The sequence below is a fragment of the Vombatus ursinus genome, unplaced genomic scaffold, assembly GCF_900497805.2.
Source record: "Vombatus ursinus unplaced genomic scaffold, bare-nosed wombat genome assembly UNPS02014821.1, whole genome shotgun sequence".
Lineage (NCBI taxonomy): Eukaryota > Metazoa > Chordata > Mammalia > Diprotodontia > Vombatidae > Vombatus > Vombatus ursinus.
The window spans coordinates 32,996,409-33,068,497 of NW_020954599.1; the positions used below are offsets into that span (position 1 = coordinate 32,996,409).

At 39.4% G+C, this 72,089-nt stretch overlaps 1 protein-coding gene and 1 long non-coding RNA gene across 2 annotated transcripts; one reads left to right on the forward strand and one right to left on the reverse strand.

Moving 5' to 3' along the window:
- Positions 1-14,879: 14,879 nt before the first annotated feature.
- Positions 14,880-23,001, reverse strand: ING2 (inhibitor of growth family member 2). Its single transcript, XM_027837341.1, has 2 exons — positions 22,824-23,001; positions 14,880-17,051 (listed from the first exon to the last, which is right to left on the reverse strand). The coding sequence occupies exons 1-2, from the start codon at positions 22,999-23,001 to the stop codon at positions 16,381-16,383; spliced, it is 849 nt and encodes a 282-aa protein (XP_027693142.1). The 3' UTR covers positions 14,880-16,380.
- A 1,091-nt stretch (positions 23,002-24,092) lies between these two features.
- LOC114024538 lies at positions 24,093-58,168 on the forward strand. Its single transcript, XR_003566913.1, has 3 exons — positions 24,093-24,152; positions 36,605-36,886; positions 57,619-58,168. It is a non-coding gene; the product is annotated as an uncharacterized LOC114024538 (long non-coding RNA).
- The last annotated feature ends 13,921 nt before the right edge of the window (positions 58,169-72,089 follow it).

A 72,089-nucleotide genomic window follows, 5' to 3' on the forward strand; every position in this document is an offset into this window, starting at 1 on the left:
CTTACAACTACCTTGTGAGGTAGGTACAATTATGATCCCCATTTTACAGATGAGGAAACTGAAGCAGACAGAGGTTAAGTGACTTGCCCAGGATATCTATCACACAGCTCATAAGTGTGTGTGTGTGTGTGTGTGTGTGTGTGTGTGTGTGTATGTTTGGGGGGGATAGGGTTCAAATACAGCTTTTACTGATTCTAACTTCTTCCCAAAGACATTGATCATGTTCCTTCCCTGCCCAGCTCCACCATATCCTCACCCCTTATCCCCCTCCCTCTTGTCTATCTCTGATACCACCTGTCTCTCCTGAGGCAAGTCACTACCTGAGTCTCAGTTTCTTCTACTGTAAAGTGGGATGTTTGGACTATATCCTAGCTCTCAATCTGTGGTATTTTCTAGAATGGAAACTCCTTGAGGGCAGAGACTGCTTTGTTTTTTGATGACATAGTAGATGGAGCACTGGCCCAGGAGTCAGGAAGACCTGAGTTCAATTCTGGCCCCAGATACTTCCTAGTTGTATGACCTTGGGCAAGTCATAACCTCTGTTTTCTCATCTGTAAAATGGGGATAATAATAGCATCTACTTCACAGGGTTGTTGTTGGGATCAATTATAATATCTGTAAAGTATTCAACACAGTGCATGGCACAAAGTAAGTGCTTAATAAATGTTTATTTCATTCCTTCCTTTATATTCTCCGTAACTAGCATAGTGCATTACTCATACTTAATATGTGATTTCCTGATCTGTAAAATGAAGGGGTTGGACCAGATGACCTCTAAGATCCCTTTCAGCTCTAGTCTATGATCCTAAGAATTGTTTTTCTTCCTCTCTCCCTGGATTCCCAAAGCACTTTGTTCCTACCTCTTAATGTGCTTGTACGTCCTATCTAGTAGTACGGTGATTTGTGTGTATTTCTTATCTACTAGATTAGATTGTAAACTCTCTGTGGGTGTTATTCCATTGGCATCTAGCCAGTGTCTTAGACTGTTCAGTAACTATTTGCTGAATGAATGAAAACTGTTTGGAAAAGATTTAACAATACAGTAGTCCTTAGGCTTTAAGCCTTCCCGTGGCATCCTCTCATTGGGCAGATTTAGTTTCTCCAGTGGTATAGAGACAGCAGGCTTCCCAGTTTTGAACCCTGATCCTGGTATGCAAATCCCAAATGGTGAAAATAACATTTTCAAGTTCCACGTAAAAATAAGAATCCTCCCTCTCTCAGGAAAGCTTGGCTTCATTTGAGGGTGGACACAAAATCAGTCTCTTTCTTCAATGCTTTGACGTGAATGTGCACTCTCTCTCCATCTCCATCTCTCTCTCACACACACACACACACACACACACACACACACACAGAGCACACATATATGATGGGGGTTCGCATTTCTTTCACCTCTATATGTTCCGTTACCAAGTCCACCAACCTTAACGCAATTAGGAAAGCACGACTAATTGCCAGTTTTATCCACTATCATTTTCATCAAGTGCTATTGTTGTTCATCCTTCATTCTCAGGGAGGACCCCATCATGGGGTGATATCTTGAGTTGCTCGTGAATTAGATTTAAGTGAGGCAGAGCTGTGCAAAGAAGTTAGTGCTACAGTATAGGAAACTGCTACAAACACAAATATGCCATTTAATCATCCTTTAATTCCCAAGAGGTAATCAATTAAGTTTTTAATAAATTACTAGAAATAGAAAATTTGATGAATTTAGCCATAAGGTTTTGAAACAATCGGTATTTTAATAGAAATAAACATGTTTTGGGGTCCCTCTATTCCAGGGGTTCTTAACCTGGGATCTATAAACTTTTAAAAAATTGATAACTGTTTTTCAATATATGGTTTCCTTTGGGATACTATCTGTTTTATGTATTTTAAAACATTATTCTAAGAAAGGTTCCAAAGGTTTCACCAGATTGCCAAAAGGGGTCCTTGACACACAAAAATGGTTAAGGACTCCTGCTCTGTGCTACTCTTCCTTCTAATGATAATTCCAGGTCAGCTTCACTTTCTCAAAAGAATAGCTGTGCAAGGGGTAGCTAGGAGGAGCAGTGGATAGAGCAGTGGCCCTGAAGTCAGGAGGACCTGAGTTCAAATCCGGCCTCAGATCAAACACTTGACACTTACTAGCTGTGTGACCCTGGGCAAGTCACTTAACCCCAATTGCCTTAAAAAAGAAAATAGCTGTGCATCCATAGACAAGTCACTGAGCCTCAATGAACACACCTGTAAAATGGGGAAAAGAATAGCAACCCTTTCACAGGATTGTTGTGGAGGATCAGAAGCTAATGGATATAAAGAGTTATAGATGTCAACTGTCTTCTTATTGTTGTTGATATTCAGTCCTTTCAGTTGCATCTGATCCCATTTTGAGGTTTTCTTGGCAAAGGTACTGGAATGGTTTGCCATTTCCTTCTCCAGCTCATTTTACAGATGAGGAAACTGAGGCAAACAGGGTAAAGTGACTTGCTCAGGGTCACACAGCTAGTAAGTGTATGAGGCCAGAGTTGAACTCAGGAAGATGTCTTCCTGATTCCAAGCCCAGTGTTCTATCCACTGAGCCACCTAGCTTCCTCCTCCTCATTATTATTACTACTTGGGCTTTTAAAAATGGCAATTAGAGATCCAATTATAGCATCCTAATTTACATACAAATTCAGTCAACTGTGAATGCTCCTGGATTATTATGGTATAAAACATAATAGGTCCAAAGATAAAACTATTCAAGTGTTTATTTGCAGCTAAACCTGGAATGAACACTTCTTAATTGTTTTCCCACTCTGCACTATAATCAGCTTTCACATAGCCTCCTACTCTTTTCCTATATCAAAAGAAAAAAAAATCCAAAAGTAACAAGGTGACTATGCCTGGAAAATGGTAGCAGAAATTTTCCCCAGTCTTCTACAGATGTTATGTCTTAGAAAGACAGGTAAGAGCCAGCGGGGGGAATCTGGGTGTTGTAGGGACCTCCAGCCTTAATATAAGTCAATGATATGATGTAGCTGCCACAAAATGTGAATGCAGTATCTGCCAAGAAAACCCCAAATGGGGCCATGAAGAGCTGGACACGACTGAAAAACAACTGAACAACAGCAAATCTTTGGCAGCATTAATAATGAGTCTGGTATTCAGCAGGAGGGAGGTTTGAATCCCACCGTACTCTTCCCTTGTCAGACCCCACCTTACAGATGCCACACTCTAGGAAGGACCCAAACAAACTGGAGCATGTCCAGAAAGTGGTGAGCAGGCTAATGAGAGGATTAGAACCATGTCTTATGAAGATCAATTGAAGAAACAGAATGTTTAGCCTGCAGAAAAGAAGTCTGAGGGAGGACAGTATAGCTGTCTTCAAAGATGCTGGTGTGTGGAAGAAGGATTAGTTTTGCTTTGTTTGGCCTTGGATGGCAGAATTAGGACCAACGAATGGGAATTTCAGAGAAACAGATTTCTGGATTATTGTAAGTAAAGATTTCCCAACAAGCTAAGCTTTCAGGGAAGGTTAGTTCCTTCATGTTAGGGATCTTGTAGAAAAGATCAACAGTGAGGACTAGACCTGTAAGATTCTTTCCCACTTAAGACTCTGTGATCCTTAAAGCTTAAAATATTAAAATGGTAACATCCTACCTATGAAAGAGTGTAGAACAAGAGAAGGTGGTTTTTTTCTGCCCAATTAAAAAAAAATGCCTTCCATTGGAAAAAAAAAATGTCATTAACTGGGTATCCCAAACTTGGGTGTATAGATGAAAGAATTAACACATAAAACTCTTATTTCAGTCTGAACAGTTCTCTTGTCAATTTTTGTCTTGGAGTGAGTGGTTGGGGTTTTTTGTTTGGTTGGGTTTGTTTTGTTTTGTATATTAAATGCTACAAGGTCATGGATGTGTTATCTAAGACAAGGACAAGTAAAACAAAACAGTTGGATATCCGGTGATGTTTGATGCCATTGCTTGCCCGGAAAGTAGTAGGGTAGCTATTCACTTATCTCAGCTATCCTGCACACAGTTAAGAACTGGGAAGGAAACCGACCAAGGTCTCCTAATGGTCAGTCAAATATAATTTATTAAGCCCCTCCCATGTGCCAGGTACTGTGCTAAGTTACAAGGAAAGGCAAAGAAACAACAAAAAAACAGTCCTTGTTCAAGGAGCTCCCGTGTAATTCAGAGGACAACTTGCAAACAGCTATGTACAAACAGGATATAGATGGGATAAATTGAAGACAGTCTCAGAAGGAAAGCACTAAGACTGAGAAGGATTATAAAATGCTTCTTGAAGAAGGTAAGATTTTAGCTGAGACTTGGAGAAGTCTGAGGAGCTTGGAGGCAGAGATGAAGAAGGAAAAAGCTGCAGGTGTGGGAGAGAGCCAGTATAAATGTTTAGTCAGGAGATGGAGTCATGTGTGAGGAACAGCGAGCAGGCCAGTATCACTGGATTACAGAGGATGTGACGAGGTGAAAGGTATAAGAAGACTGGAAAAGTGGGAAGGATCCAGCCAAAGGAGATCTCCAAGTCTATGTGTGAAAGCTCATGTACTTTGTGAGGGTCCCTTGGGTTCTCACTCAATGCCTATTCATTCTAATTGTACACATATTCCAATAACCTAGTCAACAGAAGATTATAAACCACAAATTAGAAGAGGCAAGACAGTCGGACAGCAATTGGTATAGTAACAGTAGCACCAAGAGGCAGGGTACAGGAGCAATTTTTTTTTTAAGACTCTTTAATTTGATGTTTGGAAAGTTCCTTGATTTAATCTGTGTGGCCATTCCTTCCACTCTTGGAGACTGCAGATCCTATAACGGAGGTCCTCATATTGCACTCCTTTCCACAGAAGAGCCGTACAGAGAGGTGAAGGCAACTCCTGGAACAGGAAATACGAAAATTCAAAAAAGGTCAGCAATCTGGGGCCATCACTGCATGAGAGCCCAGCAAAATAACTTATGTTCATATTGATGACTTTGAGTTATCAAGAAAACAGTTAAATCATATTTGCTCTCCTTAGCTTAAGAAGGGTAGAAAGCATACAGTGTTTTAGAAACATTTCCATCCTCAATAGTTAAATTTGGGTCCCAGAAGCCAAATCTTCAGTTCCCCAGGGCTTATTCTTCTACAGTTTGAGACTGACAAGAGTTTTACTTCTTTTTTTTTTTTTTGGTGAGGGCAATTGGGGTTAAGTGACTTGCCCAGGGTCACACAGCTAGTGAGTGTCATGTGTCTGAGGCCGCATTTGAACTCGGGTCCTCTTGACTCCAAGGCCGGTGCTCTATCCACTGAGCCACCTAGCTGTCCCCAGGGTTTTACTTCATTAAAATGAGAACTTGGAAAAACATTTTTTTGACCATATCACCCATTTGCTCAAAAATTGCTGTTGGTTCTTCATTGCCTGTTGAATAAAACTGAGAGAAATGATTATTGCTCTCTCATATTAATAGCCAATTGTTAAAATTGAGGAGGCCCCACCTTTGTTTTTTTGGCCTATCCTGTTTCCTTCCCCAGACTCTCAAGGACAGGGCTGATAGAAGATAGCATTAATATTCTCCTCATTCTGGGTATTACTACAGCACCCAACTAACTCAGGCTTGGATGGGGGTTATAGTTTCTTTGTCTAAATTGCCCAAGGCTGGAGGTGGTCTGGGTATAGGGATAGCCTCTCTGGCCAAGAGTGACATGACGTCACTCTCAGCCTCTCATTGGAGTAAGCTCACTTCTCTTTGTAAAGTCCACCTCTCATAAATTATTAACCAATCAGAGTTGAGTATCACTCTCAGGAATCACGTCTCTTCCAAGGGCATGTAAGCCATGAGGCTTCTGCCATGAAGGTCTTTGGCATTTGAGAGTGTCACTGACCTTTTATCAAAAATGCCAGCATTATTAATAAAATGACTAATTACCCAGAAATTATGTCTCTTGAACTTTTTAAATATCACAAAACATAAAAATTTAATACTGCAATTAAAGTTCCCCACCCTAGCCCAACCCCCAACCATCTAGGTCTAACCTGTGCTTTCTAGAATTACATATAATACATAGGTTATAGAAAGAAGTTCTTTCAAACATTTAAGGGGTAACACCCCCCAGAATACAACATAAAGAGGATCTAATAAGGCATAATGGAGCCAGTGTTGTACCCAGAGTCCAAAAAACCCAAGTTCAGATACTGCATCTGTCTCTAGCTGTATGTATGACCATGGGCTCAACTTCTGAGCCTCATTTTCCTCATCTCTAAAATGAAAGGGTTTGACCAGATGGAGTCGAAGGCCCCTTTCTGCTTTAATTCTGTGATCTTATGATTTTTTTTATTATAATTTATGGAAGAGGGAGTGTAGCATATTTGAAGGCAGGAAGAGTTGGGTCTAAGTCTTACCTCTGAAACCCCTAACAGTGTGACAGCAGGCAGATCACTCATCTTCTCACTGCTCTAGGCCATTGGTGTCCAACACAATAGAAATAGGGGCCATGCAAAAGGATCCCTGCAGCTGCAGATTCACTTAGAAAACCACATATTAATATTTTCTATGTCTTACTGTATTTTTATTTATTTTGTTAAATATTTCCCAATTACATTTTAATCTGGTTTGGGTAGCACTTGGGTGTTTCATGAGCCACACTTTTTTGACACCTCTGCTCTGGGCAAATCTCTAAGAATGTTGTTTTTCAGTCGTGTCCTACTCTTTGTGACCCCATTTGGAGTTTTCTTGGCAAAGATACTGGAAGTAGCTTGCCGTTTCTTTCTCTGGCTCATTTTACAGATGAAGAAACTGAGGCAAACAGGGCTAAGTGACTTGCCCAGGGTCACACAACTAGTAAATGTTTGAGGACAGATTGGAACTCATGAAGATGTCTTCAGACTTCAAGCTCAGCACTCTCTCTACTGTGCCACCTCGTTGCCCTTTCTAAGAAGACGTGTTGCAAAAAAGGTGCCTATTTAAGTAAAATCACAGGTTCTGTCCCTATACTTATTTATAAAGAGTATCATATATGCCTACTAATAGCTAAACAAAATTAAAGTTGGCATCTTCCTAACTCCTTCTACTAATGAAATTTAGGCATAATGCTCATGTCTAGGGGCAGGAATAATATCCACCACATATTACAATGAAATTACCAGTCACATAGCTGAGTCTAGGATTCAGTTTTGTTGTGCTTAAAGGTGGTCTATCTCAAAACAGCTTTGTGTGGTAGGTAGTGAAATCACTTTATATTCATTTTGCAGTTGAAGAAACTAACTCAGAAAAAATAAGAGACTTACCCAAGGTCACACCTAAGATGTGTCAAACTTAACTCTTATAACAGTTCCATGGTTCTTTCTATTATGCTATAACAAAATGTATTCCACAGTATTACATAAACATCCCTTTCTGTTTGTTGTACAAAGAAATGTTCAGTCAATTGTAAGGAAGATATAATATACTATATGAGGTAGCTAGGTGGCACAGTGGGTAGAGTGCTGGACAAGTTTATGAAGACCTGAGTTCAAACCTCTACCTCAGACACTTATTTAGTTGTATGACCTTGGGTAAGTCATTTACTTGCAACCTGTTTCCTCATCTATAAAGTTGGGAGGGGCAGGTAGGTGGCACAGGGCATAGAGTGCTGGAGAAGTATATGAAGACCTGAGTTCAAATCTGGCCTCAGACACTTGACACTTACTAGTTGTGTGACTCTGGGCAAGTCACTTAACCCCACTGCCTAGCCAAAATAAGTAAATAAACAAATAAAGTGGGGCAAATAGGATAACAGAATCCACTTCAGGAGGTTGTAGTAAGAATCAAATGAGATAATAAAAAAAAACTTTAAACTTTAAAGTATTATATTACTATTGAGTATAGAGATCAATTGTTTCATAGGGGGCTGGTGGTACAGATGGTGGGTGTCACAATAATTTATACTATATATTACTTTGAAATGTATCTTGATTTTCATTTGGAAATGGGAGTACCTGATGCTCAAGTGTGATGTTTAAAAAGTTCGAGAGACATAATTTCTGGGTATTAGTCATCTTATTAATAATGCTACCATCTTTAATAAAAGGTCAGTGACACTCTCGAATGCCAAAGACCCTCATGGCAAAGGCCTCATGGCTTACATGCCCTTGGAAAAGGGATAGCCTCTCTGGCCAAGAGTGACATGATGTCACTCTCAGCCCCTCATTGGAGTGACAAAGAATCTATAACCCCCATCCAAGCCTGAGTTAGTTGGGTGGCGTAGTAATACCCAGAATGAGGAGAATATTAATTCTGTCTTCCATCAGCCCTGTCCTTGAGAGATTAGACAAGGAAATAGGACAGGCCAAAAAAGCTGGGGTCTCCCCAGTTTTAATAATTGGCTAATGATATGAGATTAGACAAGGAAATAGGACAGGCCAAAAAAGCTGGGGTCTCCCCAGTTTTAATAATTGGCTAGTGATACGAGAGAAACAATCATTTCTCTCACAAGACATTCATTTTGGCTAGACTGAAAATTTGACTGAAACATTACAAAAACATTCCAGCATAACCCTCAATACTCAAAATGTTCCTGCTTTCCATTTCATGCATTTGTTTAGAGACAGTACTCAGCCATGCAAACATAAGAAGATAGAAGGAGAGTAGATAGGAAAGCTACTGTTCATTTGGGTCCATTTGCCCTGCTGATATTCAGAAGACAACATCCACCCCGGTCAATCTATCATTGTGTGGTTACCATACCTGGCTGCCATGTAAGAGGAGACACAGAGGTAGAGCTGGAAGGAGACTTAATCTAGCCAAACCCCTTCCCTGTACAGACAAAGGAAACTGAGGCCCAAAGAATTCAAATGACTTGCCCAAGATCACTCTGCTAGTAAGTGATGGAGGTGGTTTTGGTACCCAGGTTCTCTGACTTGAAATCCAATAATCTTTCCACTGTGTGGAACATAGAACAGCTAAGGCTGAAATTCTGCATATAATATGCCCCGATAACAGCATCTGTGTAAACACTTGGAGTTTCCTTTTCAGAGGAAGATTTTAGTAAAACCATAGCAAGTTTAAAGAGAGGACAGCACATCCTTGTAAGCTGTGAACTGAAACTTTCCCTGAAAGAATGGAAGGTAATGAAGCCTTAGCTTAGTTATACTTTTCACAATTTAAAAATTAGTTACCCTTAGATAATCCTTGGTGGCCAGTCTATGCTTGGTTAAACAGTAGTCTACTCTACCAAAGCTAGTATGCTTGAAAGGATCCCAGCTATTCCATGGAAAGATCTTTCATTGTTCTCTAGAAACATATAGTTATGTCTCTAATCTGCCATCCTCAGGGAACAGTGTATTTCATATAAGTAAAATTTCTAGATGAACCTTACCCCTAAGGAGAGAAAAACAATTTTAACCATTTTTGATGGAAGATTCCTAAAAAAAAAATTATACCTTTCCCTGCCTCCCCAGAATTCACATGCCTTTCTTTGTTGACTCTAGGGTCATGATTACATTGTGCATCATAACAGGGGCTACTAAATAACAGAAGACAGTTTGCCTATTCCTAAATGTCTATTCTTTTTTTTTTTATTATTATTGGTGGCATTTCTTAATTTTTTTTTGCATGTTCCTTTGCTCTTAGTTACCACTGACAATGAACCTTCCCCTGGCAATCCTCCTTCCTTCTAAGGACAAATAACCAAGCCTTTTAGAATTGAGTGGGAAATAAAGAGTAGAGGTCATCTTATGAAAAAAATGTTGAAATTTATGCACATGAATGACTGTGCTTTTGGATAAAATTTTCAACTAAAGTGGAATAAAAAAAATCCAAAATATATTTCTAATATATTCAGATTTCCGAGTAGCTATAAATATCCATGATACAATATATGTCTAGTGTCTAATTAATTTAAAAGGCTTTTCCACCCAGCTCCATTATCACGCAATCTTCTCATTTTCTTAATACCTCCATTGGCTAACAAGGTCAGAAAGAAGTTCATTAAACTGCTTCCATAAAATATATGGCTAATATGGCAAGCCTCTTTCAGGTTTCCATTTTTTTTCCAGGCTGGTACCAAGGACACGATAGGATCAAAGACCACAAGAGGAAATGGAGTCTTTATTTAAGCTGTTCCCTGGGCCTGGACTGTTCCCCCCCCCACCATATGTTGTTTGTTATATCCTTTATAGCCTAACTCAAAGACCATCTCCTCCTTGGTCTATGTTGCTAATAAATTCTCCTAATACCTCAAATTAACACCTTGAATGTAACTTGAAATGCTGTATATTCATTATCTCTGTTGGAGATATGAACTCTCCATTAAAACTGTAAGCTATTACTAGTAAATTTTGTGGACTAGTGAAAATTTGCCTTGGGATCCACTATTAAGAAACATTGGTATACGGTTAACTTTCCTAGTATACAAGGAAAGGCTCCTGCTTGACTCTGGTGAATACCACTCGGTGACCAAAGCTTTATCTTGGGTCCCACTCCCATCCTTCTTTCTCCTTTCCCAAATCAGCTCTGCCTCTGTAGCACATGCTGCACCCTTCTCTCTACATATTATACTAGAGACACTTGATATTCACACTTCAGTTTAGTTGCTGGTGGTCTGTCTTTCCAAGAAGGGGAGGCACGATCTAGATATGGTACCTTGGGACACCTCAACTAAATGACACTTTTAAAGAGACATGTATGGATAAATAGGAAGCAGAGGATAAATATGAAACAGTAGCACAGTCTACTAAGAATATTAGGAAAGCTCAAGTCCAAAAAACTTTTGAGACTCTCAATTACCAAAAAGGGCTTAGCAAGCTATGCTGGTAGCAAGAGAATAGGAATGCTCCTTAAACTGACAAAATAATGAAAAAAAGGTACTCAACTTTTTATCTTTTTCTTTACTGAGGAGCATAATCTTTAGGTTAGGAGGGCTACTATTTAACAAGGAATTAAAATAAGGATATGGTAAAAAGATACCTAACCATCCTCAATGACTTCAAGTCACCAAGCCCACACTATTTCTCTGGATACTGAAAGAATTATGTTGATCTATGAAAAACAGGTCATGACACAAAGCTCAAAAAAAGGCAAATGATAACCTCAAAAAAAAAAATCTGGGCAAGGCAGTCAAGCCTGATGAATGTAGTCTTGATTTTTGGAAAAATTCTGCAACATACTATTTTTTTGGGGGGGGGGGCTAGGCAATGGGGTTAAGTGACTTGCCCAGAGTCACACAACTAGTGAGTGTTACATCATGTCTGAGGCTGGATACGAACTCGGGTCCTCCTGACTCCATGGCCGGTGGTCTATCCACTGTGCCACCTAGCTGCCTCTGCAAGATACTATTAAAGAGATGGTGTGTGATCTCTCAGAAGGGAAAGAGTAGCTCAATACAAGCTAGAAGAGTATAGCACAAAGGACACTGTAATTTAGAATCAAGCTCCAAAAGTGGCTATGATACGCCACCATAGACTCCATTTCATTCTTCTGTAAAAGCGATTGGATTAAATGACCTATGAAACTATCTGTGGTTCACCAAGAAAATGTCACGTGCGTAGATAGGATAACTAAATTTCATCAAGGCATTTGACAGCCTCTTATGCTTTTGAACATGGACATAGAGGCTGGATAATAAAAGTGGATTTGACACTGCTGAAACAGGACACCAAGAATGGTGAATCTGGGTTCTTAATGTGACAGTCCATGGATTTCAGGGGATCCATGAATTTGGATGGGAAAAAAGGTCTTTATTTTTGCTAACCTTTGGTTTCCTTTGTAATCCTATGTATTTAATGCATCTAAAAGCATCCGTTCTGAAAAAAGGTCCATAGGGTTCACCCAAACTGCCAAAGAGGCACATGACACAAAAAAGTTTTTAAGAATCCTGCTAAAAATGGATTGGTGGTAACCTATAGGTTTCTAGCACAACACCAGAGGGTTCTGTTCTATTTACCGCTTTGCCAATGATTTGAGAGGGAATGTAGGGTAGTGGATAGAAGATGAAGAATTCAGGAGTCATAAAGACTTCAGTTCAAATCCTCTCACTTACTGGCTGTATGACCCTAAGCAAATTAACTAACCCGTCTTGGCCACAGCTTCATCATTAAAAAAAAAAGTGACGTGAACTTTGGATCCTGAACTATTACCAGGATCCAAAAATCCCAATAGGCTCGAGCAATGGGTTGAGTAAGAACTCCTAAATTTTAAGGTTTACAAAAAGCTTTCCTTATGATCATCCCAAGGTAGGCAGGCATTTGTTGGGTAGAGAGGTAAAATGTTTTACCTATTAGGGTCACAGTCTGAATTAAAACCCAGCTCTCCTAACTCTAAGTCTGTAGCTTCTTTTTTACTCTGTGAGGCTGCCTCACCAATGTGATGAACTTTAACAGAAATGCTTATAAAGTCCTATACTTGGAATATCTAGGTTCAAATACAGATGTTCATGTGAAAAGTATTAAGAGGTTCCAATGAACTGTAAGCTCCATTTAAAGTTATATGAACTGACAGCCCTAAATATTAAAAAGCTCTTAGGCTGTATACTGGTTGTGCTATAGTGAACTGAATGACAAAGATTACAGCCTCTAACCATACTTTGTTTTGGTCAAATCACATGTGGACTATTGTCACATTTTGGATAGGACATTGTCAAGATGTAACAATTATAAGAGATTTAAAACCATGTATATGAGGCTCAAGTTGAAAGAACCAGAGGACTATTTAGCCCAGAAGAGACAACTTGGGTGGGCCTGGAGAGCTGTCCCCAAATATTTAAAAGGGGCATCTTATGATAGAAATTTTACATTGATTTTGCTTGGCTCTAGAAGGAACAACTTGGAACAATCAATAAGCATTTATTAAGTGCCTATGGGCCAGGCACTGTAAATACAAAGACAAAAATGAAACATCCCCTTCCCTCAAGAAACTTACAATCTATCAAGTAAAGTATGTACAAGGAGGCACACTTTGGCTCAAAATGAGGAAACCCCCACTCCCAACTTCCTATCGCTTGGAGCTGTCCAAAAGTAAAATGGGCTACTTTGGAAAGCAGTGAGCACTAATGCACTGTTGGCAGAATTAGGGAATGGTATAATGGCTCTAGAAAACCATTTTTAATGTATTTTAAAAAGTCACTAAACTGTATATACCCTTTGACCTTCCTTCTTCCTGGGATCTTCCTTCTAGGCAAACGTTCAAAGTCAAAGGGAGAGGGGAAGATCCTACACATACAGTACATAAAAATATTTATAGCAGCATCCTTTGTAGTAGCAAAGAACTAGAAGGAAAGTTGATGACCATCTAAACAAATTGTAACATCTAAGTGTAATTGAATGTTACTGCAACCTAAGAAATGGTGAATATGGAGAATCTGGAGAAGCTTGGTAAGGCTTATGTGAACTGATGCAGAGCAAAATAAAAAAGAACCAGATCAATGCACATAATGGCCACAAAAACGCAAAGGAAAACAGTAAGAAACCTACAAATCTGCAGTGACATCATGACTACCAAGGCCTGAGGGAGATGCATGCCTTCCGCCTCCAAACAAAATGGGATACACATTCTCAGATATGGCCAATGTGTTGATTTGCTCTAACTGTACTTAATTGTTACAATCCAAGAATCCAAAGGAGGATTCTACTGAAGGGGATAGGGGAAGAGTGCATCAGAGAGAAGTAACCAGGAAGTTTAAAGGGGCAGCAACAACTTTTTTTTTTTTTAAAGGGGAAGTCTCTCATCTCTAATGGTGTCATGGTCATTGTAGACTCTTTGATTCTGGGTAGAGTGGAGCGTGGGGTTGAGTTGTTTTGTTTGTTTGCTTGTTTTTATATGACCATGAAGAAAGAAGATAGAAAGTGGTAGTATTGTATAAGTACTTGTTTAGGGTCAGTGAGACTTCAAAATTTTTAAAGGGGAAATTTAGTTAAAATTGTTCATTTGGTATCAGCAACTAAGTATTTCTCTTTTCTTATGAATTCCCAGTCCTTTGTTAATGCTATTACTCCATGACACCCCTCCCTCCACCACCCACCACCCCCAACCATTTGACTGGACCTTACTAGAAGAATGAAGCAGAGAACTCTTACCCTGCCCAGGGGTGACACATCCTAGTTATCCAAGGTTAGGAGTTGCCAGCTTCATTCTTAGTTTCCGCACATAATCCAGAATAAAGGTGGGTGCTAATAGTGAAAGTACATATACCTTAAAAACTCAATAAGGATATTTTTTTTTAAGAGTACTGAGCCTCAATATATGCCACATTAGGAAGTAAAATTTCCAAGCAACTATTTTCCTTTCTTTCCTGTTAAACTAGTCTTATTAGTCACAAGTTATTAATCACTATCCTAGTACTCAAAACAAGTCTATTTTAATCAATTTTCATTTGGCAGATTACAATTCAACCAGGCTTATGCTTACATTAACTGGTATTATTATTGTTCTAGCTAACATTGATATAGCACCTGAAAGCTTGCAAAGCACTATGTATATGTGTATATATATATATATATATATATATATATTTTTCCCCCACTTGATCTCAGCTGGTATGACAATCAAATATGTGAAAGCACTTTGTAACCATTAAGCATTAATATATATATATATCACACAAAAAAATACAAAAAACAATCTCGTGACACTCTAGCAACAAAGAAACATTACGAAATTGTCAGAGTAACAAATGTTCTAATCCTATTGGCTGGGAAAGGAATTTTTCAATGTGATAACTTACATTTTCTGTATAAAAGGATTAATTCTTAATCATGTTTTCTTTTATGTTTTCCCTAGGACTAATATGATCATCTGTACTCAATCAAAACTAGTTATTGGACTGAAGCTCTTCCTACTTGTTACAACATCTTTATATGCCTTCACATTTCAGATTAATGAAAATGTTTGTTTTGAAAAAATAAATGTCCATTTTACTAGCTTTTAAAATCTTCACTCTAATTCAAATTAGTACAGAAAATGAGAATTTTAATTGTAAGGGACTTCATGGATCATTTAGTTCAAGTCTACCACCTTACAGAGGAGGAAATTTGGGCCAGAGAAGTTGAGCAACTTGTCTAACATGAAGTAGCTAGTTTTAATGTCAGGGTCAGAATTAGAACCACAGTCTGACTCTCCAGAGTCCCATGTTCTTTCCACAACACCCTGTTGCTTACACAGTAAACATTTCTTAGACCCAGATAGGGTTTTTACCAGGTTAATAAGAATTAAGATTGTCAGGCTCAGAAACAAAGAGGAAGAGTACAAGGCAGGTTACACACAGATAAAGCTATAGCCCCCCCCAACCAAACAAAAATCCCCAAACATACACCCTTCAACATTCTTATCTTTAACAGATAAGACTCTTAGAAAACCCATTTTACAAACACGTGATTAACTGCATTTTCCTAAAATCATATTCATTCAAAGCAAACATATCAGGGAGCACTAGTATGAGAAAGTCAGGATTAATACAACTACAAGTTAAAATAATGATGTGTCATCATCGATGGAAATTGTTTAAATGAAAGCAAATTGTTTAAATAACAGCAAAACTATTTAAAACAACTGTTTGATATACAGATATTAAGGACTACTATATTGCTTTCCAATTGATTAGAACTGTGCCCAAGCACCCCAGCAGATCACACAGAAATTCAGAGTTGGAGTTGTTGTTGTTATGTTTTCAGTATCAGGAAATACAATCCACCTTTAAGAATGCCCAAAAACAATGTGAACCCATACTGCTACATGAGCTTAAATTCTGCCGCTCTAACCTAACAGTAGTATTTTTGGTATACCAACTACTCTGTAGTGCCCAAGTTTATTAAGGAGAACTGTTTAAATTTTAAAACACAGGCGGATTAATAGCTGCTTTTGTGAAAAGGAGTCATTTACAAATGGATTACTGCAGTGTATCAAAATGCTGCTAAGAAAAATACAACAGCAAGGTACTCTGATAGGAGTACATTATTCCACATGGAATCCTAAATTAACATTCCTCTCTAGCTCCTTAAATGAGTCTTCATGAGACTAGAGATAAGGTTCGATGTACCACAGAGGTAAAATAGAGTTCACATCAGCTGAAGAGTCTAAAAACTTTTAAAGTGTAGAGAAGAATCAAATACTAGTAAACCTTTGGTGTTTACCCACTAACAACATTTCCATTTTAAGTGACAATGAGATATGTACAGTTTGTGGAGAAAAATAAAAGCAACTTGTTCACACCATATTCCCATTGTTCCTAATTCTTTCCATGTGTTGTTCTAAGACCACCTGGCTTTAAAACATTTGGTTATTCAGTGCAGAAAAGTAAACCACAGACAAAGTACGACAACTTTTAATACTCCATTAATACTAATGATTAAAAATTATTGCATAGCCTTATGCATTTATCCTAAAACATTTTCTGTAAAGTAAATGAATTATATAAAAGACAAATAATCCCTTAAAATGTGGATGGCCTTTACTACCTCGATCTTCTATCTTTTTTTGTTTTTTCAGTACTTTTGTCCATTGTTTTCTCATTATCTCCTCTGCACTTTGGGCAATACCATTTTCCCTTTGGTTTATAAGTAAGTGAAACACATGAAAAATGAAACCACTCAATTGGACACTGTTCATTGTCACATCCTATCATTTCCCCGTAAGACACTTGGTTACATAAGCAGTATGTAGGTTCATTGGGATCTATTGCAAACTCAACAGGTGAAGCTTCCCTTTCCTGTTTGGCCTTTGAACGTTTCTTTTTCTTGGCAGATTTGGATTTCTTCTCTTTAGGGGGCTGATCATCACAGTCTTCAATCCCATTTGCTATGTGGCAGAGATCACGGCTTTCACTGGTCCGCTGTCGGCGGGGTCTTCTTGAAGACCTTTCTGGTTGGCTAGAATCCATCTTTGTCTTATCTGAAGGCCTCTCACTTTCTGAAGGATCTTGAAAACATTGTGAATGCAACTCCATTTGCCTTGCTCGGTTCTCTACCAGCTCAAGCATTTGTGTAACAATCTGAATTTTCTCGTCACCCAGTTCCTGGCTGTTGATTAATGCTCTCTGAAGATTCTGCTGAAGGCGTTTCTTCTGATGTGGATCATTTTCTTTCTTATATTTTTCACAGGCATCATCAATTTCCTTTAATGCTTCTGTAAGAGGTAAAAAAAAAAATCAGAATACTGCTCTACATTAGAGAATAGTTTGTTTTTTAAGGATTTTTTTTTAAAGTCATTGGAGTACTTTGAATAGAAGCAACTCAAAACATAAGGCCATAAACTCAACTACATTGTTTACCATATCCATCACAGAAATGCAACACCCAGAAAAACTAATGGAAGCTTTAAAAAAAAAAAAAAGGGAAACTACAATCAGTTCTTGATTGGTATGACCAAGACAAAGTTTTAAACAAATGCATAGCCCCAATTCACTCATATTTAGTTTTGGAATATAAGAAATGGGAAATATTTAATAAAAGCTTTAAAAATACAAGGGATAATATTAATTTGTAATTTTCTAAGTCAATATGCAAGCTGGATTGTTTCTATTGGAGTTTGAAACTGGTGGTGTAGGCAACCCTTTGTTAGCAGCCACCTGAGTAATCCAGGCACCTGAGCTAGTAACAAGCCCACAAGATGCGCAATGTGGCATGTCACCAGATAGAAAGCCCTCAGTCCAGGCTATTCTATTATTTCAAAAGCTCAGATTATTCCCCTTTATTTACACATCCAAATGCTCTAGCAATCAGCTAGGTTTCCTCTAGGGAAAGGAGGAGGACAAATTTCTAGACACAAAGATTTTGAAATGAACAAAGGCCAGGCCAGGGCAGACAGGAGGAAACAAGACAAACTAATTTCAACTATCCCACATCTTACCCACAGTGGTTTGCAGTCTTATAAACATGATACTTAATGTGTTGTTCCCAGTATAGAACCAATGTCTGATGCTTAATACCAATCAATGATTAAATAATTTCATAACAAGATAAATATCTTAATATACAAGAAAGCAAGGAAAACAGTCACACTAATGCATTGTTGGTGAAGCTGTGAATTGGTTCAAGCCATCTGAAAAGCAATTTGGAACTATGCCCCCAAAGTTACTAAGTTTCATATACCCTTTGACCCAGCTATACCACTACTAGGCCTGCAGCCTAAAGAGATCTATGAAAGAAAAAAAGAACCTGTACACATACAAAAATATCTATAGCAACTCTTTGTGGTGGCAAATAACTGGAAATTAAGGGGGGTGCCTACCTATTAGAGAATGTCTGAACAAAGTATGGTGTATGAATAGAATGTGCCACATGAAAAAAGATAAAATAGTTTCAGAGAAAAACTAGGAGGACCTCTATGAATTGATGCACAGTGAAGTGAGCAGATTTATACAATAATGTCAACATTATGGAGGAAAAAACAATTTTGAAAGACAATAGAACCCTAATCAATGATAAATCATAATTCCAGAAGACGGAAAATGCAGAACAAAACTTACATTTTTGGACATTGCCAATGTAGGAATTTGTTTTGCTATATTATGTGTGTTTGTTATTAGGTCAAGAAGCATTTATTAAGTGATTACTTTGTGCCAAGAACTGGGTGTGTGTGTGTGTACAAATAGAAGCGAAAAAAGAAAAGATAGTCCCCGCCCACAAAGAGCTTACATTCATAGTAGGGAAAATAGACACAAAAGGGAAAGGAAAAGGAGGGAAGGGGAAAGGTACCCCTGGGCCCTTTCTCAAAATAGAGGTTCCTAGAGAAACTCAATAATGGAAGAAGAGGGGCATAGGAAAGGAGAGAGAAGACAGATGAAGTCTGGTGGAAAAGTCTGGAGGTTTTTAAAAATTGTTTAATGGGAAGGAGACATAATAAATACCTGTGAAAACAGATACTTTTAAAAGAAATGTAGAAACAAGTTACATTAAAAAATTCAGTTTAACAAATGAAATACTTATAAAATTATTTGCCCAAAATTATACACAATACACTTTCTTCCCAATTGATTATTCATATATTTGATCTACTCTATAAGACAGAACCCATTTATCTTTCAAATAGTCCCTTGTTCCAGACTCATAACACCAGAATCATTATAATTCAGTCTGTCTCTGAAGGTACTTAAGTCAGTGTATATGGATTCTTTGTATCAAGGTGTACTTCAACACAGTGCAGCACATATGAAATCTCAATCAATCACAGGCTTAATAAAACATTATTATTAAGTGCTTACCATGTGCAAAGCATTGTAGTACACTGAGATAAACCAGTAAGAGCCTGCCCTTAAGAAGAGAATCTAATAGGTAAAATATAGGATGTTAATAAATATCATACTGGGAGATTTGGACAGGACAGTATGCACTTAAGGCACAAATTATTGTTACCTTAAATTTATTTAGAAATCAACTATTTGTCTGAACAAGAGTTATTACCATAATGGAACCCTGACTGTTCAGTCTATAAAGCTTGCACTATTCCTCTTGGGTCTAGAGATATACGACAACTGTATACTCAGCACAGTCCTGTCCTTTGATCAGTTACAAAATATCCTGCCCCAACCTCTGAAAAGGGCTTTAAATTTATGATGGTTAAATATACCTTAAAAAAAATTTCAAGCTTATAAAGTAATTTTAATATTCTTAATATTAGTCCTAGATAAAACATTCAAGAGGAAAACCTTAAAAGCCCTAGCCTCTTATTTCTAAATTACCATATGCATATCAAAAAGACAATCACACAGACTAAGATCATAAGAGTTAACTTTGATGATTTTTTTCTTTTAAGAAGCTTCCCATTTTTAAAATCATATGTCAGCCCAAACACCCAAAAAATTATATAATAATTAAAATTTAATAAATTCTTTCTGTAGAATGCTTTACTGCCTGGTAAATTCTAAGTTTAGATAAGACCCTACCCATCCCTACCCATCCGCAGCTTATAGTTTAATGGGAGATGACAGTCATAAATAATTATAAAAGATATGCAAAGTGATAACTGTGAGAGGAAGAAGTCATTACCCAATAGAAGGATCAGAGTAGGCTTCCTGGAAGGAGGCATATGGGGTAGGGCTTTAAAAGATGGGGAAGAATTCAATAGGTATAGGGAAATTCTAGGCATAGGGAAAGCATGATCAAAGTAATAGGCAAGGACAGAATGTGCGGAGGAAGGTTAAGCAGTCTAAGTTGATTGGCACAGAGATAATGATAGCAGTAGCAACAGCAGCAACTGACATTTCTACCACACTTTAGGCTTTACAAAGGATAATAATAGCTAACATTTATATAGCACCTACTATGTGCCAGGAACTGTGCTAAGCACTTTACAATTATCTCATTTGATCTTCACAACAATCCTGAGAAGCAGGGCTGTTAACATCCCCATTTTATAGATAGATAAGGAAACTGAAGCAAAGGTTAAGTGGTTAAGTCACACAGCTAGGTCTTCCTGATTCCTGGCCTGGCTCTATGCACAGCATTGCTAGCTACCTCTTACAATAAACAACCTTGTCAGGTGGAACTCCGGTTCTGCGAACCCAGCTTTGCTATTTACAACCTGTGGTCTTGGGACAAAACACTTCATCTTCTCTGTGCCTAAGTTTTCTCATCTGTCACATGAAGGTGTTAGACTAGATTACCTCTGAGGTGTCTATTCCATATCCATACAATAAAGTTATTACTGCCGTTAAACTGACTTGGTCAGGGTCATGTGACTAAGTATCAGAGCCAAATTCAACCAGGTGTCTCCTGACGTCAAACTTAGAACTTACTCTTTCCCTTATACTGTGCAGAGTATGAGGAGGCCATAAAAGTAGGATACCAATTTGTAAGAGAGCTAGAACTTTATTTGTTGGGAAATGGAAGCCCTCCCTGTGGCAAATAGCTCAGAACACTGAGTAGCTAAGAGACTTGCCCAGGGAAACAAAGTCAGTGTATGTCAGAGGTATGTGTCAGAGGGACGCCTTGGGCCCACTTGATGACTCAGCAGCTGGCCTTCCAGCAACTACACAACCCCAGGATCCACATACTAGGGTGGTAGCAGTGGCACCAAGGGCAAAATTGAGAGAAACTGTGGAGGTGAAAATCAATAGGTCTTATTTGGGTTTGGGTCATTTGTTATGGGTTTTTTAGTAGGAAGCTGAGTCTGAGTTGCCAGTGGAACATTCACTTAGGGAAGAAACTGAATAGTGGTAGAAAGAGTGCCCTGAAGATCAGGAGACCTAAGTTCTAGACCAAGGGTAGGTAACCTGCAACCGTGAGGCCACATGTGGCCTTCTAAGTTCTTGGGTGCAGCCTTTTGACTGAGTCCAAGTTTTACAGAACAAATCCTTTTATTATGGGAATTTGTTCTGTGAAGTTTGGATTCAGTCAAAGGGTCACATTTGAGGACCTAGAGCCACAGGTTTCCCATCTCTGTTTTAGACCCAACTCTTCCACTAATTAGCTATATAATCTAGGACAAGAGACTTCACAAGAGCCTTAGTTTCCTCATTTACAAAATGAAGGAGTTAAGATTTTTAAGGCCCTTTCCACTGCTGCTCCTCAAGTAGGATCTGATGGACTTCAAGGATCAAGGAAAAGTTTCTTCCTAATCTCGGGAAGCTGGTCATTTTTACAGGCAGAAAGGGATCACTGCTGGTTCAAAGAGAATGGAGAGGATAGGGAATGAAGGGCGAAGGGAGAGGAATACGTTTAAACAAGAAGTGGGGTTCTTTCAATATTCTTGGTGAGGGCAAGAGGAAGGGAAGGTGAGAAGGGGCAGCGCAAGAGCCAGCCGACCCTTCTTAGCTTTCCACCCCAGGCTCCACATTCTCCCCCTGCCCCCACCCCCGGGCTCGGGCCACTCTCGCCGCTCGCTCTCCCCAGACTAAGACCCCAGCCCCGGCAGAGCCCGATAAGGCGAGGAGGGGGCGGGGCCCCGATGACAGGGGGTCTCAGGCTCCCCGGGCGGCTCGAGCAGGCTCGGCTCCGGGATCAAGGCCGCCCCCCGCCCCCCCGGCCCAAGGCAGGGCCGCGGGCAGTAACGGATGCCTTCAGGGGCCGGGGCCGGGGCCGTGCTCGGAGCCTCCAGCCCAAGCCTGGAGCTTGGACCAAGGCTGGTCCGGGCCCCGCTTCGGAGCCGGAGAAGGCAGACCCCAAGGCGGCGCGACGCGCCCTGCCCGGCCCACCCCGGAAGTGACGCAGGCGCCCCAGGACACACGCGGGGCGCGCGCCAGAGACGCGCCAGCTGCGGGAAGCGTCCCCGCTGCTGGCTCGGCGCACAGGGGAGCCGCGGTGCAGAAGCCGGGGCAGACCTACGCCCCAAGCCCCCGGGGCTCCCCTCGCCCGAGTCACCCCGACTTCAGCGCGCGCGCCCCTCGAGTCCCCAGCGTTACGCTTGAAGGCACCGCCCACTCCAGGGCACAGACCCGACCCCTCTTCACTGCCCCCCCCGCCGAGCCCCTCCCTCCTTTTAACTGTTTAGCGGAAGGAGCCAAGCAAAGGCAGAGCAGCAGCCCCCCGTCGGCCCGCCTCCCCCGGGGGTGCGAGAGCAAAGCAGACTCCACGGCAGGGGGAAGAGGAGGGAGAGGGAGGGACCTCTCCGGGGTCCGCCCCCATTGCCCACTTCCCTACCCCCAGCACGTTCCAAAGTATCTGCCTTTAGGGGATGGGGGAACCCGGGCCGAGCCGTCCTCCCCCAGCCCGCACACCTCCAGCCCCCGCGGCCGGAGCCAGCCAGCCGGCCCGCCCGCAGCTCCTCCTCCTCCTCTCAGGGGGCAGAGCCGGAGGAGCGATGATTTTCCAGCTAATAAAATGGCTGATTCCCTGCCAGCAGCAGCCCCGGCTGCAGCGGGCGCCCGGGCTTCCCCCAAAGTGCCCCGACCCCGGACGCGCGGGGCTGTCAGCGGGGCCGGCGAGCTGGGCGCCCCTCCGGGCCTGCTTCCCCACTCACCTTGGTACTTGGTGTCTATCTCTCGCAGTACGGACACGTTCCGCTGCATGTCCAGGGGCAGCGACTCCACACACTCGAGGTAGTCCTGCACGTAGCAGGAGAGCAGCCGGCCCCGTTCCCCGGCCAGGAGCCCGGCCGCCGGGTACAGCTGCTGCTGCTGCTGCTGCTGCCCTAACATCCTGCCGCTGCTGCCGCCGCCGCCGCCTCCTCCGCATCCAGCGGCCACACATGCACCGCCGCGGCCGCCCGGGCCGCCGGGGAGACAGACCCTGCCGCCCCTCACAGGGGCGCAGCCGACTGGCTCCCTCCTCCCCCAGCCGTCTGGGGAGACCCTCACATACCCTGCTGCGGGCACACGTCCTAGGGCGGAGCGAGATCAGCTGCCCACCTCAGCGCCCCGGCAGCGGAGATCCCCGGCCGTGCCGCTGCCGCCGGGGACGCGGCGCTCGGGCGTCCCGGACGGCTGCCGGGGCTCCGCGTCCCCCTCGCGCCCACAATCTGCTCCCGGTTCCCTTCGCTACTTGGCTTCCACTGACCGACCCCCTTTCGTCCCCCACTTTTCCCAAGTAGCCAGTGTGAGAGTGTCGGGGTGTGAGTGTGTGTGTATGTGTATGTATGTATGTGTGTATGTATGTGTGTGTGTGTGTGAGTCCCTCTCTCTCTTTGGCCCCCCCTCCCCTCCGACTGCAGATGCCTCTGCGCTTGCGCAAGGCTCAGCCCTTATAAGGCTCGATGCCCGCCCCTCCCGCCGGACAGAAGGGTTCGCATTCTCCCGCCTTCCTCCGGCCGCCCCGGTGATTGGTCAGTCATCTCGCTGCTGGGGAAGGTTAGGGTAGGAGGGAAGGAGGAAGAGGAGGGGGTGAGGACAAACTGCAGGCTCTGTCCCGCCCCCTCTTAAAGGAGAAGCGCTGTCACCCCGCCCCTTTGCTCAGTCTAGAGTGGCGAGCCGGCTAGCTTGTGGAGGAGGTATCGTCCCGCCTCGCTCCCCCTTGCCCTCCTCCCGAGCCGTCCGGAGCCGGGCCCGACTCCGGCTGTACCCTGCTGACGAACGACCTCCCCTTCGGGAGATCCACAGCGGCGCTGCCCAGGCGTAAAATGGAGCAGTTGGCGGCCCCTTTTTCCCTTCAATATGGAGCGAGGCCGGAGGAGACTACAGTTCCCAGAGTGCAGCGAGGCCCCGGGGTTCCCGGCATGCCGCGCGCTCAGGCTCGACTCGGCCCCGCGCTCCGCCGCTCCCCGCAGGCCCCGCCCCGCCCCGCCCCGTAGGCCCCGCCCTCGGGCTCCCCACTCTGGGGCTCCTTGAGCACGTGGGCGCTGCCGGCTTGGGAGGTAGGCGCCCCGTCCCCAACACCTGGGCTCTCTGGGCTTCTGTGGGTTCTTCTCGCGGCCTTGCCTGGCGTGGCCTGGTCGGGGCCCGCGGGCACTCCGCCCCTTCCACGCCCGGCTTGCCGGCCTGGCCTCCGGCCTCCGGCTCCAGACGGGGACGGTAACTTTGAACTTGTTCCCGGGCCCGCCCCCGGCGCCCCGCCCTCTCTTCTCGCCCCTCCCCCAGAGATGCGGGCGGCCGGGCCGGGCCGGGCCGGCGGTGCCCGCGGTTCCCCCTTCCGAGAAAGTCTCCCCCTCCTCCGCAGGTGTCCCGGGGAAGCCGCATCCGAAGGAAACCCTTGTCCGAGCGTTGGGGGCGCTTGGTGCCGAAAGGGGACCCGCGGCGACCCCCGAGCACAGCAGCCGCGAAGGCAGTTAAGCATCTTTGTGGATGAAGACAGCCCGGGAGGAGGGAGCGGTGCCCCAGATGAAGCCGATCCTGACTTTGGGGTCTCTGTGGGGGGCTGCCTGATGTAATTACTAGGCGGTATTTGGCTCTTCGAAACGTCTCTATTCTGTCTTCCAAGAACGTAAAGGCTGCCCTGGTAGTTACTCCTCTGGTTACTGAAATGCGAACTCCTCGACAATGTTAAAAAAAAAATCTACTTGGAGACCAAAATTCGACATCTGAGGAACGTGAAAGTTTTTTTCTTCTTTAAATTTTACTGGAGCACTTTAAAAAAAAGTTATAGTAATGCATTTTTTTTTTACATACATGACTCGGCGGCTTCTCTGGATCTGTACATTGTATCTATCACACTTGCTTTATATTGTATTTATAATCGTAATAATAGCTAGCAGGTATCTGGTTTTTTAAAGTTTATACCTTAACACATGTAAAGTGTTAATTCCTTTGATCTTCACAACAACCCTAGGAAGGTAGGTGCTAATTTTATCCCCACTTCTTTTTTAAACCAATGAGGAAATTGAAGCTGAGTGGGATTGAAAAACTGGTACAGGATCCCACCGTAAGTGCCTGAGGCAGGACTTGAACTCAGGTCTTCCCTACTCCAGGTCCTTTGCTATCCACTGCCTCCGTGTCTAATTCATTAACCATTTATTGAGGAACAGCTATGGGTAAGACACTCTGCTAGGCAGAATACAGGGACTGAAAAACAGTTTCTGCAAGACTGAGCACAAAACTTGGTTTTTAGAAGAACTAGGTTGAACCCTGCCTCAAACATTTAATGCCAGACCTATAGCAATTTCACTTATGTGAGAGCCTGTTTCTTTATCTGTAAAATGGGAATAATAATAGCATCTACCTTACAGGGTTGTTGTGAAGGTCAAAATGAAATAATTTGTATAGCATTTTGTAAACTTCAAAGCTATCAAAAATGTCAGCTATTTCTACTGGAAGATACAATATGTAGAGGCATGTTATATATACTACAATATAATGTTAGGAAAAAGGGAATCAAAATAGTTTTCCTTACAACCCAGAGTTCTTTTTAAAATATTTGATAACCACATATTAATACAATTGGTTTCTTTGTAATCCTACATCTTTTGTGCATTTAAAAACGTTATTTGGAGGGGCGATGGGCAGTATTAGAGTGCCCAAGAGGACAGTGACACAAAAAAAAGTGAAGAACTCATTTTAGAAGGTGGCATGAGAGCTGAACCTTGAAGGAAACTAAGGATTCCTGGAAATGGGATGAGTGCTTTGGGGACCGCCTTTTCCAAGGTGGGGAAGCAGGAGATGAAATGTTGAGTTCAAAGACCAGAAAATAGGATCTTTGATCTAAATGTAAAGTCTGTGGAATAAAGTCAAGTCTAAAAGGCAGCCTGGAGCCATATTGGGAAGGTCTTTAAGTGCCAAGCTAAGGAATTTTGAGATTTTAAGTAAGCATGTAAGATCCTTAAGGGCAGAAACTGCCTTTTTTTTTTAATCTTTTTCTGTTCTTAGTTTGGCACAGTGCCTTACAGGTACATGGAAGGTGCATAATAAATGTTGGTTCAATGGAATTGAGCTAGTTACTTAATAATTGAGGTTATATGTAGAACGAAGGTGTCAATCAGTCAACACTTATTAAGCGACCGCTACCTGTTAGGCTCTGTGCTAAACTTGAGGGATACCAGAGAAGGCAAAAGATAGTTCCTGACTGGAAGGAGTTCACAATGTAATGGTTGTGGACTAGATAAATGGCCCTTTGAGCTAAGACATTTTAATATGGTACCCTAAGTAGGTGAAATGCTTTATTAAATACAAACTTTGTATTTCTGAGTATTGTATCAGAAAACTTAAGATTTAAAGAATTGTCATTAGATTTAATAAACCAACCAGGGTCTCTCAGCAGCCTGCGGTGGTGTGAGCTGTAATCCCTAGTGGGATTGACTGAGTGTTACCACATGTGCATTTTAACTTGTCTCCTCTGTGCCTCATTGTTTTTAGGTATATGTCCTTATGCTGTTGATGAATCAGTATTTATGGAATACCTATAGAATACGATTATAAATACAATATAAAGCAAGTGTGATAGATACAAAGTACAGATCCAGAGAAGACGCCGAGTCATGTATGTAAAAAAAAATGCATTACTATAACTTTTTTTTAAAGTGCTCCAGTAAAATTTAAAGAAGAAATTTATGGAATATGGAATACCATTTATGGAATGTCCAATGGGCATTGGACATGCCCATTGTTAATAACACCACACACCTTTGTGATGCTTGGTGCTTAATACCCTTGGAAGTAAGTGCAAGTTTTCTGTCTCCACTTACTGCTGAAGAAACTGTTCACTTTGTATCTCACAAGGTATCTGTATTTTATGGTCTTTAGGAAGTCTAGTGCCTCAACTTTGCAGCCTCAGAAATTAGATTGTGTCAGTTCACCCTGAGGTCAGCCTCAGGGTAGAATGTCTCGAGCAGCAGTTCTCAAACTTTTTGGTGTCTGGACTAATTTACACTCTATAAAATTATTGAGGACCCCAAGTTAATGAGGCTTTAGTTTATGTGGGATATGTCTATTGATGTTTACCATAGTAGAAAGTAAAACTCATAAATATTTAAAAAAAATACACATTTATTAATTTAAAAATAACGATATTAAACTCAAACCATGTTAATAAACTCATAATGTGAACTTATAAATAACATTTTTATGAAAAATAACTTTTTTCAAAACAGGAATTTTAGTGATAAGATTGAGATTGTTTTTAGTATTTTTGCAAATCTCTTTAATGTCTGGCATAGTAGAAAATAGCTAGGTTCTCATAACTGTTTCTGCATGCAATCTGTCGTGATATGTTGTTTTGGTTTAATTCTATGAAGAAAATCTGGCCACACACAGGAGGAGGAAGGAGTAGCTTCACAGCCAAATAGCATTGTGGTACTATTATGAAAATAGTTTTGACCTCACTTATACCCTGAAAAGGTCTCAGGGGTCTCCAGGAGTCCTTGGACCACACTTTGAGAACTGCTGGTTTACAGCGATATTTCAGTTCTGACTCCACTCTCTATAGAGTATAACTTTCTAGTGACCAGATACTTCCGTAGCGTCTTTTTGACTTGGACAGTGCCACACTGACATATTCTTTCTTTGGGACTTTGAAACCTTTGTTTGTTTTTAGCATTAATATACTGCTCTTTCCAAGATTAGTTTTTCTTTAGTTTCTGTTAGATATTTCAAATCAATCAGCAAATTTTTATAAATTACTAGTGCACCAGGCTTTGTGAATTCAAAGACAGAGAAACAGTCCCTGCCCTCAAGAAGCTGCCATTCTGGATTGGGAGGGAGTATAGCATATACATGTCCAAATAGATACAGAATATATACCAAGTAATGGGGCACGGGAGGAGATTGTACCTAGGGGAATCAGGAAGGGCTGCATGTAGGATGAGGCACTTGAACTGAGCTTTGAAGGAGTCTGCAATTCTGTGAAGCAGGGTGAGAAGCGAATGGCTTATGGGGATGAGGCATAGCCTGTCCCAGGACCGGGAGAGGAGGCAGCAAGCCGAATGGCAGGTGTGTAAGGCAGTTTGGCTAGTTCCTGGAGAGCACAAAGGGACTAATGTATAATGTAACAAGTCTGGAAAGGCAGGCTGGAACCAGAATAGAAAGGGCTTTTCATGGAAAACTCCTCTGGAGTTTAAATTATGGTGTAATGGAAAGAGGACTGACTGGAGTCAGAATGCCTGGTTTCTATCCCACCTCTGACGAGTGCTGGTGTATGACCTAAGTGGATGGTTTGTGAGGTTGTTTCCATTTCTAGAACTGTGATCCTGAATTGTATTCTAGAGACAAGAGAAAGCTGCTGGAGCTTTTTGGTTAGGGGAGTGAGGTGATAAGACCTGGGTTTTAGGAATCATTTGGGCAGGTATGGAGAACATCCCAGGTTGCCAGGATAGATTAGTGCAGTGTTGTGTGATGGAAAGGTTAGTGCTGGGAGTCAGGCCACCGGGATTCTAGTCTCATCCTTGCCACAGGACAAGACTAGCTCTGTGACCCTAGACAAGTCACCTTGTTGTTGTCCCTCCGTTTCTTCAGCAAAATGAAGGGATGGCCTAAGATCTTAAAATCTGAGAGTTGGTAATCGGGATGCCACTCTCAAGAGTTGCCTGCCTGAGCAAGGGCATGTGCCATGGTCAGATTCACCCTTAAAGAACATCATTTTGGCAGCCAAGGGGAGAATAGATTGGAGTAAGGAAGAGAGGTGAGACAAGGATACCAATTAGAAGGGCACGGCAGTAGGCTTGGCGAGAAGTGATGCAGACCTAACTTTGGGGGTGCCAGTTTGTGGAAACAAGAGGGTATTGTTTGAAAAGTGGGAGGTTGGAAATTGTTAAGCAGCTTGCCAGAAGTCACAAAGGTAGTGAGGTGTAGAGATGGAACTTAAACTCAGCTCTAAATCTCAGTGCTCTCTTCACCATTGCATGCTGCTTTCTTAGATAACTGTTAAGGAATCCACCATGCTATCATTGACTCCACCTGCTTTGTCGATTTACTGACCAGCCTCCATTTGGGAGTGAGACATTTTTGGGCACCCCCAGTCAGATTCTGTGGGGTGCCCTCTGTTTGAAGCCTGCCGTTCCCAGTGAATTTAGTATAAGTCAGACACTCTGTCCAATAGTGGGCTGCCGATAGATGTGGGCACTGGCTAAGTCTTAGGAAACAGAAGGGAAAAAGTAACCAAAGAAAAAAAGGAAATGGGCATATGTGTTCCTCCTGCACAGAACATGTGGGCACCCTTACAGATGTTGGTAACAAGATTGGTTGAGAGAAGGTTAAGTGGATATACGTTTTCAAGCATGGCCAATGTGAATCTGTTTTTCAGTACTATGCATGTTTGTGATGAGAGTTTAATTTTTGGTGTTTCAGGTTTTTTTGTGGGGAGGGTGTAGTGTAAATGCATGTAAAAAAAATTTTTTTAAGCAAAAAAAAAAGGTTAAATATTATGCTTAATACTAAATCTTGCACACAATAGGTTTTCAATAAATATTTGTTGAATTTTAATGGGATTAGAATAACATAGCTTTGGGGCCCTTCATAGTGTTTTCATTTTATTTGTCCCTGAGAGGCAGTGTGGCATAGTGAAGTCAGGTTTGGGCTAAACATAAAAAATAGAAGCGAAAGGAAATAAATGTTTTAAATAGTTTCTTGTTCCATTTACTCTAACCTTTTAAACATCCTAATTCAGGAATAAACGCTCTAATATCTATGGATCTTTCAGTACCTTTCAGTTCTTTTGCCTTTAGTAGTTTGCAAAGATATGTTAAAGTGTCGTGTGTCACCCCCCCCACCCCCCCCAAAAAAGGCAGCCTGTAGGGAAAAGAACAAAGAAAGAGAATCCTCACAATGTCTGACAAACCCATCCTTTTGTCCTATTACACTCCAGTAGTGGCTTAACTAGCAATTCTGGGCCCTTTGAGAATAGTTCCTATGCCCTTTTGTTAACTACCAACGTTAACCTAAATCTTTGCTTTGTTCGATGCGTTTAATATTGTGAAGAGAGTGAAAAGGAAGTGGAACCAACTAGCTGGATGACCACTTGTTTGCTGTATTGTAGTCGTGATTTGGTTGTGGGTTGAACTAGATGAATGCTGAGGTCCCTTCTAAGATAAAATTTTGTGTTTCTAGTAGAAAATATCTCCAAGGTGTTCTCCTTTGCCTTTTCCAATTTTGTCTTATAAATCAAAGCTATATGAGTAACTAACCCTTAAATAAGCTGATCTTCTCCAGGAGGTACCTTTTGCAAATTTGAAGGAAATATTATGTGAGCCTTAGAGGTAAGATCATGGTAACAGCATATAGGTCACTAGGAAATACTAGTTAAAAGCAGCAGAAATAGGTAGTGAATCTTGGCACCTTCTCTGAAGAGGGATCTCTTCAGCCTTGACTTCCAGGTTTTTTAGGGGTGACTCCTTAGGTAGGTGGTGCAGTGGATGCAGTGCTGGGCTTAGAATCAGGAAGACTCATCTCCCTGAGTCCACATCTGGCCTCAGACACTGACTAGCTGTGTGACTGTAGGTAAGTCACTCAACCCAGTCTGCCTCAGTTCTTCATCTATAAAATGAACTGGAGAAGGAAATGGCGAACCATTCTACTATCTTTGCCAAGAAAACCCTGATGGGGTCACAAAGAGTCAGACATGATTGAAAAAAATGACTTACTGAACCTTAGCCATGCTTCCTAGTTTACCTATAATGACAAGTAGTAGGGTGACCTATAACTTTACATTGATTCTGCTATGAGCAGTGGAAGTAAGAGCTCTGAATTCTATTTGGAGAAGCAAATTATTGGTAGCTGTGCAGGATTTTCCAAACCACTTTGCCCAGGATCTTGTCACAGGATATCAGAATGAAAGCTGACTTGATAATGATTCATGCCAACTGAAATATTTAAAATCTTTTATCAAAGCCGTTAGAGATGCCAGAATCCAACTCCTTGTCATTAGGTAATATTCCTTTCATGAGGAAAATGTTAAATGAGTGATTAATATGAAGGAATTCAAATAAAGGATGAGAACCATAGGTTAGCCTCATCACATTAAAAGTTAAAAATCATAAAAAGGGATTGAAGAAATTCTGAAATTAAAAGGTAATCAGTATTTTAGACTACCCTAAAAAAATAAACCCTAAGAGATATGAGCCTGTAAAGTAGGGGGCATATACATTCTGGTTGGTCCACTTATGTATCTTGAAAATATACTTTAAAATGTAAAACAAATATACTCTCCCCCCCCAAAAAAGCTAATACAGTTTTGCAGAAGAAATAACAGAAATAACTATAAAGAATTTGCCAATGTGTCCTTTTCAGTATGGGTCAGTCTTTTTACTTTAATGAAACATTATTGCTAAGGTTTTCAAAGGACAATTAGTTCAGCAAATTATTAATCACCTGCTGTGAGTGCACATAGTGATAAAAATCAGATTTCCCAAGCAGCATGCTTGATTATAAGACCAAATCAGCATACACAATGTCTGTGTAGTGTTAGGTACAGTTATAAGATTATACTCTTTGAAGAAATGGTCTGTTAGAAACTTTAACTTTGTATATGAAGGACCAACACTGCAGTGAACCAAAAGTAGATGATAAAATATTTGAATGTAGTGCAAAATGACCAGTTAGGCCTTTTCTCAAGGGACCATCTGCAAGAGGAAATTCCATAAAATTAAATGTTGTGTCCCAGTTCCAGAGAGGAAAAATAAACACATTTTAAATGGTACACTTTGTATATCACTGCCCAGAAAGTAATTTTTTCCCTGAGTGGTTGCCATGGTAACACGAACTGTTTATATAACATCAAGGGGGAACTGGGTCAAAATAGTGAAGGAGTTTAAATTCTGCAATTATTTTGTTTAGAGGAATGGCCAGGGGAGACCAGGTTATAGAGAAGAAAGGTTTCATGCTAAATAAAAATATGTATGTGTTTAAGTTAGCTTAAAATTCATCCATTTTATAGAAATAGGCATAACATACTTTTGACTTTACAGGTAAAACTTTGAAATAAGTCCAAATTTAAATTTTTTTTACTATTTTTAGATGTAAATTGTACACCCTTAGTCAAAGATTTGATGAGTTTCTGTGGCCCCTTCCCAAAATCAGGACATTGTGGTGATAAACCTCTCTGGAGACCGTATCATTAGAGTACAGAGACTTTTGTTAGACTCCTGCCTAAATCCTTTTCAGCTTGGTAGATGTTTCTAGAGGCTGTGCTTTGCTGACATAATCTTAATGTACGCGTGCCATCATTGTACCATCAGGAGGCATCTGAGTAGAAATTTGTATGGTGAGTTTTCATTTTTCATTGCAGAGAGAATTTCCTTGAAGTATCCACAAGGATGAAATCAAAGATTTTTGAAACTTTAAAATGTAATTGTATCTCTCATCTAATATGGTGTTTTGTGCAGTAGGGTAAATTTTAAAATTAAAACAAATAGATATCAACCCTTTGGGCACATTTTATTCTTGTTTGTTTTCTTTTGTACAAATCTCTCTTCATGACACTTCATCCATCCTTGTGGCTTGTTAAACCTTTCTTAGAAGAAAACAAAATGAATTCTAGCCACACAAGTGAGTCAAGGGTAGACAGGTCCTTTGGCCAAGACATTTTCTCAGAAAGCAATGACATATAATTCTGACCTTTCTTCTGTCAGACTCTCCCCACCCCCACCCCCCATCTTTTAGTGGGGAGTAAGTTTTTATACTGTGTAGTGGCATTTGAAAGCTGTAGTAGCAGCAGTGTGTATAGACCAAATATAGGGTTTAGAAGGAAATAGCAATGAATTTAGGTTTGGCTTTAGGAGGACAATGGATTTTGAAGGTTGTCAAAGTTGACATTATGAATTTGTCTATAGGGACTACCATCAGATCTGAATTTTCTGGTGATGGAAGATACCTAGACTAACCTCTCATTTTATAGATAAGCATATGGAGGCTCAGGAGAAGTTACGTGACCGTCTGCAAAATCACCGGCTAGTTAGTGTGTGCTCTCTCTCTTACTCTCCTCCCTCTCTTCTCTCCTTTTTGTGGGTGTGTGTGTGTATCTATGTATCTATAGATGTGTGTACGTACATACATACACATGCATGTCAGTGAACACAGTCACCTCCTTTTAGGGAATAGGTGCTTTCCTGAAATTTTTAACTAAAAATTAAGAAGTAAATCATTTTCTGATTGACATCTATAGCAAGATGTTCCTTGGGGGAAATGGTGAAATAGTGTTAAAATAACAATGCTTCTCCCCCAATTTCATGCCTATTGACTTCTCTGAAGTATTTGTTACAGCTGACCACTCTCCCCTGCATAGTCTCTCCTCTGTGGATTTTCATGACACTTCACTGTCTGGCTGTTCCTTCTCAGTCTTTTTGATGACTTAACATCTGTATCACACCTCTAACTGTGAAAGTACTCACGGGTTCTGGCCTAGACTCACTTCTTTTCTTTCTCTGTACTCTTTGACTCGGTCACTGTATCAGCTCCTGTGGAGTCTCTCATTCATACATTCATATATGTGTGCGCACTCAAGCACACGCGCGCGCACACACACACACGCACACATATGCAGCCTTGGTCTCTCTTGCGCTCCAGTCCTATCTTGCCGACTGGATATCTAATGGGCATCTCAGACTCAACGTGTCTAAAACAAAACTCATTAACTTTATCCCCAAACTCATCCCTCTTCCTGAACTCTCATATTTCTGTTGAAGACTCCACTCTCCTTCCAGTCACTCAGGTTTGGAACCTGGATGTCATCCTTGGCTCCCTCACCCCACGTATGTAATCACTTGCCACTTCTTGCCATTTTTGCCTCCATAACATCTCACATATGTCCCCTTCTCTCCGCCCACACAGCCTCCATCATAGCACAGAACTTCATCACCTGTCACCTGGATTGTTGTAGGAACCTAATTGGTCTCCCGTCTCAAGCATCTCAGCAGTCCAATTTGTCTTCTACATGAAGCTACCACATTGATTTCTCTAAAGAAAAGGTCTTACAATGTGTTACTTCCTACTCAATTAACTCCAGTGGCTCCCACAACCTGACTGCATCCTACCTTTCTATTATTTGCTGCCATTCACTCTATAGTCCAACCAAACTGGCCTTCTTGTCATTCTTCGTACACAACACTCTATCTCCCATCTCTGCCTTTTCATTGGCTGTTCCCATACCTGCAATTCACTCCTTCCTCGCCTCTGCCTTTTGGAATACCTAGTTTCCTTCAAAACGCAGCTTAAGTAGAACCCTGTGCATGCCTTTCCTGGTCTCCCTAGCTGCTAGTGCCTTCCCCTTCAAAGATGATCTTCTGTCTGGTTTTTATATCCCTAAATATGTGCATGCTGTCTCTCCTGTTAGAATGTAAGATCCTTGAGGGCAGGGACTTTTTTGTATCCCCAGTGCTGAGCATAGTGTAGGATGTTTAATAAATGCTTGTTAATTGATTCATTAAAATGCTTTTAATTATACATTAATATCCAGAATTAGTCATAAAATAATAATACTATGATATTAGGGCAGGGGTTCTTAATTTTTTAATATCATGTACCCCTTTGGCAGTTTTTTTTTAAAGCATGTAGACTCTTCTTTAGAATAATGTTTTTAAATAATTGAAGAAGATTCTAAATTTCGGCTAGCTATTAATGAAAATAAAGATGTAATTTTTTTTTTCTTACCCAGTTTACAGACCCCCTTATCACAGACCACTTGGTGGATCTCTCGATCCCAGGTCAAGAACCCTCGCTTTACGGCCAGGTTCCTATGGGAGAGCAAGTGCCCTGCAGCTATAGCAATAGTTTTAGTTCAAGTACATGACCTTTTTTAAAGCCTTAGCTGATGAGCTAAAAGTTACAGACCAGGTGCATAGGCAAGCCTTTCATTCCTACTCTAAAAAGCCTGTGATGGTTTTTTTTTTTTTAAACGTAATAGCCTAGGTGGACCTATTAGTGCATTAAAGGTGATGTCACAGTTGATTTGACCTATATCTTCTATAGGTGTTGGGTTTAAAAAAAAATTATTTCTGTAAATATAGGTTCTGCATTGTGAGTCTCCCATAAGCAAGAAAACCAATGTACCTTGTTTTGAAATAAGCAATAGATGTGGATAATGAAATGTGTATTCCTAAAAAGTTCTAATTTTACTATTGTAGGATATAAGCCCTTTTGCATAATAAAGGTCCCCAAAACCTTATGGAGCAAACAATGTTCTTATAATACTACTCATAATTATACTTATTTATCTGTCTACATGTTCACATTTTTACTTATGGTTTTTTAGGTAAAGTAGAAAATAACTGTACAGCTGTATTGTACTTAATTTGTCTATTTTCTAATATTGCCCTCTGTTGGTGTTTTGAGGGAACACAGAATTATGCCGTTTTCCCCACAAAATCACTAAAATCTCTTTTGGCTCTGATACATCAAGTGACTATTGTAGACTTAGTAGGTTTACTATATAACATCATCTCTTACATCTAACATGTATGTGTACAGTAGTTTATGATTTGTACTTATGCTCCTGATTTGTGTTTCTGTTACTGGATCATGCCCATGGGGGATTTTAGTTTGGATCTAGCAAGAAGTGTTGACAGGGAGAGTACAGATATTTCCCTCTGACACCTGGCTAAAGCAGCCAGCTGTGGTGTAGTGAAAAACACTAGCGTAGGAGTCAATGAGACCTGGGTATGAGCTCTCAATTTGCTACCAGTGAGCTCTGTAGGCTGGAAGACTGCCTAGCACAGTTCCTGGCACATGGTAGGTGCTTAATAAATGTTAGTTAATAGTTGCTTCTAGTTTTTCTTTATGGGGTGTGTGTGTGTTTAAGTTATATTCTGATTAGCACTAGGTCCCAGTCAGTGAGTCCAAAGATTTTTGCCTAGAGAATCATAAAGAACTCCAATATCTAAGTCTGATGTTTATGGAAGTTATTCAGTGAAGGCTTTTCTTGAAGTGTGTGTGGACTCTGAATTTCAAAGAAGGTAATTTGCATTTAGCCTTTAAGAGAAAGAAGTTTATCTGTAGCCTGGGAGTATGAGCTGTAGCCCAGAAGGTGTAAGAGGTCCTGCCTCAAGCATGGGATTCATCTTGCTGCTAAACTGATGCATACTTCCCGTGAGGCCAGTTGGAGGCAGAGCCCCTGCTTCTGGGAAAGTTATGAAGGTGTGGAATGGAAGAAGTGCCTTGGAGACATACAGTTCATAATAGGTTCTGTCTGCTGAGCACATGGAGAAGAGGCCTTTTCAATTGATTGAAATCAGAGCTGAGGATGCCTTCACAAAGGCTTGAGTTGGCTTCAAAGTGATCTCCTCCTAGGGTTGGCTGTGTTCTGTGGTGTGACTTCTTCACTGATGGGGTCTGGTGAGACACAATATTGTAAGAGGAGAAGCAAGGCCTTTTCCTCAGGGGCTGTGTGGCCTCTGCCTTTGTTCTTTTCCTTTCTAGGCAAAAGGACTGAAATGTCCAATCTTGTGTGTTTCAGGTGAGGCGAACATCCATCTGACTAGAAGTCAGGCCAGCATTGGTACCTAGAGAAGAAAGGAGTAACCTTCAGGAGTCAGCCCGATTGTAGCTGAGACTGGGACTCATGCAGTAGTTATACGGCATCTGGATGTGAACTTGGGACAAATGTTATGCAGAATTAAGCTCGGTTTGAGCTCACTCTCCTCTGGAGATACAGAGGGGTGGGGATGAGTGTGCTCCCTCCTTGTCCCCAGGTGTTGAGGCAAAGCATTTGTACTTCTGTTATTGCTACATCTTTGAAGTAAGTATCTCTTTATAAAAAGTTAATTGAAGGTAAGTGGTTAAACAGAATGGGAATACTAGTTACTACCATCTAACAATGGGGGAACACAGCTGGTGGGCTCAAACCCAGTAAAAAAGAGATACCCACTGACTCCTCAAGTACCTCTGAAAACCTGAAGAGGGGCAAGAGCAGTCTGACTCTGGGAAAGTGGGCCAAAGTATTCACTAGAGTGGTGATTATACACTGTAGGAAATCAGTTTTTATTACTTTTGTTGTTTATCATGGTGCTTTTTGCCTGAGTAGAATGGAGGTTCTTTTAGGAAAGGTACAGTATCATTTTTGTCTTTGTATTTGCAGCTTCTAGTACAGTGCCTTGCATGTGGTAGATTGATACTTAATAAATGTTTGTTGAATTGAATTGAATTCTCCAGAAGATCTGTGATTCCATCAGCCTTGAAAGCTACCTGGTGCCCAGCTATGTAGCTATTATTGAATTCTTTATGCAAAGAAATTGATCCAAGAATAGTGGAGATTCTTTTTTTAATAAAATAGAAATTATTGGCCAGTGAATCCAAAAGAGTTGAAAAGTAAAGTGAACCAAAATAATTCATTTACAAAGAGAGCTCATTCAAGAATTATTTTCCTTTGCAAAAAGAGTGTGGGAAAAGGAAGTTTCCAATGTTAGCAAACAAAGAGAAAGTGGAACCTGGGAATTGTAAGGCACAGCATTTCTTTCCTCACTGTACCATTTATTTATTTATTTATTTATTTATTTTTCTCACCAACCACCCCAGTATCATAACACAGGGATACCTCAGAGATGTTTTGGTTTCAGACCACCACAATAAAGCATATACAGCAATAAATCAAATTGTACAAATTTTTTTGTTTCCCTGTGCATAAAAGTTATGTTTACATAATTCTGTAGTCTATTAAGTGTGAAATAATATTATGTCTATAAAAACACAATGAACTACTTTAATTAAAAAATACTTTATTGAGAGATGGAGCCAAGATGGCAGAGTAAAGGCAGGAACTTACCTGAGTTCTCTCCAAATGCCTTTAAAAAATGATTCAAAACAAATTCTAGAGAAGCAGAGCCCAAAAAAGACAGAATGAAACAAATTTCTAGCCCAGGACAACCTGGAAGATCGACAGGAAAGATCTGTTGCACCAGGGTGAGGGAGGAGCACAGAGCGGGCCCCAGCAAACTTGGAGCAGGCATCGAAATGGCTGAATCACTGGCAGCAGCGGCGGTTTCCAGACTTCTCAGCCCACAGATGCCAAAGACAACTAGAAGGTCAGCAGGAAAGGTCTGTTGGTGAGAGAGGAGTGCAGAGTCCAGCACAGGCCACGCCAGCATAGTCCTGACCCCAGCAAACCAGGAGCAGGCCTCAGAGTGACTGAATCAGCAGTGGCAGTGGCTGCTTCCAGAGCTCTCAGCCCACCGACAGTAAAGAAGTCCGTCGACTGGTCAGAAGGAGATTACAGGGGTCTTTTTGCTAGAACTGAGGCAGGACTGTTGCTTTGCTCATACTTGGATCTGGGTTGCAGTCCTGGGTGGCAGTCCCAGGGCAAGGAGGAGCATTAGCATGGCAGAGCTTGCAGCAGGGGAGGGGGAGGACCCTCCTTACAGTTCCAGAGCAGAAAAGAGTGCTTGTGGTTGTTCACAAACCAGAGCACCGGCAGAGAGAAGAGTAAACACCTCCCCTTAGATCATACCACCTTGGAAGAACTGAAAACTTACAGGTCCCTCTAAGTGTCTGTGAAAACAGATGCACAAAGCCCCTGAAGCTTGGGACAATGCACCCTCCACCCTGGAAGCAGAGCCCTACCTCAACAAAGTTAAAAAATCAAGTAATAGGCTGGGAAAATGAGCAAACAATGGGGAAAAAACTGACTAGAGGAACTTACCATGATGACAAGGAAGATCAAAACACACACTCAGAAGAAGACAACAAAGTCAAAGCTCTTACATCCAGAGCCTCCAAGAAAAACATGAATTGGTCTCAGGCCATGGAAGAGCTCAAAAAGGATTTTGAAAATCAAGTAAGAAAAGTAGAGGAAAAATTGGGAAGAGAAATGAGAGTGATGCAAGAAAATAGTGAAAAATGAGTCAACAGTTTGGTATAGTAGACCCAAAAATTACTTTATTGTTAAAAAATGCCAACCATTATCTAAGCCTTCAGTGAGTTGTAATCTTTTTGCTAGTGGAGGGTCTTGCCTTAGTGTTTTTGGCAGCTGACTGATCAGGGTGGTGGGTGCTGAAGGTCGGGGTGGCTGGGGCAATTTCTTAAAATAAGGCAACATTGAAGTTTGCCACGTCAGTTGATTCTTCCTTTTACAAAAAATTCCTAGTCTATGGAGCATCAGAACACACACAACATTCATCAATTGCCATCTTATATGGGTATGGTTTGTGGCACCCCAAAACAATTACAGTAGTAATATCAAAGGTCACTGATTCCAGGTCACTATGGCAGATATATAATAATAATAATAATAATAATAATAATAATAATAATAATGAAAAAGTTTGAAATATTGCAAGAATTACCAAAACGTGACAGAGACATAATGTGAGCACATGGTGATAGAAAAATAGCACCAAGGGGCAGCTAGGTGGCACAGTGGATAGAGCGCCGGCCCTGGAGTCAGGAGGACCTGCGTTCAAATCCAGACTCAGACACTTGATATTTACTAGCTGTGTGACCCTGGGCAAGTCACTTAACTCCAACTGCCTTGCCAAAAAAAGCAAAAAAAAAAAAAAAAAAAGAAAGAAAGGAAAATAGTGCCAATATACTTACTTGATGCAAGATTACCACAAATCTTTCATTTGTTTTTGTTTTGGGGAGGTTTTTTGTTGTTTATTTTTTTCCCCACTTAATAGTATTTTGTTTTTTCCAATTACTTGTAAAGATAGTTTTCAGCATTCATTTTTATAAGATTTTGAGTTCCAAATTTTTTTCTCTTTCCCCTCCTCCTCTCCAGGCAAGCAATCTGATATAGGCAAAACATGTATAATCCTATTAAACATATTTCCACATTAGTCATGTTGTGAAAGAAGAATCAGAACAAAAGGGGAAAACCACAAGGAAGAAAAAAAGAGAGAAAATAGTATGCTTCAATCTGCATTCAGACTCCATAGTTCTTTCTCTAGATGTAGATAGCATTTTCCATCATGAATCTTTTGGAATTGTCTTGGATCATTGTATTGCTGAGAAGAGCTAAGTATCAAAGTTGGTTATCACACAATATTGCTGTTACTGTGTACAGTGTTCTTGCTCACTTCACTCAGCTTCAGACCATACAAGTCTTTCCAGGTTTTTCTGAAATCTGCCTGTGAATCATTTCTTATAGCACAATAGTATTCCATCACATTCATACAACACAACTTGTTCAGCCATTCCTCAATTGATGGACATGCTCTCAATTTCCAATTCTTGGCCACTACAAAAAGAGCTGCTATAAATATTTTTGTGCATGTAGGTACTTTTCCCATTTTTATGATCTCTTTGGGATACAGACCTAGAAGTGCCATTGTTGGGTCAAAAGGTATGCACAGTTTTATAGTCCTTTGGGCATAGTTCTAAATTGCTGTCCAGAATGGCTAGATCAGTTCACAACTCCACCAACAATGCATTAGTGTTGCAATTTTCCCACAGCTTCTCCAACATTTATCATGTTCTTTTTTTGTCATATTAGCCAATGGTGGTACCTCAGAGTTGCTTTAATTTACATTTCTCTAATCAATAGTGATTTAGAGCATTTTTTATGACTATAGATAGCTTTAATTTCTTCATCTGAAAACTGCCTGTTCATATCCTTTGACCATTTATGAGTCTTCAATTTGTTTTAAAAAAAATGCAATGTCTGCAAAGTGCAATAAAGTGAAGCACAATATAACAAGGGATGCCTGTACTAATCATTGAGGGGTGCTGCTTCCTTTATTACATTCATTCTTTTCAAAACTGACTGGCAAGCTGGAGATCTTGAAAACACATTAGGGTGATGGGATTAAAAGGGTGACACAAGGACACGATGATTGATGATTGAATGTTGTTGGAATACAAGGTACTTAGCAGGAAACAAAGTGGCACAAGATATGCTTCCCTACTTTCAGGAATCTACAATTCACATATTCCATGGATTTCCACTGAGCCCTTCTCTTCAAGACTGCATTTTTTTGTTTGTTTCGCTTTTTGAAGTGAGGCAATTGGGGTTAAGTGACTTGCCCAGGGTACACAGCTAGTAAGTATCATGTGTCTGAGGCTGGATTTAAACTCAGGTCCTCCTGCCCAAGGCTAGAGCGCTATCCACTGCGCCACCTACCTGCTCCAAGATTACATTGTTAATGGAAATATTTCTTATACTACATGCAACCCCCCCATTAAAAAAAAAAAGCCCAGCTGACTAATTATTGACTCATCAGTGATTTTTATATTTCCCATTTTTAGAAAATAGCTAATATTTAATTCCTCACTCTACATTGAGGATTGATGAGCAAAACCATCTGTTTGCATTTATCAAGAAATCTTGCATGACCTTAAGATATGCATTAGACGGTCCTTCCTCTGAGGAAAGCCTTATAAGATTGCATCTTGCTCCACTGAGTCAAATACTTTCTTGTAATCAACAAATAGAATAGTCTTGGTATTCTCCATACCTTTTGACCAATTCTTTGTTATGATGTCTGTTGTGGAAAACTATTTGTGAAAGCCTGTGTGTCCCTTATATTTTTATTGGAGAAAGCCTTGGGGAGAAAGAGGAAGAGAGAGAGAATTTTTAAAAGATTTTATAAAGATGAGTTAGCATATAGGTTAGTAGTAGTTGAAATTCTATCTCCATTCTTTTGATAACTTTTCCCTCCCTTTGTATATATTTGTAGTTATTACTCTTTTTTTGTGGTGTATATATATTTTTTCTATGTACTTGTCCGTTAGAATGCAAGTTTCTTATGAGTAGAGATTGTTTCATTCCTTATATTTGTATCCCCAGCACCTTGCACAGGACCCTGACATGCAGCAGGCCCTTAAGTACTTATTGATAGACAGCCTTTAAAATGAAGCTTTGATGCTTTCAGGACTGTGTTGTTTCCAGCATTGATTTTGTCTTTATTTGCTTGGCCTGGTCTTGCCGCTTTTCCCGACTTCATTTTAAGCATCATTTTGGTTTTGTTGTGTAGCATGTCACAGTCTTCAGGTGTCAGGGCCCCACTTTGGGAGAATAAAAAGAGATTGTTAAAATAGGTGTCTTGTTGTTTGAGAACAACTGAACAACTGTGGAGTGTGAATAAATGGGATATTTCTCTTCCCTAACAAGTGATTAATGTGAAGAATTTGGAGAAGCTTGGAAACACCTGGAGAGGTTCATAAAGGAATCATCAGCTCGGAGTTTTAGAGTTGGAGGGGGCTTGAGTGCCATCTAGGCCAGCCCTTTCAGAGAGGTTAAGTAAGTGATCTGCCAAAGGTTGCACATACAGCAAGTACAGAGGTGGGTTTGAAGCCAGGCCTTCTAATTCTAAACCCTGCAGTTTCTCCACTGTATTTTATTTCTGTAAAGATTTTATAAAGATTAAGACAATAAATACAAGAGTTGGTAGTTATTGAGATTATTTCGGTTGCCTTTTTTGAGTGAACTTGTGAACTTTTCAGTTTTGTTACTTTCCCCTTCCTTGGTATATTTGTTAACTTTATTATTTATGCTGAATTTTTCTACCCATTATCTCCCCTATTAGAATCCTTGTGAATAGGGATTGTTTCATTCTTTGTACTTGTATTCCCAGCACCTAGCCCAGTTCCTGACACATAGTAGTTGCTTAATATATACTTGATTATTTGTATCATAAATGAACACATGCAGAGTTAAATAAGCAGAACCGTGACTATTCTATTGAAAACAGGAAAAAAAAAACAAAACCAAAACTGAACGCTGTAATAATAATTACAAAGGTAGGTCCCACAGAAGAGTTGAGAAAATGCAGCTCCCTTCCTTATTTGCTAGTGTGGGGTACTGTGAGCATGGAATATTGCATATATTATTAGACACCATTGATTGGTTGATTTTTTGGTTGTTTTTTCTCTTTGTTTATTAGTTGCAAGAGATGGCTCATTTTACAAAAGGGGGAGGGGGGAAATATTTATGAATGAAAGTGATGTAAAAACAAAGATATCAATAAAATGAGATTTAAGAAAATTGAATGTTATAGAAACATTACACATTTGTTCCTTGTCCCATCTATTTGTTGTCCTGCCAGCTTCATGTTAGAATGCTTTTGAAGTGGTGTTGAGCCTCACACTGTTTTCTGTAGACTTACTTTTCCTTCCACTGCTTTTTGCTGTCTTACATTGTTAGTCTAAATCGGAGTTGCTCCTGGATACCATTTTTCTCCAGTTGACAAGGAGATCAAGAATTTCTGGCTAAGATAATTTCAGTGCTCTTTTGGCTGCATTTTGGTGGTGAATTTATATAAGTTTTAAACCTTTTCAAGAATAGTGACAAATGAGGCCAATATCTTTGCCTTTTTTTCCATTGAGTAAGTCAGTTTGAAGCTGATGCAATTGTTCTTGTCTTTTCAACTTCACATCTCTTCTAGTTTGACGTTAATTTTTGCCTTTATTCTGATCAGTCCATGATCTGACTGCACACAGACAGCTTTGCTTCTTTTTTTGTGGACATCACATCAGGCCTGGGCAAGGTCCAAATGGTAGAGAAATTTCTGGAGATGGCAAGGTTCCTCTAGGTGAACCTACTTCCAGGTTACAGGTGACATGATGCTGATTTCATCAAGTTCAGGAGTATTTCAGAACCTCCTGAATAAGATCCAGTCATTCCCAAGTTCAGTTTAATTATCCACACTGGAAAACTGAGTGGGTAGAGTACTTGCCATGCAGAAGCCAGTCTGTAGTTGGTCAGGCCAGTGAGTGAGTGCCCTGGTGGGTGTGCCTGGGACAGGCTCTGAATGACATCAGTGAGTAAGGCCCACAAAATTGTGGAGAAGACACAAATGGGTTGTGATCTGCACATTCTGCACTAATGAGATCACCAGTCCATCAAGGTGTGCTATAGGGTTTACAGACTGCTGTCAGCACAGCTCTTTGTGGTGGGCACATAGTGAAAGTAACCCCACTTCACATATAGGGAAACCCCTTTGCCCAGAAAGGTTGCCTAACCTCCTCTCCCATGGCAGAGGCCAGGCTATTGGGGTTCTCTGCAAAACATGAAAGCAGGTAGTACATCGATATATGTATGTATTATTATGTTTTGATTGCAAGACTTTTTTTTCTCCCAGTATTTTCTCAAAAGTAAAAGGGATTTGAACTGAAGATAAGCGCCACAAAATGCTCCCTTGGGCTTTAATAAACAAAAGCTTATTTGGTACCTTTATGCTTCTTCAGGCTTTTCCATTCCTGTTTATCTGCCATGCAGTGCTCCTAGTGAGCATAAGCAAAAAAGACCACCATCATCATGATTACAGCTTAAGTGGCAACATCTTTTACAGAGAATAAAGATATCAATAAGTTCTATGAATAATGTGGCAACATTCTTCAAACCATGTCAGCATATAGTACTTCATAATTTCAGTGAAAAGATCACTCATTGCATAAGGGAAGATGGCAAAAGATGTTGGGAAATACAATTCAGGATTTAAAAATGAAGGAGGCTAAAGACTTGTAGGTTATTCAGAAACCTTATTCCTCTATATAATGAATCATTTCTTCAATGAAAAAGTGTGGTGCCAGATGTGATTGAAATTGATTGTATTAAAAAAAAGAAAGAAATTGATTGTATCTTAGCATAGGAAAACTACTGGTTTATCAACATGCAGTCATTTAAGAATCCTGTCAGTCATGTGCACCCAGATCACTGGTTAGGGCAAAGGCAAAAAGCAACACCAGATTAGAAGGAGAAAGGTGTGCAGTTATAACAGCTCCACCCAGTCTATTTAAACATGCCACTGATTCTGAGGAAAAGGAAAGAGATCACAATTGCTTTTTTAAAAGTTTACTAAATAACAGTAGCTAACATGTATTTAATGCTTTAAAGTTTGCAATGTACTTTACATTATGTCAACAGCTCTCAACAGCCGGGGGGGGGGGGAGGGGGGGGGGGGGGAGTGGGTTTGCTATCAACCCCATTGTAAGTTGGGGAGAATGGATCTATACCTGTGTTTTCACTCTTGAGTATGGAGAGGCCTTCCACTAGTGCTTACAACTTCTCTATTAACAGTCTTGGCTTTGAAAGATTCTGTAACCAGCCCATCATCATTTAAACTCATGTCTTCTGACCCTTAAGGTCTGTCTTGTATCCACTATGCCATGCTGCCTCTCTGTCCCCATTATTCAGATAAAGAAGCTCAGTCCTTGATTAAATGACTTCCTAATAGGTGCAGGACTAGTGTTAGAAGCAGTATTCAAACCCAGGCAGATGACAAGTGCAGAGCTCTTTCCTTTTAATAAATATTTCATTGATACTTTTTAAAAAAATCACTTCCTAACCCCCATCCACACAATAAAGCCCCCTCTTATAATTTAAAAAAAGTATAAACAAAACACACCAACAGATTGGCCATCTCTGGCATGTGTTACACCTATGGTCCACCCTTCTGCTTGAGGGAAATAGATTTTGCCACCAGGTTCATTGCTCTTTCCCTTGTACCTTGCTGTCTTAAATTTAATAAAAAACAGCACAGGAAATCAGAAGCTCCTGGAAATAGTGCTCATGATCTCATATTTATGTCACACTTAAATGTTTGCAGAACACTTTTCTTACATTTCTGTGAGGCATGCAGTGCAAGGCCTGTCCTCCCCATTTTATAGATGAGGAAACTGGGTCTTAAAGGTTATGGCTATAGTCCCATAGTGTCAGTCAGGATTTGTACCACAGTCTTTTGAGACCTTATAATATGGTGGGGGAAATTTGATTTTGAATTTTTTGAACAAGTGAGCATCCCTTTATTCACTCAGTGATACATATCGTATCGAAGGAGTAGAGGAACCTGATTCACATGAAAAAAGCTATTCCCATCAAGTCTGTCATACCCTCCCAGGCCGCTCCCCCCTTCTGGCCTGCCCTTATTCTTGCTGCTAAAACTATGGCCACAGCTCTGGCGCTAAGAGCCCATGCTTATATAAATGACTAGATAAGCAAAAGAAGTGATGTAAACGGTGGTCAACATTGGAATAGGTTAATCAGGAAAAGTTTCCAGAGGTTGGTGAATTGTGAAAGAAGTTCGGCCTTTTCTTAATCATGATTATCCTTGACTTCCTGGTCTTGGCTATTGTTGACAGGGATCCCAAGATCTCCTAGTTACTCATTCCTCTCTTACCTTCTGTGGCATCCTCTTTCCCTTGTTTTGATTCCTGCCATTTTTTCCCTTTCAATTTGCTGGCATCCTCCCAACGGTGGTGTTAGTTCCTTTTTCTCTCCACATTCTTCCTTTACCATGTTACAGTAATTTTCTCTAACCATGACCTTTCTTCACCTCGAAAACCACCTTTCTTATGACCTGTTTGACATCACTCCCTGGTTTCCCCCTGCCCCAGTGCATCAAATTCATTACCTTCCCTCTGGCTTCTCCCTTCTGGTTTTCTATTTGTTGGTGGCAATCATTACTATTCTCCCAATAAGGTTAAAAACCTTGGTGTCATCCTCTTCTCACTGTTATTTGCCTCCCACAGTTTTCTCCTCATTTCTAGTTCTGCATCATCTTACATCTGTCCCACTGTTTTTACTCCAGTTTAACAAGCCCTAATTACTTTTCACCTGTACTGTTGTACAGCTCTAGCACTAACTAACTATGTGTAATTACAGTCTTTCCAAGACCTTAAGTTGCAGAGGAGCTGTTGATTTGCTTGGGTAAAAGGAAATTTCTTAAAGGGACTTTCCTACCCTGATAAAAGTACAAGTCTGGGCTTCTCCCCGTAGGTCATTAAAAAAAAAAACAAACCCCAAAGTGTGTATCACCAGTGTTTTAGGAGAGCTGGCCTAGAAGCCAAGAAAACCTGGATCCAAGCTGTGCCTCTGTGGGCAAGTCATTTAACTTCTCAGTGTTCTAGGTAGCTCTCTTATACTCTCCTTTGCAGAAAAGAGGTCTCACAGTACTTTGCTCATACTCCTATAGCTTTTAACATCTTACATTACATTTTAGATGTTTGTATATGTCTTGTCTGTTCAGCTATTATATAATTCATAGAACCCTAGAGTAGGAGGGGACCAACTTATCCAACCTGTATTGGAATCATAAATCATCACCTTTGTCCTCATGATAGCATCTGAACAAATAGGCAACTCTCATGGGAACATCTCATTGACAAGAAACTTAATACTTTTGAGAAAATCCCAATCATTAAATTGTTAGGATTTTTTCCCTTTATATTGAGCCAAAATTTGCCTACTGCAATTTTTTGTACACAGCTCTTAGTTCTGAAGTCTATGCAGAGTAGGTCTCATCTCTCTCCTCCATCTAAACCCTTCAAATGTTTGAAACAAATTTTGCTTTCCTGAGGTCTTTTCTTCTCCATATTAAGGGGGGAGGGAGGGAGGTTGAGGGGGTCAGAGGATGGTCATCAGATTTAGAAACTATAAGCATCTTAAAGATAATATAGTTCACGTTAATAAAGTAAGAGAAAAAGGTCTCAGCTGAGAAAAGTGAGTGGCTTAAGAAAAAGAGGATTGGAATAGTTCTGTAGCACCTCTTGCTTTCTTGCTTGCTCAGTGATCATCACCCACCTTTCAGGAATCACAAATTCTTTTACTACCCCATCGGGCCAGGCAACTTGAGTTCTGCCTTCCTTGAATCACTCAGTGCCCTCCCCATCTTTGACTGTTGAGCTCCATCCTTTAAAGCCCAACTCAAACATTGCCTCCTCTAGGAAGCTTACCCTGATTCCTTTCTTTCCTCCAGTAGATAACTTGTCTTTCCCCTGAGATCTCACATAGAAACTTGTTTCAGAACTATCTAATGTATTTATCATGTAACATCATTTATTATAGCTGTTTTGATATCATCTGTCTCTTCCTCTCTCCTCCAATTAGACTAAGCTTGTTGAAGAGAGGGGCTGGCATCTAAATGTTGTGTCTAACCCAGTGCCTCAACTGGTTCTCTGAATGTAGTAGGCATTTATTTATTGATGTTTCATCTTCTTAAGACCAATGAAGCCTTCCTTGGTTCCCCCATGAGTAAAAAATGACCTTCTTTGGACCACCCCAGCACTTTGTGTCTTCCTCTTTTTAATGTTTTTGTTTACCATGTTTATCTGTGTTTATACATTCCATGAGGGCAAGAGTGATTTAGAAACAACATTGATAGTGGAAAGAGGGCTGAAATTAGAGTTGGGATACTTGGGTTCATGTCCCAGACCCAACACTTAACTGTCTGTGTTACTATAAGTTGTTTCAGATCTCTGAGCCTCAGTTTTCTCATTTTTAAAATAAAACTAATACTACTTGCACCTGTGTGGAAAGTGCTTTGTAAAGCCAAAAAGTTCTATGAATGTAGAGTTCTCTGTACAAAAGCACTTAATACTGAACTGAATTTGTATCTCAGTGCTTGGCCTAGCACTTGCACACAGTAGGAATTCCATGAATGTTTGTTAAATTAATATGAATTGAATTAACATGGATTATATACCTTTATGTATGAAAATAAGGAAGGCCTCTCTCTGTGCAACTAATATTCCTATTTTTTTATGTCCAACCACCATGAAAATTTAGGAGCAGATTTTCCATCCTTTTGTCACATGTAGTTTAAAAGAAATGAAAATGAAAAAATAGTTCTGGATTTCACCTGATGTGATATGAGGACAAGTCAATTTATATGTTATTATTTCTGTGGGCTCAAAATTTGTGCCCAAGCATTTTGTGAGATCTCATTAATAGTATCTTCTTGTAAAGCTTTCTAACAAGCCCCACACTTCCTGAAATATATTGTGTTTCATTATTTCTTCAGATATTATCTACTCAAGCTGCCTTTCCTTTCCAGTGAGTAATAATGAACCCTGGAAGTTATAAGTGTAATTGAACATGCCCTCATTAATAGATTCCATGAAGGCAGTCCAGTTTATGGAAGTTGTCTCAGATTCCTATTACATGCTTTGGTTGATTAAAGAAAGTTAAGTCAATGTTTTTCTTCTCCAAATGTGACCAACTATGTAACCTAATAAAAGGAAGGCTGAAGCCACTGAATATAGTACCCCCTAAAGATCTCACTGAATTACCATGAAGATGAAAGAAGCTCTGTCATTAGCCAACTGTCATTCCTAACTATCTTCAAACCCTTCAGAACCTTAGAGTTCCAATGTTCCATCTTTTCCCTAGGGAAGGGAATCAATTTACTATTTATCTAACTTTACATACTAGATGATTTTTTTAAAGGCATAGGTACATTCAGTTTTTTATGAATTAAATAACTTTTCAAATCTAGTAAAAGCTACTATTTAAAGAAACATTGCAATAAACCGAAGGGTCCTGTGGTAAGTGCTAATATTTTTATTAGCTTCTAAAAATGGTACCACCAATGTGTCTCCAGCCTACTTCACCATCTCTTCCAGCTCATCCAAACAAGTCACTAGCTGAACCCCAGTGTCTTCCTGCACTATCTTTATCTTCTCCTATGGAACTCCTTTTTCTTAAAGGTCCAGCTGAGTGGCCATGCCCTTCAAGAAACCTTTTCTAATTCCCCCTAGCTGAAGGAGATCTCTTCCTCTTCAAATTTTCCTAGGACTCTTTATCTGGATTTATCCTTTGCCTGAAAAGTGTAATATCTGTAGAGTCTCCAGCCCCAAAGTATGTAAGAAAAGGACTCATTTATTAACCATGTTGGACCTGAACTTAGTAGGATGGATGGTATGTAAAAATTGCAAATCCAAGGGCAGCTAGGTGGCACAGTGGATAGAGCACCAGCCCTAGAGTCAGGAGGACCTGAGTTCAAATCTGGCCTCAGACTAAACGCTTGAAACTTACTAGCTGTGTGACCCTGGGCAAGTCACTTAACCCCAATTGCCTAAAAAAAAAAAATTGCAAATCAAAGGCTGCTTTTCCCAGAGACTGAAGTGTTAAGAGAGTAGAGTGTGCATCCAAGGTATTGGAAGGAAATATGTTTACTTTGGTTCTTGCTACATTGAAAGCAAATACCCCCTTGTAAAAGATAATAGGTGTTTTTTATAAATGGTTAAATGGAACTGGAGTGCTAGTCATTGACAGTTAACAATGAAGGAACACAGCTGGAATGGAGGCTTTAGCTGATTGCATTAGAAAAAAAAGACCCAACTTCCCAGAATTACCCCCTGCAACTCTGAGGGTGAGATACAGTCAACCTGGCTCCTGTTACAGTGACCCTAGAGCATGTTTCCTACGTGTAATGAGAGCCAATAAAATTGGGCCCTTATAATTCCCAGGAACCTTGGAGACATTCTCTACCTGGGGACTTACGCTTCTGGATGGAAAGGGCCAAGGGAAATTGGCCATTCTTCCTCCTTTGTTTTAGGCTGTAATTGTCTAGTCCTTTTCCATGTGTATTTCCCCTAGAAGTAACTTCCTTTTGAGATGCTTTTACACATATTTTTACATTTGTTGATTCATTGAATGAATAAATACTGATATTTAATGTGTAACTGATTCCTGATATTGAGGCTAATATAGGAAACATCCATTGGTGCCCAGTTGGGAAGTGCTTATCTTTGGAGAAAAAGAAATTATCGATTTTTTTTAAAAGAATAAATTTTTATTGCCACCTTTATTTTTATGTCATGTATATTTCTCACTATCTTTCTCAGCCCTTGCTAGAGAGCCATCCCTAATGATAAAGAATGAAAAAAGAGGAGAAAAAAGTTGAGCACGACTAACTAGCATATTGAATAAGTCTGATGTTATATGCAGTGCTCCATATCCATGGTCTACCACCTCTGTATCTTCTCATATTTCTTCTTTCCTTCACTGGTCCTTTTTTTTCTTTTTTAAACAATTAGCATTTATTATCCCTCCCTCCCACTGTTACCCTCACCACCCTCAGTTGAAAAACAAATGGATGAATTGATGAAACATTTTTAGCCTATGGTTTTCTTTCTTGTCTTTTTCTCCCTGTTTAGATATCAAGACCATATTTGTATAATAGAAAAAGATTTGAAGGGTGCCTTTGCCTATTCTTACACATAGTTTTTGTAATGTTGAAATTAATTGTCTTTGAATATTTGAAAGACTTCACTTTTAAATCCATCTGGTCTTGGGTGTTCTTTTTTCCCTTTTAGAGTTCATTTATGAGTTGTTCAGTTTCTTTGCCTGATACTGGGTTGCTTAAATAGTCTATTTCTTATTTTGTTAATCTAGGTGTTTAATATTTTTGTAAATATTCACCCATTTCCTCTAGGTTGATAACTTTTTTTTTAAACATAAAATTTGGCAAAGTACTTTCTGACAGTTTCCTTTATTCTCCATTTGTCACAAATTGTCTGCTATTACTTTTAATAACTTTATTAGTTTTTGCAAAAACACCACATCCTTCTCTTATCAATCCAATGGGGAGCAGGGGGCAGTGCTTTTAATTTTACTAATGTCTGTTTTTCTGACTTCATACTTTGTTGGTTAGCTATATTTTTCTTGTTGCTTTTGAACAGATAGACTTCTTCCTTATTGTGAGTTCCTCATGCACTACAAGTGCATAGGCTGAGGTTTGCCAGTGTGCCTTGGAAAGCCCAAGTAACAAATTTTAGTACTTTAATTCCCATTCTTGGAACCCTCAACCTTACCCTTTAACGGCTTATTTGACCTAGTCTACAATTTTCTTTTTAAAATAAAATTTAAAAAATTTTTTCAAATGAAGATGTTTTAGTTCACACCCAGCTCCCCACACTCCCTTTGAAAAGCAAGAAAAACAAAATCGTCTGTTATAAACATGTGTAGCCAAGTAAAATTCCCACATTAGCCATGTCTCCCCAAAATAGGTCTCAATGTGCACGGTGCTGAGTCCATCACCTCTCTATCAACAGGTGATAGTCTATTTGATCAGAGTTCCAAACACTTTCATAGTTAATTGTCTTTACAGTATTTTTGTTATTGAATGTATCAGAGGTCAGCAAACTTTTTCTATAAAGGGCCGGATAGTAGTAATAACTCTTAGGTTTTGTTGGCCAAGAAGCAAAATTAAGGATATTATGCAGTTATTAAGTTTCATTTTTTATTGTTGAAATTCAAAATGTAGTAATAATAATCTAATACAATTTTTTTGTAATTTAGGGTCTACTAATCAGAAGAATGGAATTCTTTTTTGGGGAGAGGGGGAGGATATAACATTTTGCCTAATTGGGGTTCAGAAGTTCTCTGTCATCAAAATTGATTGCAAATGTTCATCTGTTGATGCTGATTTATTTCATCTTTGAAAATGTTTTTTTCACAGAGATAGCTGCTGCCAAATACTGATAACCATTCATGTGCACATGATTTTAATAGGTCATATTTATTGCTTAAAAGGCATTTATAAAATTCTATTAGATCCTTTTCTTGATATTTGTCCTTTAGCATGTCATTACATTACAGTTTAATCACTTCCAATTAAAGGTTAGGTAGGAGCTCCTCAGTTGCACAGTTAAATGGATTTTAAAATATGGAAATTTCCTTTGCACTTGTATTGAAGTCTGAGAAACACTTCTGCAACTATAGTTTGGAAACCATATCTGCTGCAAATTTGTGTTGGAATGGAGAGCTCACTTCTTGTTTTAACTTTTGATAGCACTGGAAAGGATATGTACATAAAGCAGCTTGACCGTACTTGTGATTGAAACAATATGAGTTGTCACCAAATTGACTTTTCTATAGTATAAGTTTCACATATAAACACTGTTCTGCCTGTGCAATTTTAGCTTGAATTAAGAAATATTATCAAGTCTACAGTAGAAGCTAATTTCCAAAGATGCTCAGTGTTCAGTAATAGCTGTTAAGAGTCATTCTCAGTCAGAAAAATTTCATTCTATGGCCTGAGCTCAAAAAATTGTAATAAAACTTTTTTCTTCTTCTTCTTTTGACATTATTGGTATGCAGTATTAATTTTAAAAAAAGGTTATGGTACCATGATATGCACAACATTTATTAAAAAAAAAAAACTTGGGAATTATAGCTACATCATTGTGATATGTAGTGTGCTTGAGCAGGGATGTCAAGTGATAAGAGTACCACATACCGTGTCTTGTCACAACTGCTCTAAAGCAGCCATAGACAATACACAAACAAATAAGCATGACTGTGTTTCAAGAAGATTTAATTTAAAAATGTAAACATTCTTAGCTCAGGGGCCATACAAAAACAGGTGGTAACTATATGGAATTTACAACAAAGAATATTTTATCTTTTATTTGTAAATTATGTGCTACCCATCCCTGGCCAATCCCTAATCCTTGGTGTCCAGAGACCCCCTCGGTCTCCCTGTGCCAACCTAAGCTGGAAATATGATTCACTGTGATTTTTTCCCTGGATTTCCCAATTACCACCCAGTCTGGTTCATAGATCTTTGTGGAGGTTTGTTGGGAGGAGCTCAGCTATTTTTCTTCCTGCTTCTTTGCCTTCTTAGCTCCCTAGACTATTTTCTCTAAATGAGCCTCCTTGTCCTATTATTAGTTGAGTTTAGAATTCCAACAGAACTGTCTTTGAAGCAGCAGAGATCCAATGGGGGAAATTTTGGGTTCCCTTTGAAATAAAATCCAAAGGAAACTTGCCTGGTCTTCCAACACGCCAATAGTACATGGACCCCTAGAAAACTTTTGGCAAATCTTATGTAAGAAAAGGACACCTAGAAAATGTTGTCAACACCCCAATTGAATGATTTTTTACACTAGGGACTCACATTAGTGTTTTCATTTGGGACAGTTGGTTTCTTATCAGAGAATGAGGAGGTGACTTCAGGTTTTCCCAAAGCTTTAAGATTGAGGTAAGGACTAAGCTTTCCTGAGACAGGAAGTATGACTTTACTTTTCTTTCAATCTGTTCAGTGATTAGACCTGATCTGTTAGCATGGGTCCAGAGCAAAAGGGAACCCCTACTAGATAAGGGAGAAGTTGAAATATCCCTATCAGTAAGCAGTAATTTTTGGTAAAATCTAACTCTATGAAATATTCTCCACTGAATATGCAAACCTTCTATTTGAGGAAAATTGTGATTTTTGCCTGTACATGTGGAATTTTATGTGGTCATTCTATAGTGCCCATTTTAAGACTTTTCCAAGTATAGCACTGGGAAAGCAAGTTAAAGGATAATGCTGCCTCCGCAGGATTCCAGAGGACTTTTCCCGAATTGGGAACATGTTCTGTGTCCTTGTGTACAAAGTGCACCACACCCAAACTAAGGATGGCAGATTTTTCAAATGGAAAAAATGTCTTGGAGCAGATGTCAGACTCACTGCAACTATGTAGAGCAACCCAGATTAAAAATGCAAATGGGAAATGTTTAACAAAATAAATAAACATGAAATACAATATAGATAATGTTTATTTATGGTTTTCTAGTTCAATATGTGGCTTTGCAGGTATGTGTTTCTATTTGAGTTTGACACCATTGTCATGGAAGACTAGTGTTCTTGCAGAGTATGGTTAGCTGATGTACCTGTAGGGAGACTTGGGAGCTTTCCTACTCCTTCTGTAACTGCTTCTCTATATGGTGGACCACTTTGATTGGCTACAGTGGTAGAGCTGGGCCTGGCAGACATTCAAAAAGGCCCCATTCGGCCCAGTCATCTCCCTCTTTCTCTTTCTCTCTCTCTCTGGGTTCTAGCTCTTCTTTTGGGCAGAGGTTTCTTTCCTTTGTCTCTCTCACAGCCTAAGTTTTGAGGTCCAGGCACTTTAGAGAAGGCTTGCTTCTCTTTTCTTCAGAAGCTCCTCTTGTTGCCTGAAGGTAACTCATTTCAGTTAAGACTTTTTCACCTGCTGTACTGCTTTGAAATTCTTATGTAGATGAGGAACTGGGGACTCTGGAATGAAAGCAGTCTTCGGCACTTTCATTGTCTTGCTGGCCTCTTTGTAATTAAAGTATTCACACCTCCCACCCTTTCTAGGACGAGGAATGCCTAATTTTCTTCTAAACCTTTCCCCTTTATTTTCCATTTTTCTGTCTTTTAGCCTTTCTGAAACTCCTCCTTTTGCTGAAGTCTTACTGAAGTACTTTTACACATGTATTTATAAAAGGAAGGTTCACAAAGTACTTTGCTCACAATTCCACAACTTACTGTGGTGTGGTAGGGGACATAATGATGTACTGGAAAGCATATTGGGACACAATTTTTGCATTCTAGCCCCAGCTACTACTGCTAACAGGTGGGAAGTTGACTTGGACAAATGACTTCACACTTTTGGGCCTCAGTTACCTCCCTTATAAACAAAGGCATTGCACTGATATATAAGGTCCCCTTCTATCTTTAACATTCTTTTGATTTTATGACTTGGCTCTTTTCTCAGTATCTCTATTTTCATCTCCTTTAAGGGTAAGATGAGGAAGGAAGAAAACCAGTACAGGGAAGAAAAACTTCACTGACTTTAGTTTTGCTTAGAATTGGTACTGTTAATTTTCACCTGTAGGTAGACGAAATCACTTCTTCACAGAAATCTTTTTAAATTTGAATTTAAACATACACACACACACACACACACAAACACACAAAAGAACATTTCCATATGCACAGCACAACACAAAAAAAGGGGATTGCATATGAAACAATCTCATTTTATACTGCTTGCTTTAAAAAAAAGTATATTAGCAAAGCATTAATTTCTACACGTCTTCCTTATCTGTGTTTTCTTCTGAACTTTCTTTTGGTCCCTTCCATGCATTTTAAAACGTGTTTCAATAGCCCTCTTTTTTTGGCTGTACTATTGCTAACCAATCCCACATCTCCCCCCAACCCCTTCCACCTATTAAAAACCAAGATAAAAAATTTTTAAAAGCACTTATAATAAGTAATACTTAAATAAAAATAATCTACACAGTGGCCATGTATAAAAATGTATTTCTTAATTCCATCATCTCTCCATTAGGAAGTTATACTATGCTTTATCATAGGCCCTCTGGAGATATGACTTATTGTTGTATTAATGGGTTAAAATCTATCTTTTTTTTTCTCACACTACTCAGGATTCACTGATATCTTTTTCCAACATTTTTTATGGTGCAATAATGTTGCGTTACATTCATGTACCATAGTTCAGCCATTCCCCAATTGATGGGCACCCATTTAAATTTTAATTCCTCCCTTTCAGATGAGGAAGTTTGTTTCACTTATGACCATTTCCTCCCAAGTATTATCACCTGATTCATCTCATGGTGTCCCTCCTTTCCTCCATTTTTGCATAGTCTTCTCATCTACCCTAATTATAAGAAATAGCAAGTTCCTTCTTCCTCATTTTTACACTACTGTATTCCTTGTACTTTATTCTTCTTCTAAGACCCTCAGAACAAAACTAATCTATCCCCAGTTCTGTTTTCCTTATTTAATTCTCTCATTACCCTTTGAAGACACTAAAGTTCTTAAAGGACGTTTATTTCTTCTCCTTTTAGAATGTCAGCCCTTTATCATCATACATCTTCTAATTGCTCAAGTAAATTTGCATTTTTAGGCTTCTCTTGGCTCTCCATTGCTTGGGAGCACAGACAGCTAGTTCTGCGCAATAAAATCTCCCAAGTGAATGTTGGTAAACCTGCTGCAGGGCATGAGTAAGGCCCAGCTTTCCATTTCAGAGTATATGCAAATTTAGCAGATTTAAGGAGTTTGACAATTAAGGGAATTGCTCATCACTAAACAGTTTGTCACTTTCTCATCATCCTATCAAAGGTGGTAGGGCCATCTCCAGTTGTCCTGATGTGTATCTCATCACTGGACCCAGATGGCTCCAGAGGAAAAAGTGAGGCTGGTGTCTTTGCACAGCCCTTCCTCACTTCAGTCCAATTCACTTGCATGTCATGTCTTCACCTCCCTGATGTTATGGTCCTGGTGAAGAACTAAGGACAAACTATTCAGTAACTATTTTCTGTCTGCTAGCAGAGTTGCAAAAGGGGCCTTTTGATTGGCTATTGAGCCAGAACTGGGAGTGTATATGAAAGGCATTGACTGCCCAAATCAAGCACTCTCCATGGCTTTTTTTTTTTATTGAGGAGGACACACTGCTGTGGTCTTCCAGGTGGCAGAGCACCAGGAAAGTGCATGACTTATGCCAGGATGGGACCACCTACTGTTTGTTTCTTTCCTTTAGTACAATGCATTGAAAGGTAGGAAGGAGGGAACCATCAGAAGTTGGAGTTCATACTGAAGTTTACTGGCAGCTAAGCTCAGTGTGCCAGTGCATCCCTAAGGAGTTGCCTACTTGACCCAGAACAAAAGTGAATCAGCCCAGCAGCCAAGATATTGTTTTCTTCAAGCAATGACGCCATTTTGTTCACTGGCTATGCCAAATTTGGGAAGGAATGTAGTGGATCAAATGCATCTAGTCTCCCCAGGAACTGATATAGTATAGGAGAGAGTGTGCCCTTGGTTCAGGGGAGATTTTTAATTTTAGTTCATACTACGTTCTTTGTAAAAGTTAATACTAATTAAATTATATTGGAGTGTTAATCACCGGGTCATTCGGTGGTATAGAGGAGACTCTGTGACCCTGATACTTGGTATACTTCATTAAATACACGAGATATTTTATTATGGTCACATAAGCTGTTACATGAATAACTGAAATCAAGCCATTCTTTTTTTTTCCCCACCCTATTTTTTCCATATTCATAATTAGGTGACAAGAAAGGATTTTCTGTGAAGAACTCTGATTCTACCCTATCAGACAAAAGCTGGCTAGCTCTGAAGAGAAGAGCCCAGAAAGTAGTGACAACATCCAGAGGATTGATATCGAGACCAGCAGAGCAACATGTCACTGGAGACTCTGCTAAGAACAGAAGAGCTCAACATGTTTATAGATACTATACCATTGTACATAACACCATGAGAGGTGTGAGGTGACTCATCCTTCATATCCCTATTTGTGAGCACCACATACATGATTCCCATGCAAGCTCACTTTCCCCAATGATAACATGTAAAGTTGTGGGAAAGTATACCCATATTTATGGGAGGAAATACAGAAAATATATGCAGAATTAAGTAATGACAATGTAATAAACCACCAAAGAACAATCAAAAGTCAAAGCTGCAAAATTACGAAGAACAAACAGTGAAGTGATATGAGAAGGCACAGCTACCCCACTCCTTTGCAGAGATGGAAGGTACACAGGTGTAGACCATTCTTCTTTACTATGCTATTTCATTAAATACCTTTGCTATAACCAGTTTTGTCCTATGGATGACTATAGAAAGAATAAACACTTTGCTGGGGGCTATCATTTTAAGGCAGGTAAATGGTTCAGTGGATAGAGCACTGAGTCAAGAAGACCTGAGTCTAAATCCAGTCTCAGACACTTACTAGTTGTGTGACCCTGGGCAAGTCAAACCTTTACCTTAATCCACTAGAGAAAGAAATGGCAAATCACTCTAGTATCATTTACCAAGAAAACCCCTGGATAGTATTGGCATGCTGTGGTCATAGGATTACAAAGAGTCGGACACAAGTAAACAAATGAACAACTGAACAACAGCAATAATCATTTTGAGTGGCTGTCTCTCCACAGAGTGGCATATACTAGGAATAGCTATTTTGGACACTGAACATGTGTGAGTATATGTGTGTAGAAGGGTGACAGCTGCTAACAAATTCATACTTAGTTACATCAATGTAAAGGTGAACATAAGGGAAAATGATGGAAAATATGTTGAAAATAAAGTTCAAGATTAAGAAACAGAAGATGCTGAAGACATAAAGCCTTCTCAAAAGCCTCATGCCTAAATATCATGCATACTTTCTTTAAGAGTGTTGGAAGGCACTGGATCAGACAAGCACGAAAAATCTCACCCCTGGCAAAAGACCATATCTTAGCAGATGGGAAATAAATGGGTACAAAAATGGGAGTCATATACTTAGACCATCAACTTTTGGGTTTTTTTTTAAATACATTTTTATTGCTAGCTTTCCATTTCCCATATCAACTTCGGATCTGTTTTATAGTAGATTTAAAACACACCTCATTCTTGAGAAGCAGTATGTTAGCTTACGTGAACACATATTAGAATTAGGCAAAGAAACTACATGTCTAAGGAGTTTGTTTTTAAAGTAATTTTTATTGATATCTTTTGTTTTAACGTTGCCAAAATTTCTCCCAGTATCCTCCCCTACCTCCTCTCCCAGAGAGCCATCCCATATAGCAAGTAATATTTTAAAATTAAACAAAAAGAAAGAAAAAGGAAGAAGAAAAAAATCAAACCTGATTAGTATAACAGAAAAATTTGAAAATATTTGCAACTTTGACAAAAAGTTCAAGTACCAAAAAACCAGGGTAAAGATCACACAATATTTGGCAGCTACTGTTGTGAAAGACAGGCTAGCTTGGAATACTATGTTCCAGAAGGAAAAAGATAAAGGCTTACAACCAAAAATAACAACTAGGCAAAATAGATGAAACAGGTATCCCTTTAGGATCCTTATGTCTTCAAGGATCATGGAGAGTATAATTTATTATTTCACATAGTATAGTATAGATGTGTGAGCAGAAGATTATATACAAACATGGAGGAAGGGATGGGGGAAGCAAGCATCATGTGCACTTTTAAAGGGGAGTTGAACATACACTCAAAAAATAACTTGGTATAATTGCATTAAACTCAATGGGGAAAAAAAGGCAAGGATGGTAGGGAGGCAGTGTTTGAAGGGAGGGTAGAATAAGGGAAAGATTAGTGGTAAAACAAACTTTGGAGGGCTGATCAGGAGGCAGAATAGAAGAACAAAAGAAAGTAAAAATCTGATTAGGGTCTAGGGACAAGAAGAACAGGGTGGTAAAAAAACTGGTCAGAGGATAGTAAGGAGAGGAAAAAGCATAAGAATAAGATGGAAGGAAATACATCAGAACAACATAAATTCACCTATCAGAATGGATTGGAAGGCTGAATCCAATAATGTGTTGTTGCAAGAAACATACTTGAACTTAAAGATTCAATTAAAATGAAAGTCTAGAATAGAATTTTATTCTTTAGGTAAACTCAAAAAAGCTGGGGGAGCAAGTGTTATCTCAGACAAGGAAATAGTAAAAGATAAATATGATAAGTGGAAACATGGTTAAAGGCATCATAGACAAAGAATGTCAATGCTTAATATATATGCACCAAGTGATATAGCATCTAAATTTTTTTTAAGTGAGAACTAGATAGTAAAACTATAATAGTTGTGGACCTCTTATAAATTAGAAATGTTACAAATAGGCAAAAAAGATGTTAAGAATCTGATTCGAATTTTGGAAAACTAAGATATGATGGACCTCAGAATTACTGAAAGGGAACAGAAAAGTTTACATATTTCTCAGCTATTCATGCTATCTTTTAAAAAATTGACCATGTACTTGCTAATAAAAACCTCATAAACAATGCAGAAAAGTAGAAACTTTAAACACTATTTACTGACTACAACACAATAAAAATTATAAAAGGGCCTTTGAAGAAAAGATTGAAGTAAGTAAAGAAACAAAAGCAATAGAGAATTGCATTTTTAAAAATTACAACAATGAGATGACATGCCAATATTTTTGGTATCTAACCAAAGCAGTCCTGAGAGGAAAATTTCTATCACTAAACTTCATCAACAAAAGGAGAGAACAAACATCAACGATTTGGGCATGAAACTTTAAAAAAAGAGAAGAAAAAGAAAGAAAAACAGCACATCAAAATAACAACAATAACTAAACACTGAATTGTGCTGTTCAGGTTTTTTCACTTGTCTTGTTCTGGGATACCCATGATCCTTAAATTGTTTCTATGCATTCTGTCTGAGAGAACAATATGTCTTAATTCATATAGAATAGAGATTATGTTTGCTTTTAATGGAGTTCCTTTTTGCTTCTCTTCTTCCAAATTGTCCTTCACTTCAGTGTATTTGTGCTCCCCTTCAATTATTCTCTCAGTTTTTTGGAGAGACTTGCTTCATAGATTCAAGTTTTTCTATTTTCCCAATTACTTAAACTGTGCAGACCATAAATTCTACTTTCATGATTCTTATTTTTCTCTCAACCCATTTAAGAACACTCTACTGTGGTTCCATTCTCTCTTGGGAATCCATGGGATCCTCTGTCTCATCAAGTATTGATTCATTTTCCTTTGTTTTGCAATATTTATTCAGAGATGTTTAGACTTATGTAGATGATCTGCAGGCTGTCTTTTCTTTTGATATTAATATCTTCCCTGTTGGTTTATATCCTTGGGCTCAAATTCTTTTAACTGAACACTTTTATGATTTCTTACTTTCTCCTTATATTCCTCTATTACTCACTTTCTGACTCCTTGCCCTTTGATGGTAATATCCCTAGGAGCTGAACTTCAAGACTGTCTCAGCTTCCTCACATAATGAATTCGCTTTCCCCAGCCTCAGTTTCTTCCCTAAATATCTTCTGAAGGGAGAGAGCTAGCCCCTGAAGCCAGTTCTCTATCCATTTTGCCACACTGGCTCTCTTTAATGCTATTATGGTCATGGTAATGATGGTAATAATATTAGATTACATTGATGTACTTCATGTGTATTATGTCATTTGATATTCATAGTAAGCCTTTTTTTCATGATTATAAACATGTAGAATCAAAGCAAAGTTCACATTGGCTATATCCAAAAAAAATTGTCTCATTCTGAGTCCTTTATCTGCTGTCAGGAAGTGAGTGAGTAGCATGTTTTATCACTAGTTCCCTGGAATCCTGGTTGGTCATTATACTGAGAAGAGTTCAGCACAATAGTATTCCATCACATTTACCATATTCCATCCCACATATGTACCAAAAGTTGTTCACCCATTCCACAATTTATGGGTACCCCCCCCCTTAGATTCCCATTCTTTCCAACCTTAAAAAGAGCTATAAATATTTTTGTTCATCTTTAGAGTTTGTTTTGCTTAGGACCAATCCCTCCCTTAATCTGTCCTCCCTTTAATTTTCCCACCTCCCTTTTCCTTCCCATTCTATTTTCCTGAGTGAAATATATTTCTATACCCCGTTTTGTGTGAGTATATTCTTCCTTCTTTTGGCTAATGTAGATGAGAGTGAGATTCGAGTGTTAGTCACTGCTCCTAACCCCTCCTCCTTGGGAGATAAAGCCAACATGGCAGAGTACAAGGAAGCAATGAGGTCGGCAATATAAATATTATCATTCCCATTTCACAGATGTGAAAACTAAGGCCCATTGGTTTTACATGACTTTCCCAAGGGCACACAGCTAGTAATTAAGAACTGGGACTTGAACTCAGACCTTTTTACTCTGCTGCTTTTGCCATCATAATCACACTTTATCCTGCAAATCACATCTATAGTGGTGGCCTACTTGGCTCATATATATGTAAGGTTAGCCCTAATGAGCTGTGTCACTACTGTGTTTTATTAATTCAGTATGAAATTCATCTATTAAGGGCCAGTAGTTTTCAGAGTCCTTGGTGTTTATGTTCATAGATCTTATGGTATAAAGAGGATAACACACACAGATAATGCTCAGGCATGGTAAGTAAAGGAGTTAGAGAAGTGAGGGACCAAGTCCTCTGAGGGACTTTAGGGAAGGTTGTCATTAACAGGGGAGGGAGTGACAGCTGAGGAAAGCTTCATGTAGAAAATGGTATTTGAATTCAGTAGGTTAAAAGGTGGGGTGAAGGATGTGAGAGGCTAGGGAGCTGGTGGGAGCTGGTGTGCTGGGTATTGAGATGCCCTTCACATTCTGAAAAGTGAACTGCATAGCTCTCTTCATTTGTCACATTCCAAAATGTTAGTGAAATGTTCAGACCTAAAGCACACTAGCCTTTTGCTGGCTAAGCTAGTGTTAGTCATAATGAACACAGAATTTCTGACAATCCCTCCACCTCTGCATGCCCAGTTTTTTATCCTGATTGCCAGTTCACCACCAGATCCAATTCCAGGTTCTCGTTCTAATGTCTGAGATACAGAATGGGACCCGGAAACCTCAAGAACAACCTGACAACTTGTTTTTCATCCTCTCCTTCCCTTCCCACCATTCCTCAAGGGTTTGTCAATTAATAGCCAGCAGCAGTTGCCAGAGTTGGGTGGACAAAAACTTTAAAAAGCTTTTCTGTCTTCAGACCTTTAACTTCAGACATGGGAAATTATATCTCCTTAAATATCTAGCCTAGTCCTACTATCAAAACACTGAGAAACATGTTAGACTTTCCAGACTGCTCCAAAATTTACATCTGTTCATTTCTTCCATCATTTTGGTCTAATCTTTGATGTCTTAGTATGTGAAGCCCAAATGTAATTGTAATGAAGCCCAAAATCACTCTGGATATATGATGGTCTTTATCACAGGTTAAGGGTTGATTTTTGGCTGTGACATCCAAAGATAAAAAAAGGCTTTGCTCACTTCTAAAACCAGGAGGTGTCTTATCTTTCTGTAAGGAAAGATCTCAAGCTAATCTATAATAATCTAGAGAAAGACATTCAAAAACAAGGGAGCAGGTTATATTTATCCTTATAGTTTCCTCAATGCCTAGTATAGTGCATTGTACACAGTAGGTGCTAAATAAAGGTTTAATGAATGAATCCACAACGGCCAGGGTTCCAGGAAGGAAGAGGTAGGGAAAGGATCCAATATGATGATCATGAGTGCTGTAGAATTACTATTAGAAGTTAGAGATTTTGTCAGTATGTACAGGTTAATATAAGTTGTAATGAAAGGACCTGAGGAAGAAGGAAGTAATGTAGGTTGGTTTGTGTTTCATGGATGCTCATGATATCCATCAAAGTGACTAATGACAGTTCTACCCCTAAAGAATAAACACCCTAACTTTACTTGTACTTGTTCTTTGCGCCCCCTCCACAAAGAATCTGTGTATGCACAAAGGATTTGGATTTAGTCAAAAGGCTGCATGTGGCCTGAAGACCTCAGGTTCCCCACCCCTGGGCTAAACCTTTAATTTGGCAGATGAAAAAATGGAGGCCCAGAAGGGAAAGAGGATGTGCTAAAGGCCCCCATGTATTGGTTGGGACTAGAACCCACCTCCATTGTATGTTGTTCTTTCTCTCCTGTCTCCGAATCACATATTTAGGTATGAAGTCCCTTACAACTCTTGAGTGTTCTATGAAGTACAACTATAAATCCTAGTTCAACTCCTTTATTTTATAGATGAGGAAACTGAGGCCCAAAGAGGGAAGATGAGTGATTTACCCAAGATCCCACAGGTAGCAAGTGTAAGTCGGGATTTGAACTGGGATCCTCTGACTCTGAAATAATCCCAGTACTCTTTCCACTGTACTGGGCTATCTCTTCTTCAAACTAAGCTGTTTTCCTACAATAAACACTCTTCTTTCCACAGGAGGACTTTGGGGGGGGGTGTGATAATTTCCCCCAAAAAACATTAAACACTTTTTAAGAGGGAAAGGGGGAGAATCAGTTTTCGTTGTTTTTCATATGTAAAGTGATTCTTGAGGTCAGAAAGAATCACGGACAAGTAGGATAGCTTTGTGTTAAATGTATATATTTAAAAGAAAAGCAACCTGTGCATAATAGTACAGTAGATAGAACTCTGGGCCTGTAGTCAGGAAGACCTGAGTTCCCATCTGGCCTCCAATACTGACTAGCTGTGTGATCCTGGGCAAGTCATTTAACCTCTGTTTGCCTCCGTTTCCTCATCTGTAAAATGGAGATGATGATGATAGCACCTATTTCCCAGGTTGCTGTGAGGATCAGATGAGATAATAATAGTGAAGCACTTAGCACTGGCTAATGGCCTGGCACACAGTAAGGGCTGTGTAAATGTTAGCAGTTATTATTACCTGCAGTTTCATGGGCAATCCTCTTCTGTTATGCTAGGTATACCATGGAAATTGCCATTTGATTTGATGTTTGTTATATTCTGAATTTTTTTTAAGGGGAAAAATAGGATTCCTGTAAAGGTTGCACAAGGGGACTTCCGAAGTCCCTTACAATTCTGTGATTCTGTGATTCTGTGAAGGTAATCTCTTCAGGACAACTGAATATTGTTAACAAACATTCTTAAGCTGAGTATTCTCAGCTCCTGAGAAGTTACTTTGAGGAGTAATATGCTATTCCAGCAACACTACTGCTCAGAACAGTTTTGGACTAACTCCTTTGGAATCTCCTTATAAGGTACATAAAATGTACATGAAAAACAAAATCAGTCTCATTACTTTATAACTATACTTCAAAGTTTTGAAAGCAGTATTAGCCAACTTGCCTCCCTATCTTGAGCAGTCCTGACTCCAAGTAATTTTTTTTTTTTTTGTCATTTACAAAATTCAAATCCAGATTTGTCAACACTGGATATTCCTAAAATCATATGCCACAGGCTCGGAAAGTGACATTCTTGGAAGAAGTATTTAGACTCCCAAGGGGACTACTTTAAAAGACAACACTGATTTGGATGTATGAGTTCTTGTTTGTCTATTTATAAAAATCAGTTTCATTACCTTATATTTAAACCTCATTCCTGGAGATAGACAGACACACACACATATGCAAACTGTTCCCCAATTAATCTTCCACTACTGCCTCATTAGGTTATTTGAAAAGAAATGTCAAGGCTTTAAGAACAATTATGGTTATATCACAACTGCTTAATCCACAAGCATTTATTAAGCTCCTACTACGTGTCAGATGCTGTGCTAGCACACTGGGGATAGGAGGACAAGAATGAATCCATCTTTGCCCTCATGGAGCATACATTCTATCGAGGAGACAACATACACAAAAATAAGCATATACTAAATATATACCACGTAAACTTTTGGTATTAAAAAGTAAAGGTAAGCTAACTATAAAAGCATACCAAATATCTTTAATTATGTGTCCTGTAATAGTTTGTGTAGCTACGTCTGAAGAACTGAAGGCAACACAGCAACAGCATTAAAAATAGTCAGAAGCCCTGAGTTCAAATTCTACCTTTGACTGTGCTTATATGACTTTTGGTAAAAACTTTACTGGTCCTCAGTTTTTTCATCTGTAAAATGGGGGACAGTATGTGGACAAGTGAAATTATCAAGCTATCAAGTTTCTTCTAGCTCTAGATCAATGAATAATACCCTGAACTATCATTTGTAAGATATACTTTGCCTCGCAAGACTATCAGTTACTTCTAACTTAGAAGGACTGACATCAGCTGCAAACAAATGTGCATTTATCTCATCTTGTGGCCATACTCTTGATACTCTTAGCATGTCCCAGCCTCAGTGTGCCTTGTTAAAATTCTCCACTCTTTTCCTGCAAATTCAGAGACCTTTTAAAAAGTGAGTGTTGCTTTATGCATGAAAACGTAGCTGAAATGTTATTTCTAACACTGATCCTCAACAGAAGGTCCTTATATTTAAAGATATCTAGAGCAGAATGAGCTTCCTTCATTTGATTCTACAGGATGAAAAGGCAAGAAACTGTGACCAAACATCACTGAAAATGATTATACGTCCTGTAGAAGTTTGTGTAGCAGCTTTTGGAGAATTCTTATTTTTAAAATTCACTGTTCCTTATCCTGTATATTGCCTAGCAGTGAGGCCAGCCTGCAGTCATTTATGAGGTCAAAAATAGACTGTGAAGCCAACACTCTATTAAGATAAATGGAGGAAGGACACCTTTGTTGATGTTATTTCCACTTATCTGGATGAAGACTCAGTAAGACAACTTTGAGTGATGTCTATTGGGCCAGCCCTCCTCGAAACCAGAAGAGTTAGAATTTTTGAAATTGAAAATACATCTGCAGAAACACACTCAGTTCATGGATCTTTTTTCACAGTAACAGTTGTGCCGATGTTACATTGATCACCGTCTATTCCTGTTTTTCCCTGGTTATTTTATACTGACAGAGATCAAGAAGGGCCAGTCCTATTTTCTATGCTTTGCTGTTCTGCCCCCAGAAACAACAGTAAAGTGAAGTTTACAGGATTTCTGACCTCTGAAGTATTATCTGTCAGAGCTTTAGAGACTGGAAATCCTATGAACTTCTCTTGACTGCTCATGCATATAGTGACATGGAAGGAAGGGAAACAAGGAGGAAAAATAATGGAGTAGCCCAAGGAGAAAGATGAATAGGAAACAAAAGCACAAGAATGAGTTGATCTAGAGATGGCAGAAAGCAAAATCTGAAAGAGTAGACTGGGGAAAATGGAATAAACTTTATGTCTGTTGGACAGAAAGCAAACGAAGCCCAATGGCTAATACAATTTTCTGCCTATGCAAAATTCTCCAATAGCTCCATTTCCAAGTAGGCAATGAACTCTTCGATTCTGTCTCTTTCTTGAGATCTATTGGGGGAAATTTCATGAATTAGCTCAAGCAATCCCCAGTGTGCTGATAGAAAGCTTTTCAGTAGTTCCTCTCCAGGATAAATATGTTTTAGAAAGCCCCCTAGAACACTGACAGAAGACTTTTGCCTATGCTGCAATTAGAATAAGTTGTTCATTCAAATTTAAGAGAAACATGGCTCACATTTAGATTGTGCTTTATTGTTTACAAAACACTGTCTCCCACAACAGCCCTGTAAGATAGAAAGGGCAAATTGTATTATCCTCATTTTACAGAAAAGGAAACAATCTCTTGAGACTTTTCCAAGATTCCACATCTAGCCAGTGGCAGAGCAGCAGTTTGAAACCATAGCTTTTGAGTTCAAGACTAAGATTTTTTAAAAGTTTTATGTATTTTTAGTTTTCAGCATTCACTTTTTTAAGTTTTGAGTTCTAAATTTCCCCCTGTCCCCAAGACAACATGACATCTGATATAGGCTATACATGTATAATCATATTCAACCTGTTTCCACATTATTTTGTTATTGTTTTTGTTTTTTTGGGGGGAGGCAATCAGAGTTAAGTGACTTGTCCAGGGTCACACAGCTAGTACAAGTCTGAGTTCAGATTTGAACTCAGGTCCTCCTGACTCCAGGGCTGGTGCTCTATCCACTGTGCCACCTAGCTGCCCCAAGACTGAGATTTTTTAAAACAAAAATTCGGTCTCCCTCCCTGGCTATGCTTCTGACTTTCTGGACTTCACCACCTTGATTTGACTGCCTTCTCACCCTGGAACGTCCCTCTGGACCTAAGATCTCACCCTGAAACATCATTTCACCATGCCCACCACCTTTTCTTCCCATTTGTGAGTTCCTTCCAGGACCTCTATTTTAAAGATGGGCTCAGACTGACCACGCTTCATTTTCTTCCCAGCTGCAGTCCTGACTCTCCATGCCACCATGCCCCATTCCACCCCACCCCACCCCACCTCTACCCTCCACACCTTTTCAGCTCCCTTTTATGCCTTGCCTTCCCCTCGTTTGAATGTAAGCACCCTATGAGCAGGGACTTTCTTTTAGCTCAAATCTGTATCCCCAGTGCTTACTTAGCAAAGTGCTTGGTACATAGTAAGAGTTGGAGTTGGGGGAATAAGGGGGTAAGGGCTACAATTAAAAAGAAAATTAAGACCATTAAAAATTGGAATATAGGTAAAGGCTGTAAAGATATGTAATCATCCTAAGTGAGACCCACAGTTCTCAGAAGGACCAGTGTTTAGAAACTTAATTAAAATTTAATCAAGTTCTCCAGCAATATCTTGAACCACAATCTCAATGTAAGTGATATGGCAGCCAAAAAAAATTGAATGTAATCTTGGATTTCATTAAGAGAGTGATGGTTTGCATGAAGAGGAAAGTGAGAGTTCCATAGTGTTCTTGCCTTTCTCAGACTCCTCTGTAGTGTTGTGCTCAGTACCTGGTACCATGGTTTAGGAAGAAGATTGATAACCTGCAGTATCCATGTTATTTATGAGAACTAATTGAAGGGACTGGGCATGGTTAGCCAGATCAGAAAAGAATTTGTGGAGGGGGTGGAGGCAGGAGTAATGATGACTACCTTAACCTAGGGGTTTGCTGGAATCAGCTTGAACTGGCTCTCAAAAATGTATTTTAAATTTTCAGTGTAAGCATTTATTCCTCAGAAATTGGCAAATACTACAAATCAGGACTTGATTTATTGTTTTGTTGATTGTTTAGACTTAAGGAAGTAATGGATAAAATGTTAGTAAATGTAAATTAGGTTTTAAAAATTAAATTAAAAAAATTTTAATGTTAGTACATTTTTTTTTGGAGAGCTGGTTGTTAAACATTTACCAGCACACTATTGCCTTCACTTATTAAAGGGCTTTCAAATATAGAAGATGTGAGACTTGTTCTGTTCTGTTTGCTCTCAAAGAGCAGAACTAGGAGTAATGAATTGAAACTGCAAAGAGGTAAATTTAAAGCTAATGTCAGGAAATTTTTTCTAATAATTAGAGCTGTCCAAAAGTGTTGCATTGATCAGCAGTGTGTTCCTCCTTCTTGAAGGGCTTCAGAGACTTTGGGTACATTATATGATGGGGATTCTTTTTCATGTGAGGTACTATAAATGATCACCAAGGTCCCTTCTAACTCTCAAATGCTGTGGTTCTGTGAATTCTTCTTTTTAAATTTTTGTTATTGGAAATTTGGTTTTGCTTTCTTTTTTAAAAACCGTATTAACTAATAGCTTATCTCTTTTATTAATTTTTTAAAGCCCAGCTCCTTGCTTTATTTATCAATTTAATGTTGTTTTTTGCTTTAAATTTTGTTCATCTCTTCTTTGATTTTAAAAATTTCTAACATGGTGTTTAATGGTTTTTAAAATTTTGTTGCTTTTCTAGATTTTTTTAGTTACATGCAATTCATTATTCTGTTCTTTCTCTCTTCTGTTAATGAAAGCACTTAAAGATAAATTTTCCTTTCATGACTTATTTTTTTATGTGAAAATGTTTACATTTTATTTTTTTTCCAATTACATGTTAAAACAATTTTTAACATTTGTTCTTTTTTTATTTTGAATTCCAAATTCTCTCCTTCCTTCCCTTCCTACCCACCCCCCAATTGAAAAGGCAAGCAATTTGATATAGATTGTACATGTGCAGTGATGCAGAACATATTTCTATATAAACCATGCAGCAAAAGAAAACATAGACCAAAAAATAAAGACTGTTAAAAAATAAAAAGCATGCTTTGGTCTGCATTCAGATTCCATCAGTTTTTTCTCTGGAGGTGGATAGCAGTTTTCATCAGAATTTTCTTGGATCTTTGTATTGCTGGGAATGGCTAAGTCATTCACAGTTGATCTTCATGTAATATTGTTGTTACTGTGTACAGTATTCTCCTGGTTCTTCTCACTTCACTTTGTATCAGTTCATGTAAGTCTTTCCAGGTTTTTCTGAAATCTGCCTGCTTACTATTTCTTATGGAACAATATTATTCCATTACATTCATATACCACGACTTGTTCAGCCATTCCCCAATTGATGGGCATCCCCTCAATTTCCATTTCTTTGCCTCCACAGAAAGAGCTGGTATAAATACTTTTGTACATGTGGGTCCTTTTCCCTTTTCTATGATCTCTTTGGGATTCAGACCTAGTAGTGATATTGTTGGATCAAAGGGTATGCACACTGTGATTGCCCTTTGCACCTAATTCCAAACTGCTCTCCAAAATGGTTGGATCAGTTTACAACTCCATCAGCAATGCATCAGTGTCCCAATTTCCCCACATCCCCTTCAACATTTATTATTTTCCTTTTCTGTCATATTAGCCAATCTGATAGGAATGAGGTGCTACTTCAGAGTTGTTTTAATTTGCATTTTTCTAGTCTAGTCAGTAGTGATTTAGAGCAGTTTTTCACATGACTATAGATAGCTTTGATTTCTTCATCTGAAAACTGCCAATTCATATGTTTTGACCATTTATCAATTGGGGAATGACTTGTATTCTTATAAATTTGACTCATTTCTCTATATATTTGAGAAATGAGGTCTTTATCAGAGAAACTTGCTATAAAAATTTCCCCCCAGTTTTCTGCTTTCCTTCTAATCTTGGCTGCATTTGGATTTGTTTGTGAAGCTTTTTAATTTAATATAATAAAAATTATCTATTTTACTTCCTGTAATGTTTTCCATCTCTTCTTTGGTCATAAATTCTTCCCTTATCCATAGATCTGACAGGAAAAATCTCGTGGTCCCCTAATTTGCCCATGGTATCACCCTTTATGTCTAAACCATGTAGTATATAGTATGAGATACCTAGTTGCTGCCAAACTGCTTTCTAATTTTCCCAGCAACTTTTGTCAAATAGTGAGCTCTTGTCCTCAAAACTTGGATCTTTGGGTTTATCAAACACTAGATTACTATGGTCATTTACTACAATATATTTTGTACCTAATCTATTCCACTGATCTGCCACTCTATTTCTTAGCTAGTACCAGATTATTTTTATGCTTATCACTTTATAATATAGCTTGAGATCTGGTTCTGCTAGGCCACCTTCCTTCATTTTTTTTCATTGATTCCCTGGATATTCTTGACCTTTTGTTCTTCCAGATGAATTTTATTATATTTTTAGCTCTATAAAATAATTTTTGGTAGCTTGATTGGTATGGCACTAAATAAGTAAATTTAGGTAGAATTGTCATTTTTATTATATTGACTCAGCCTACTCATGAGCAATTAATATTTCTCCAGTTGTTTAGATCTAACTTTATTTGTGTGAAGTGTTTTGTAATTGTGTTCATATAGTTTCTGGGTTTGTCTTAGCAGGTAGACTTCTAAATATTTTATATTATCTACAGTTATTTAAAATGGAATTTCGCTATCTCTTGCTGCTGGACTCTGTTGGTAATATATAGAAATTAATAATTTCCTTGCTAGTATTTTATTTAAAATTTTTACATCAATATTCATTAGGGAAATTTTCTCAATCCATATTTCAAAATCCATTTAACTGCACAATTGAGGAACTTCCACCTAATCTGCAACTGAAAGTGATTAATCTTGATGAAATGGAGGACTTTCAAGCATTTCCGATGAAAAGACCAGAGCTGAATAGTCCTCCATTTCATCAAATATGGAGATATATTTGCATCAAGATCTGAAAACTACTGCTGGAACAGTGGTTTGAGCTCAGAAAATATATCTGCTGCAAATTTGTATGAGAATGGACATGTCACTTCTTATTTTAACTTTTGATAGCACAAAAAGTGTATAAAGCAGCTAGGCATTACTTGTTTTTGTTGTTTTGTTAGTATTTTGCTAGGCAATGGGGTTAAGTGACTTGCCCAGGGTCACACAGCTAGTGAGTGTC

Excerpts from the sequence above, each read along its gene's own strand:
- ING2 (XM_027837341.1), bottom strand. The coding sequence starts at position 23,001 with ATGTTAGGGCAGCAGCAGCAGCAGCAGCAGCTGTACCCGGCGGCCGGG. Across the intron at positions 17,052-22,823 it reads GATAGACACCAAGTACCAAG|AAGCATTAAAGGAAATTGAT; the intron begins GTGAGTGGGGAA and ends TACCTCTTACAG.